The sequence below is a fragment of the Oryctolagus cuniculus genome, chromosome 5, assembly GCF_051225735.1.
Source record: "Oryctolagus cuniculus isolate XC-2025 breed Fujian yellow rabbit chromosome 5, ASM5122573v1, whole genome shotgun sequence".
In the NCBI taxonomy this organism is placed as follows: domain Eukaryota; kingdom Metazoa; phylum Chordata; class Mammalia; order Lagomorpha; family Leporidae; genus Oryctolagus; species Oryctolagus cuniculus.
This window is the reverse complement of record NC_142871.1, coordinates 54203977-54264924: the sequence shown is the minus strand read 5'-3', so window position 1 is coordinate 54264924 and position 60948 is coordinate 54203977. Positions and strand designations below refer to the sequence as shown.

The window sequence follows — 60948 nt, the reverse complement described above, 5'->3', positions numbered from 1 at the left end:
AGGTCTCCCATGTGAGTGCAGAGGCCCAAGTTTTTGGGCAAATTCCATTGCTTTGCAGGCCATAAGCACAGAGATGGATGGGAAAAATAGCAACTGGGATGTGAACCAGGGCCCATATCAGATGCTGATGCCATAGGCAGAGGCTCAGCCTACTACACCACAGCACCAGCCCCAGAATTAATATTTTTTAAAGCACATGTACACTACTTCCCATCAGCAAGACCTGTGAGGAGATGGAGCAACCCAGCCCTCCTTGAGCCCCCAGAGACTATGAGCCGTGGACCTGGCTTGGAGGACAGTGCCCACAGTTGGGGCAGGGAGCTGGCCCACAGTGCAGAACAGATCACTGAAATACAACAGAAGGATGTACTGGGCTAAAACTTTGACATTAGATAAAAGAGGCAAAGAGGCTGGACACACGCAGCCCTGCCAGTCAGGTTGGGGCAGAGTGGAGGCATATACGACCTTGAAAACTTTGTCCAAGAGGAGTGGGAACCAGGTATCAATGATCAAAGTTTGCATTTCTCTTTGTAGTCTGTGTCCTCTGTTGACACCAGCAGGTTGAGGACAGACAGAAGCATATGTGGAATCCTCATCCCCTGCATAGCATTGCCCAAGCCCCAGCTCCAAACACCACAGCAGCTCTTCAACACTGGCAAGGCATCTGAGAAAACCCACAGTGTGGCACAGGGAGGCCACAATGCACATTTCCACAGGGCAGAGAGGCATGGAGTGATGTCCCTATGGGAGCTTTGCTGTTCTCAGGTGGGCACCAAGCCTGGGGGCAGAGGCAGGCATATAGAGTCATGAGAACTGTGGTGGTTCTTTACGACTTCAAAGATGGTACATCAAAGACCAAAGTAGAATGTGGAGCCAAATGTGTTGGTGTATAGAGAGGGGGATCTGTTCACGACAACAGGCTTTTCCACCATATGATCCAGGAGCTCCTGGAGATTGTTCTACTTGCTGTAGGCTGTACATATTTCTGTCTGATTATCTGCATTTTCTTTCTTTATGGCTGGTGGGATCTTGAACTTACAGCAGTGACAGATGTTAAAATTATAAATTCCAGGGTAATTGCTGCGTAGGACAAACTTCTTCATTTTATGTGTATTTGCATCAAACCAGATGTGTACTCCAAGAGTGAAATAATTAAAAATGAAATAATTAAAAAAAGTGGTCATGGCCCTTAGGTGGAACTTGCTTATAAGAGCAAGCATAACAAATTTTCATCTTGTCTTCACATTTATAGAAAACCTTGTGTGGAGAGCCAGGCATGCTAAAAACATCTTGGCAGGCATCACCAAAATATACTGAAATTTCAAATGCCCACTTCTTGGCATCTGCCAACAGGCTGGTTCCAACACCTGCAGCAAGTAGATAAAGTTGTAAGTCTGAGGGTCCAGTTCCAGCTCGAAGAACATGTACACTTTCACTATAAACATTGTCCAGGACACAGCTCAGGGCCATCGCAGGAGCCTTGTGTCCTGTAGGCTGTTTCCATAGTAGATATACATTTGTTTTACAGTTGCTCTGTGTTGTATTTGGACAGAAAATAGTCCATGGGCAAAACTGGGCTCATACTTGGGAGCCTGAGTCTAGGAGTCTGAAAAGAATAAGGCAGTACTCTGAAGTTGTGGTGGAAGTGTTGCTCAGCAGAGTTGTACGCTCTAGGATGGATCACACCCAAAGACTGGTAGGAGCTATGGCCTTAGAACCAAAATGCACTCCACAATATTTTAATTTTACTTTAGTGTAGTCATATACTTCACACACCTTAAGTCTCTGATTGAGAACATCAATCAAAAGTTTGATCCTGTCCAGAGTCAGGTTAAGAATGAGATCATACAATTTGGGACATGCTCAATTGGACTTGCCCCAAATGGTAGAGTTAGAAACGTGCCAGGGGATTCCATTTCAATCCCATTAGGTGGCATGTACCAATGCCATCTCACTAGTCCAAGTGATCAATTTCTGTTCACAATTGATCATAATGATAGGTCTAAGAGGCAAAGGGATCACATAAACAAGACAAGTGTCTGCAAATACTAACTGACAGAATTAAAAAGGAGAGAACGATCCAACATGGTAAGCGGCATACACAGCAGACTCATAGAATGGCAGATGTCCTAAACAGAACTCTGGCCTCAGAATCAGCCCTTAAGACATTCAGATCCGGCTGAAAAGCCCATGAGAGTATTTCAGGCATGGAAAGCCAACATGCTCTGGCAAAAAAATATGAAATGACCTAAATGAAAGATCTCTGTGAGTGAGATCCCAGTAGAAAGAACAGGTCATCAAAGAAGGAGGTACCTTTCTCTGAATGGAGGAGTAAACTTCCACTCTGACTATGACCTTGTCTAAATAAGATCAGAGTTTGCAAACTCAAGAGGCTTCCATAGCCTTGGAAACTCATGACAAGAGCCTAGGGTGATTACTGACACCATAAACAAGAGTGTCAGTTTGTTAAGTCAACAACATGAGTCACTGTGCACTTACTCCCCATGTAGGATCTCTGTCCTTAATATGCTGTACATTGAGATTTAATGGTATAACTAGTACTCAAACAATATTTTTCACTTTGTGTTTCTATGTGGGTGCAAACTGTTGAAAACTTTACTTAATATATGCTAAATTGATCTTCTGTATATAAAGATAATTGAAAATGAATTTTGATGTGAATGGAATGGGAGAGGGATCGGGAGAGGGGAGGGTTGTGGATGCGAGGGAAGTTATGGGGGGGAAAGCCATTGTACTCCATAAGCTGCAGTTTGGAAATTTATATTCATTAAATAAAAGTTAAAAAATGAATGAGATCATAACTTAAAGGCGACAATTGTGGGCAGTCCCTTGCTTCCCCTACTAATAAAGTTTGGAAACCAGAAAAACAAAACCTGCTACAATGTGTCTTCTACTTCCAGCCTGCGGCTTCTGCTTCATGACTTTGGTTGAAAAGAAACTCTTTCCAGGCTTCAGTAGAAATACCTGTTGGTTGCAGAGAACCTGGACATTTTTCTTCCTATTTAATTCCTCCAAAATTCAAAAACTACTTGTGAGTGCTTTTTGTTTTTCATGACAATGTGATTGTTCATGCAACTTCCATAGGAATCTGTTTTCTTCATAATAGGATACAACTGGAATCACACATATAAAACCGTACTCAGAATACATGATTTTAAAGTTTCACAGCCATATAATAAATAAATAAGACTATCACTTTTTTTTTGACAGGCAGAGTGGACAGTGAGAGAGAGAGAGACAGAGAGAAAGGTCTTCCTTTGCCGTTGGTTCACCCTCCAATGGCCGCCGCGGCCGGTGCACCGCACTGATCCGATGGCAGGAGCCAGGTACTTATCCTGGTCTCCCATGGGGTGCAGGGCCCAAGCACGTGGGCCATCCTCCACTGCACTCCCGGGCCACAGCAGAGAGCTGGCCTGGAAGAGGGGCAACTGGGACAGAATCCGGTGCCCCGACCGGGACTAGAACCTGGTGTGCTGGCACTGCAAGGCGGAGGATTAGCCTATTGAGCCGCGGCACTGGCCAAGACTATCACTTTTGAATAGGCCCTATTAGCTGAGAAGATTAGATGTTGCAGTAAAAAAAATGGAAACTGCCTTGATTAGGCCTCCTAACTTTGAGAGTTTTCTAAATCTGAGATTATATGGTAAACAACTTCTCCTACTGCACTTGTACAGATAGTCAACCCTCAAACTATAATGCAGTTCACATTACATTAAACTCTATTTATTGTTTTTAAGATGAAATTCAATTTATTATGTTCTTTTTGATGTTTGTTTTGTATTATGCTTTTTGAGATATATGCCTGTGCCCTGTCAGCATTCTTTAGAAGTACAGGTCCCACCAAAATAATGCTGGTGCATCACTTTTTTAAAATAACGTTTATTTATTCAAAAGACAAAGGGGGAGAAGGAAAGAGAGAGAGAGAGAAAGAGAGAGAGAGAGAGAGAGAGAGAGATCTCTTCCACCTACTGGTTCACCCCCAAATGGTTACAACAGTTGGGGCTGGGCCAGGTTGAAGCAAGGAGCCAGAAACTTCTAGGTATCCCACATAGGGTGCAGGAATTCATGTATGTGAGCCATCATCTGCTGTCTATGAGGCACATTAGTAAGGAGCTGGTTCAGAAGCAGAGTAGCCAAGACTTGAACCAGCACTCCAAAGTGGGATGCAGTTATCCTAAGGGGAGGCTTGAGCTGCTGTGGCACCCTTGCCCCTGGTACAGCCCTTTGAAATGATGACTGTCAGCTACAGAACAGATAAAGTTAAATTTGACAATGGGCTGTAGGTACAGTTAGCCTAAGAACAACTCCTTCTATAACCTATTTGTTGCTTGAACATGGCTAAAAGAATTTCTGACACTAACTCCTGGTGATTAATAACTTTCTCTCTGGTGTGAGGCCAATGGCCAGCACAGGTCCATTCTGGCAACAAAGGTCAAATACAATATAGCTACAGAATGATGATTGACCACAATGTTGTCAAAGAAAGATCTCTTTCAAAAGGGGATATATAAAAGTTCCTTACTGAAGTGCTAAAAAATGACTTTTGCATTTTTTTTTTTTTTGTAAATGAGAAGTAAAAGAATCAGGCTGAGCCTTATTTTGGGTTTATATACAATTTTTCCCCTCTAAAATTTGCCGATGTTTAGCTCAATACTTCCTGGAATGTATCCCTCTAAAAATTTAATTTCTAAACTCATTTGATACTTCAAAAGGAAGAACAATTAAGTATATGAAAAAAGGTGAGACATGATTTTGGTAAGTGAAATAGTGGGATATGTGAAATACGTTTTGTTCAAGGGAAAAAAGAGTAATAATTTTCCTAAAGTAAGATGTGTGATATTCATTGAGAAAGAGGAAAAGTACAGAACAATCAGGTAAAAATGTTATAAATCGTTTATAACATATAAATCTTATGTGAAATCAACTGGAAAAAGTTCAAAGGGAATTATTGATATGAATTTCTGAAAGTTGAGCTTTAATATCAAAGGTACCCTGACACAATACTAGAATTTGATTCTCTGTGTCAAAACAACAAGTTTTCTTAAAATATTGATGTTTTAGTAAATATTTGCAAGAAACTTTGATCTTTAATTTTGAAATCTGTTTACTTTTACTATTGCAAAACTGCAATGGTGAGGGTTTGACATAAATTGGCAATCCCTTCAGACTCCCCATTGGATTCTGTTTTGGCCAACCAAAAAAATGTTGATAAATAAAAGGATCTTAGAATTAATAATTGTTCATGTAGGAGTTTATGTATGCAAGAAAACAACCACATGAATTAAAAAAGCAAAAAACAAAACAAAACAAAACAAAAAACCAAAAAGCCCAACCCTCCTCACCTAAATCTGTTGCACTGTTTTTCCAGTGTCCCTGATAAAAGGGAGGGAACTGGTTGTAGTCAACCATGTAATATGAGCCTTCACAGATCAACTCAGACCTACTGTACAGTTAACTATAGTTCATTATAATGTTAAATGACACACCTCCAATGAGGTTTTGGTAGCCATCTTGGAACATTTGATGTATGTAAAGATATGATTTGTCGAGGCATATACTCAAAGGACTTTCTTTTTTTTAAATTCTTTTTTAAACTTTTATTTAATGAATATAAATTTCCAAAGTACAACTTTTGGATTATAGCGGCTTTTTCCTCCTATAACCTCTCTTCCACCTGCAACCATCCCATCTCCCACTCCCTCTCCCATCCCATTCTTCATCATGATTAATTTTCAATTATCTTTATATACAGAAGATCAACTTAGTATGTACTAAGTAAAGATTTCAACAGTTTGCACCTGCCCAGAAACACAAAGTATAAAGTACTGTTTGAGTACTAGTTATACCATTAATTCACATAGTACAACACTTTAAGGACAGAGATCCTATGTGGGGAGCAGGTGCACAGTGACTCCTGTTGTTGATTTAACAATTGACACTCTTATTTATGACGTCAGTAATCACCCAAGGCTCTTGTCATGAGCTGCCAAGGCTATGGAAGCCTCTTGAGTTCACAAACTCTGATCTTAGACAAGGCCATAGTCAAAGTGGAAGTTCTCTCCTCCCTTCAGAGAAAGGTACCTCCTTCTTTGATGGCCTGTTCTCAAAGGACTTTCTTCACAACCATCTTCTAAACCTATTATGTTCTGTTGCTTTGTCTCACTGAGTTCTACCACAATTACCTCAACTGCAGACATTCCCACAAACTCTGTATGGGGAGATTGATTTGGGCCTCAATGTTACTTTCCCCTTTTTTTACTATGGGTCTGTAATTGATAGTAAATGTTCTTTCTTAGAAGATAAACCTAATATTTTTATTATAGCAATAGTAACTATGCACAAGCAGGGAAACTTGCCTGATACATCAGCAGCCTGAGATGAAAAATGAGAGGAATTTGAAGAAAAATATAAAAAAATTACTTAATAAGAATAAACATGATAGGTTTTCAAGATGACCAAAAAGAGAAGCCCAGTATTAGCCTTGTTCTCCACCGAGAGGACCCAAGACAACAACATCTTGTGGTGAGTACCTGAGGAAGACAGTAAAGGACAGTAAAGGAACAGTGAGATCATTGTAGAACAGCAAGACAGAAAAGCATAGATAGATGAACAAAACCAAATAACAACTGAATCACACTATGGCCAGGGTGATTCCCTGTTGCAGGAGAAAAGGTGAGCAGCCAAGTATTTCCAGAGCCCATGTGCAAAAATACCTTATGTGGGCATCCTTGCTAGATAGAAATTCAGTCACCATAGTCCAGAAGCTCAGTAGGGACTCATGTTGTTCTCTCCCCATAATCCTCAGAGGACAGACTGAGGCAGTGTGGCAACAGCTTAAGAAAGGAGTCACTGGGAGATTCCATACTGCACTAGGAGACAGAAGCTCCTACATATCATGATGTAGCTCATGAATCTTGGGATTCATGAAAATGAATGAAGCTTCACAGATACAATTGAGCCCAACATCAAGGATGACCACAGCACCATAGCCCAGACAACACTCTGCACCTCATGAACAGTGGGAACATGAAAGCTGGGTTATCAAGCCCTTAAGATTCTATAGGGTACCTGATCTTCAGACTTGAGGATCATCCTTTTCCCCCTCGTTCTCTTCCCTCAACTGCTTCTCAAAACTTCCCTCATTGATACTGGAACTTGTGCACACTGACTTGGACAGGGTTCCGATGGCACTGCTCAGTCTGTCCAATATGGTTCAGAGCTGCCTATGCACTAGGGATGGTTCTTGTAGTAACGTCTGATCATGAAATAGAGAATGTGTACATGCTCTGGATAGTGTGCACATTTGGGAGAATGAACATAATTGGGAAAATGTACATGTTTCAGCAGTATAGATGCTCTTTTTTTCAAAGACTTATTTATTTGTTTGAAAGGCAGAGTTACACAGAGGAAAAGGACACACACACACACATACACACCCCGACACAGACACAGACACAGACACAGGCACAGACACAGACACAGACACAGCAGATTGGTCTTCCATCTACCAGTTCATGCCTCAAATGGCCGCAATGGCCAGGGCTGGACAGACTGAAGTCAGGAGCCAGGACCTTCTCTCAGTACTCCTACTTGGGTTTGAAGGCACAAGTTTTGGGCCATATTCTGATGCTTTCCCAGGAGCATTAGTAGGGAGTAGCATCAGAAGTGGAGTAGCTTGGACTTGGACTTGCACCTATATTGGATGCCAATGTTGCTGGCAAAAGTTTAACCCACTATGCCACAATGTCAGTCTTGTGAAGGTGTTCTTCACACTGAAATCACTCTGGACAATTTGTCAAGCATTCTCCCAACACCAACCTAGTGAAGGTTCTGCAGCCTGAGCTCCACACTCCTCAGATCCAGCACCTCCTACTACTAATAGTAGCCTTGGTTTCTGTGCTGTACCCATCACATTGGGCTTTTGACCTTCCCACAAACAGCTGAGCTCTATTAGCCTGCTGCCCAGTGGTCTGGCTCAGGATTCTCACATACTATCTAGATCATTAGTTGGGGGTTTTGATCCAGGGTTTCTGTGCCTACCCTGGTCCAGGTAGGGGTTCAGTGCTCTGGGTCTTCCCATGGAACTATCAGATTTATGTACCTCTCCAAGGCTTCAGCTGGGGTTTCTAATACCCACCCTGTTCAATATGTGCCCATGCAGAATGACCTGAGATTACTTGGTCTGATGTTGCAAATCCAAAATCACACTCAATATCAACCACTTTCAGATAGCATCTGCTGGACTCTCCGCTCCTACCCATGATTTGCGCTACTCTTGGGCATCTTGGAGCTAGGTTCTGGCTGGGAGGCCAATGAATTCAGCCTACTCCCAGTGTCACCATGGATCTTGCAACTCCAGCTCTTGACTTGAATAGTGCCTTGGGTCTGTGTAGCAGGCCCACATATATCACCAGAAGGGCCTGCTGTTAAGAAATTCCTGATTCTAGTTTTTCCACTGGGAGAGATGGCTAAGGACCAGCCTGACAGGGACCACAGCAGTTATACTTGGCCACATGAGTATTCTAGATTCTCACTACTGCTATCATCAACTGTATTTCCAAAAGGTATGGGAGACTGCACTATGTGGGCCAATTAATATAAAGACAGAATAGTCAATCAAACTGATACTAAAGGTATATCTAAAAGAAAAACTCTTGGCCGGCGCCGCGGCTCACTAGGCTAATCCTCCGCCTAGCGGCGCCGGCACACCGGGTTCTAGTCCCGGTTGGGGCGCCGGATTCTGTCCCAGTTGCCCCTCTTCCAGGCCAGCCCTCTGCTGTGGCCAGGGAGTGCAGTGGAGGATGGCCCAGGTGCTTGGGCCCTGCACCCCATGGGAGACCAGGAAAAGCACCTGGCTCCTGGCTCCTGCCATCGGATCAGCGCGGTGCGCCGGCCGCAGCGCGCCGGCCGCGGCGGCCATTGGAGGGTGAACCAACGGCAAAGGAAGACCTTTCTCTCTGTTTCTCTCTCTCACTGTCCACTCTGCCTGTCAAAAAAAAAAAAAAAAAAAATTAAAAAAAAAAAATCTTAAAAAAAAAAAAAAAAAAAAGAAAAACTCTTCAAACCATAGAAACCACTCTCTAAAGTGACAGAAACAGCTAATCCCTGGATGTACAAAATCAATGCAAGAACACAATAAATAAGAAAATACATGTCAATATGGGCCCCCAAGGGAATAAAATGATTGTTTAGTAGCAGGTCATGAAGAAAAGGAGATTGATGAAATGTCTGATGAAAAGTTGTAAAGAAAAATAAAAAAAAATTTAAATAGATACAAGAGAATATAGGTAAAGAATTAAATAAAAAATCAAATGTGTGGTATGAATGAGAAATTCAGTGAAGAGATATAGATATTAAAAATAACAAAATAGAAACATTAGAAAGGGAGAAATAAATAAATCAAATAGAAATATAGTTGAGAGACTAAAAAATAAATTAGATCAAGCAGAACAATGAATACATTTTACTTATTTATTTGGCAAAGGGATATAAGGAGAGAAAGATAGATAGATAGATAGGTAGATAGATAGATAGAATGATCTTCCAATCACTCACCATATGGCAACAATGGCTGGAACTGGGCGAAATCAAAGCTAGAAGCCCAGAACTCCATCCAGGTCTCCAGATGGGTGTCAGGGGTGCAAATACTTAGAGCATATTACACTGGTTTCTCAGGTACATTAGCAGTAAGCTGGATCAGGAGTGTACAGCCAGAACATGAACTGACACTCTGATATGGGATGCCAGTGTTGCAAATTTCAGCATAATCTACTATGCCACAATACTCGTCCTGAATTTCCAGTATTGAACAGGTCTTCTGGAGTATCTCAACTAGACCAGACAGGAAGGAATAGGAATTAAAAATTAAAAGAGTGTTCGGGATCTCTGGGATACCATCAAGTGAACCAATATTAGAATTTTGGGAGTTCCCAACAAAACAGAGAAAAGGAGTGGCTTTGCAAACCTATTTCATGAAAAAATTGCTGAAAACCTCCCCAATTTCAAGAAAGATGTGGGTGTCCATGTAGGATGCTCTGAGAACCCCAAATTGATGTTATCAGAAAAGAACACCATGATCCATTAAAGTGAAACCTTCGAAGTACTATACAAAGGGTAATTCTAAAATTTATAAGAAAAAATATCAGGTCAATTATGAAAAAAAGATTATTGTTTATTTTAAATGGAAGGGGGGGAGAGAGGGAGAGGGAGTGGTAGAGGGAGAGAGGGAGAGAAAGAAATCTCGATCGATCATCCATCTTCTGGCTCACAACCCAAATGCCTGCAATTGCTGGAGTTGGTCCAGGCCAAAGTTAGGAATGAAGGACACCAACTGGTTCCCTTGCTGACAGGGTGACAGGGGCCCAAGAACTTGGATCATCTTCTTTTGTCTTCCTGGGGCATTATCAGGTAGCTGGGTCAGAAGTGCAGCAGTCAGGATCCAAATTGGCACTCCAATGTGGGATGCTGGCATTTTAAGTGGAGGCTTAAACTTTGCTCTGCTACAACTCCATCCCCCAGCAAGCTTTTGAAAAAAAAATTTATTTAAATTTTTAATTCATTTTTAAAAGATTTAACATACAGTTCTAAGAACATAATGGCAATTTTTAAAAGAATTCCCATTATATTAACAGCAGATTTTTCAACAGAAACTTTACAGAATTGGAGGGAGTGAGGAGTCTAAACTCTGAAATGAAAAAAAATAAATGAAAGCAAAAAGTCCCCACCTAAGCAGAATACTTTACACAGAAAGACTATGATTCACAAATGATGAAAACATAAAGGAAAGCAAAATATGAATAATCCATCATCACCTGACCAGCTTTTCAAATAATACTTAATGGATCCCAGTGTACAGAAACTAGAAAAGGCAACCTTCATCATGAAAGTGATGAAATTACGAAACTTACTAGAAAAAGAACAATTATACTCAAAACAAAGAAAAGCAACTTTAAAAAAATGGCTGGACAATGTCATTATTTATCAATAATAAACTTGAACATAAGTGAAATAAATTCCTCAACTAAAATATGCAGACTAGTTTAATAGATAGAATAAAAACAAGACTCAAATGTGCTGCTTACCAGAATTGCACTTCACTAGTAAAGACACATAGACTAAAAGTGAAAGAAAGAAAAAAGATATTTCATGCAAAGGAAGTAGAAAAACAGTAGGAGTAGTTATACTTATATCAACCAAATTAGAATTTAAGGTAAAAACTGTTAGTTGACACAAAGAAGATCACTATATAATAATCAAGTGCCTAATTAAACAAGAAGATATGACAACTATAAGTGCATATTCACCTATTGTCAGATCACCCAGTTTTATAAAAAAAGGTTAGTAAATCTAAGGGGAGAAATAAGCTCCAATACAATAGTCTTAGAAGACTTCAGCACCACATTTTCAATAAAGGACAGATTGACCAGACCAAAAAATGACAAATAATAGAAGAGATCTATACTATAGACTGAATGGACCTAATACACATTTACAGATCATTCTATCCCATAATTGAGAGATGAGAATACAGCTCTACTCATTAGCATGCATTGCATTCTGTAGGATAGATCATGTACTAAGCCACAAAATAAATCCCAGCAAGTTAAAAAAATTGAAATCATATCATACATCTTTTTGATCACAATAGAATAAAGCTTAAAATTCACAACAAAAGAATCTCTTGAAATTATAAAATACGTGGAGAATGAACAATATGTTACTGAATAAACAACGAGTCATTAAAAAAATTTAAAGGGAAATTTTAATAATTACTTGAAACTGATGAAAAGGAACACACAATGTATCAAAGCTTACAAGATACAGCATTAGCAGTGTGTAAGAAGAAAGTTTATAGCAATAAGACTCCACATCAAATGAATGTAAAGATATATAAAATATAAGTGAGCATCTCAAGAATTCAGAAAAATAAGCTAAACTGCAAATTAATAGTAGGAGTTATATAATAAAAATTAGAGAAGAAATAAACAAAACAGATATTAAAATGATGCAAATGATTAATGAGATGAAGACTTGGTTCTTTGAAAAGATAAAATTGGTAACCGTTAGCCAGCCTAATGAAGAAATGCAAAGACTGAGTCAATAAAATAAAAAATTAAAAAAGGAGATATTACATCTGAAGCCAAAAAATACAAAGAATCATTAGAAACCTTTCTGAACAAATCTATACTGACAAATTGGAAAACCTAGAATAAATGAACAAAAGTCTGGAAGTGTATACTTACCCAAATTGAATTATGAAGACACACAAAACTTGAACAGACCGATAACCAGTGATGGCATTTGTATCAGTTATAGAGTCTACCAACAAAGAAAAGCTAAGGATCAGATGTTTTCATGCTGAATTCTACCAAACTCATAAGGTCGAACTAACACCAGTTCCCCCTAAACTACCAACAAATTGAAAGGGAGGGATCCCATCTAAACTCACACTAAGATGCCAGTATTCCATTAATTCTCAAATTAAAGGAGGATAACACAAGCAAAAGAAAACTATAGAAAATATTCCTGATAAACACAGTTGCAAAATTTTCAACAAATTACTAGAAAATAAAATCCAGTGACACATCAAAAGGATAATTCAACCTGACCAAGTAGAATTTATCTCAGGGTTTCATGCATGGTTTAACATACACAAATCAATAAATGTGAGATTTTTCACGATTATATTGAAGCATACACAAAACAATAAATGTAATACATCACAGCAACTGAATGAAGGATAAAAATCATATGATCTCCACAGATGCAGGAAAAACATTTGATTAAATATAACATCCATTCATGATAATAAAAAAGCCACTCATGAACAAGTTAGTCATAGAAGGACACACCTTATCACAAAAATAGACTGTATATGACAAGCCCACAGTCAACAACATATTGAATGTACAAACGCTGAAAGCAGTTCCACTAAAATCCTGAACCACACATGATGTCCACTCTCACAATTCTTATTCAGTATAGTTTTGGACATTTTAGCTAGAGCTTTTAGGTAAAAATAGAAATGAAAGACATATGAATAGGAAAGAAGAAAGTTAGATGACATGACCCTATATATAGAGGAACCAAAAGATATGCAAAGGGATGGATAAGTGATCTAATAAGTGAATGCAGCAAAGTTTCAGGAAATAAAATCAACACACAGTGTCAGCACTATTTTTATGCACCAACACTAATCTTGCTGACAAAGAGCACATTCACAACAGTTAACAAAAATCATATACTTGGAATAAATTTTATTTTGTGAATGACTTCTACAATGAAAATTATAAAACACCAATGAAATACATTAAAGAAGACTCAAAATTGGGAAGACCTGCCATGTACATAGATCACAAAAATTAATATTTTCAGAATGCCCAAAATGTCCAAAGCACTCTACAGATTCAATGTAGTATCCATCAAAATACCAATGAATTCTTCATAGAACTAAAAAAAAAAATCCTAAAAGTCAAATGGAAACACAAAAGGCAAATAGCCAAAGCAGTCATTTTTTCCTAAAGGTTCATTCATTTATTTGAAAGACAAGAGAAAGAGAACTATATATATATATATATATATATATATATATATATATATATATAGAGAGAGAGAGAGAGAGAGAGAGAGAGATTTCATTTGCTGGTTCCCCAAATGACCATAACATCCAGGACTGGACCAGGACTAAGTCAGGAGTCAGGAACTCCATCTGGGTATCCCACATGGGTGGCAGGGATGCAGGTGCTTGGATATTTGTATACTGACTTCCCATGTGCATTAATAGGAAGCTGGATGGGAAGCAGGTCAGTTACCAGTTTGGCAATCTGGTATGAGATGCTGACATCACAAGTGGCGATTTCACTCATTGTACCACAATGCTGGCCTCTGAGAAACCAATCGCGAACAATAATAGCAAAGATGGAGGTATCACAATACCAAATTTCAAGGCATACTATGGGGCTATTGTAACTCAAATTGTATGGCACTGTCATAAAAGTAGACACATACATCAATAGAACAGAAAAGAGATCTCAGAAATAAATCCAAGCATTTACAACCAATTTGTCTTTGACAATGATGATAAAAGCACTCTCTGGCCAAAAGACAGTCTCTCCTACCAGTGGTGTCAGGAAAACATCAATGGACAGATCGTCTTTATAGAAAATCCACAAGTCTGAAATGAGACCTCTCTCTTATACCCTTTACAAAAATAAAGTCAAAGTGGATCAAAATCTAAATATGAGTCTGGAAACCATGCAACTACTGGGGGACAATACAATGGAAACACTCCATTTTACTGGCGTGTGAAACAGTTTTTTGGATGAGACTCCAGAAGCATAGGTAGTAAAATAAAACTAGACAAGCAGAATTATATCAAACTAGGAAGCTTCTGCACAACAAAGGAAACAATCAATAGAGTGAAGAGTGGACCAATAGAAGGAGAGAATATATTTTCTTTTTTTTAAAATTTATTTTATTTATTTGAAAGGCAGGGTTACAGAGAGAGGTGGAGACACGGGGAGAGAGGTCATCCATTGGCTGGTTCACTACCCAAATAGCTGCAATGACTGGGGCTGGGCCAGGCTGAAGCCAGGAGCCAAGGGTGTCTTCTGGGTCTCACACATGGGTGCATGGGCTCAAGTATTTGGGCCATTCTCCATTGCTTTCCCAGGCAAAGTTAGCAGGAAGCTGGACTGGAAGTGGAGCAGCTGGGACTTGAACCAACTCCCATTTGGAATGCCAGCATTGCAGGCTGGGGCTTTAACCTGCTGGTGCCCTGTAATTAGGTGTATATACATTGATAATCGTCATATCTTCCTGTTGAACTGAGCACTTAATCATTATATAGTGCCCTCTTTGTCTCTCTTAACAGTTTTTGTGTTAAAGTTTATTTTGTCTGATATTAAGATGGCTATGCCCACTCTTTTTTCATTTCCAGCCTTTCACTTTCAGCCTGTATGCATCTTTGTTGGAAAGATGTATTTATTGTAAGCAGCAAATAGTTGGGTTTTGTTCCTCAACCCAATCAGCCAATCTGTGTCTTTTAACTGGAGAGTTGAGGACATTAACGTTCAATGTGACTATTGATTAGTAGTAACTTTGCCCTGCCTTTTCCCAAAGATATTTTCTAATATATGCTTTGAAATTCCTGTGATCTTTTTACTGTGAGGTTTCCTTCCTTTACCTTCTTTCATATTGATGACTGTGTTTCTGTGTTATTGTGAATAGTCCTGCAAAACTTATAAGTTGCAGGTAGCTCTTTCATGGGTTAACTTCTTTTTCTTTGGATGTATTTCTAGTCATATGGTTGATCTATTCACAAATAAGGCAGATATAATCAGTAACCAATCAGCAAAATGACAGATGTTAGTTTTCAATCTATCAATACTAGCATTGTATATAAAAGATTAAGTTCCCCAGTCAAAAGATAGAAGTTCACTGAATGGATACAAAACCAAGACCCCACTTCATGCTGCCTATGAGAAACACACTTCACAAATAAAAACACATATAGACTGAAAGTGAGGGGCTAGATCAGCTATGCCAGGCAAATGGTAACCAAAACGCAGAAGCAGTAGCTATCCTCAGATCAAATAAAGTAGACTTTAAACAAACTGTAAAATAAGACAAAAAAGGACATTTTATTTGGATAAAAGGATTGATTCAGCAAGAAGATATAGCAATAATAAATGTATTCACACCCAATACAAGAATACATAGCTATATACTGAAAATATTGCTAGACCTAAAGGCCTAGATAGACTCCAGTACAATAATAGGTGATTACTTCAACACCCCACTTTCATCAATGGATAGATCATCTTGATAAAAATCAAAAAAGATGAATCAGAGTTGAATCATACTTTTGAATCAATGGACCTAACAGACATTTACAGGACATTTCAGTCAAAAGCTACAGAATACACATTCTTTTCAACACATGGAACATTATCTAGGATAGACACAAATCAAGTCTCAGTAAAATGTTAAAGAGAAAGTGAAATCATATAATGTATTTTCTAAGATTGTAAAGGACTAAAACCAAAAATCAACAAAAGAAACAATAGAATATTCACAAATATTTGAGAATTAAGCAACGTGCTACTACATGACCAATCAGTCATTTTAGAAACCAAAAAGGAAATCAGCAATTTTCCTAAAATAAATAAAAATGAAAGCACAAAGTATCAAAACCTAGGGGACACAACAAAGCAGTATTAACAGGGAAGGATATACCATTAAGTGCTTATATTAAAGAAGAGAAACATCTCAAATAGATTATCTAATGATGTATATTTTTAGGAATCTCCACATTATTTTTAAATTTGCATTACAAACAATAATGTATTCTGGTTCCCTTTTCACCACAATTAAATAACATTTGTTATTTTTGATTTCTGGATAATAGTCATTCTAACTAAAGTGAAATGATACCTTAATGTGATTTTTGCTTGCACTTCCCTAGTGGCTAGTGAGACCAAGTATCATCATTTATACTGCTTTTAAAAAATGTTCATTCAGGCTAGCCCCACGGATCACTAGGCTAATCCTCCACCTGCTGCACTGGCACCCCGGGTTCTAGTCCTGGTCGGGGTGCTGGATTCTGTCCTGGTTGCTCCTCTTCCAGTCCAGCTCTCTGCTGCGGACTGGGAAGGTAGTGGAAGATGGCCCAAGTCCTTGGGCCCTGCACCCGCATGGGAGACCAGGAGGAAGCACCTGGCTCCTGGCTTCGGATTGGCGCAGCGCCGGCCATAGCGGCCATTTGGGGGGTGAACCAACGGAAAAGGAAGACCTTTCTTTCTCTCTCTCTCTCTCTCTCTCTCTCTCTATCTAATTCTGCTTGACAGAAAAAAAAGAAAGCAGAAATGCTTATAAAAATGTTCATTCAAATCATTTTCCCATTTCTTAACTGCATTGTTTTGTTGTTGATGAACTTCATATGCTCCTTACATATTTTGGATGTTAATATCATATCAGAAGCATGGACATAATTTCAAAATATATTCTCCTGTTGTTAAGGGGCTTAAAGGGAGACTTAGACTCCAATACAATTAGTACTGAGGGACTTCAATACTCCACTCTCAGAAATAGACAGATCAACCGGACAGAAGATCAACAAGGAAACAGAAGATTTAACTGATACTATTGCCCAAATGGATCTAACAGCTATCTACAGAACTTTTCATCCTACACTTAAAGAATTTACATTCTTCACAGCAGTACATGGAACCCACTCCGAGATTGACCACATGCTAGCCCATAAGGCAAGTCTCAGCAAATTCAAAAGAATTAGAATCATACAGTGCAGCTTCTCAGACCACAGAGGAATGAAGTTGGAAATTAGCAACTCAGGAAACCCTAGAGCATACGCAAACACATGGAGATTGAACAACATGCTCCTGAATGAACAATGGGTCATAGAAGAAATCAAAAGAGAAATCAAAAACTTCCTGGAAGTAAATGAGGATAACAGCACAACATATCAAAACTTATGGGATACAGCAAAAGCAATGTTAATAGGAAAGTTTATATCAATAGGTGCCTACATCAAGAAACTGGAAAGTCCTCAAATAAATGAGCTTTAAATGCATCTCAAGGATCTAGAAAATCTGCAGCAAATCAGACCCAAATCTAGTGGGAGAAGAGAAAGAAAGAGAAGAAATCAATAGGATTGAATCCAAAAAAAATTATAAAAAGTCAGCCAAACGAGGAGCTGGTTTTTTGAAAAAATAAACAAAATTGACACCCATTGGCCCAACTAAAAAAAAAAAGGAAAGACCCAAATCAATAAAATCAGAGATGAAAAAGGAAATGTAACACCAGGCACCACAGAAATAAAAAAGAATCATCAGAAATTACTACAAGGACTTGTGTGCCAGCAAACAGGAAAATCTATCAGAAATGGATAGATTCCTGGACACATGCAACCTACCTAAATTGAACCAGGAAGACATAGAAAACCTAAACAGACCCATAACTGAGACAGAAATTGAAACAGTAATAAAGGCCCTCTGACAAGGAAAAGCCCAGGACCAGATGGAGTCACTGCTGAATTCTATCAGACATTTAAAGAAGAACTACCTCCAATTCTTCTCAAACTATTCAGAACAATTGAAAAAGAAGGAATCCTCCCAAATTCTTTCTATGAAGCCAGCATGACCTTAATCCCTAAGCCAGAAAATGATGCAGCATCCAACGAAAATTACAGACCAATATCCCTGATGAACATAGACGCAAAAATCCTCAATAAAATTCTGGCCAATAGAATACAACAACACATCAGAAAGATCAGCCACCCAGACCAAGTGGGATTTATCCCTGGTATGCAGGGATGGTTCAATGTGCGCAAAACAATTTATGTGACACACCACACTAACAGACTGCAGAAGAAAAACCATGTGATTATCTCAATAGACACAGAGAAAGCATTTGATAAAATACAACACCCTTTCATGATGAAAACTCTAAGCAAACTGCATATATAAGGAACATTCTTCAATACAATCAAAGCAATTTATGAAAAACCCATGGCCAACATCCTATTGAATGGGGAAAAGTTGGAAGCATTTCCACTGAGATGTGGTACCAGACAGGGATGCCCACTCTCACCACTGCTATTCAATATAGTTCTGGGTGTTTTAGCCAGACCTATTAGGCAAGAAAAAGAAATTAAAGGGTACAAATTGGGAAGGTAGAAGTCAAACTATCCTTCTTTGCAGATAATATGATTCTTTATTTAGGGGACCCAAAGAACTCTACTAAGAGACTATTGGAACTCATAGAAGAGTTTGGCAAAGTAGCAGGATATAAAATCAATGCACAAAAATCAACGGCCTTGGTATACACAGGCAATGCCACGGCAGAGAAAGAACTGCTAAGATCAATCCATTCACAATAGCTACAAAAACAATCAAATACCTTGGAATAAACTTAATCAAGGATGTTAAAGATCTCTATGATGAGAATTACAAAACCTTAAAGAAAGAAATAGAAGAGGATACCAAAAAAATGAAAAATCTTCCATGCTCATGGATTGGAAGAATCAATATCATCAAAATGTCCATTCTCCCAAAAGCAATTTATAGACTCAATCTGATACCAATCAAAATACCAAGACATTCTTCACAGACCTGAAAAAATGATGCTGAAATTCATGTAGAGACGCAGGAGACCTCGAATAGCTAAATAATCTTTTTTTATTTTTATTTATCTTTTTTTATTTTTAAAAATTTTTTTTAACTTTTGTTTAATGAATATAAATTTCCAAAGTATGGCTTATGGATTACAATGGCTTCCCCCCCATAACGTCCCTCCCACCTGCAACCCTCCCCTTTCCCACTGCCTCTCCCCTTCCATTCAGATGAGGATTCATTTTCGATTCTCTTTATATACAGAAGATCAGTTTAGCATACATTAAGTAAAGATTTCAACAGTTTGCTCCCACACAGAAACATAAAGTGCAAAATAATAGATGATTTTTTAAATGGTGATGAAATCAGATCAGACCTATTTTCATGTTTAATCCCAGTGAGAGTCAAGTTGGGAATTGATAATTTCTTCTTCTTTTTCTTTTTTAACAGAAGATCAGTTTAGTATACATTAAGTAAAGATTTCAACAGTTTGCACCCCCATAGAAACACAAAGTGAAATATACTGTTTGAGTACTCGTTATAGCATTAAGTCTCAATGTACAGCACATTAAGGACAGAGATCCTACATGAGGAGTAAGTGCACAGTGACTCCTGTTGTTGACTTTACAAACTGACACTCCTGTTTATGGCATCAGTAATCTCCCTATGCACCATCATGAGTTTCCAAGGCTATGGAAGCCCCTTGAGTTCTCCGACACTTATCTTGTTCAGACAAGGTCATAGTGAAAGTGGAGGTTCTCCTCCCTTCAGAGAAAGGTACCTCCTTCTTTGAAGACCTGTTCTTTCCACTGGGATCTCACTCACAGAGATCTTTCATTTAGGTGTGTTGTTGTTGTTGTTGCTTTTTTTTTTTTTTTTTTTTTTGCCAGAGTGTCTTGGCTTTCCATGCCTGAAATACTCTCATGTGCTTTTCAGCCAGATCGGAATGGCTTTAGGGCTGATTCTGAGGCCAGAGTGCTGTTTAGGACATCCGCCATTCTATGAGTCTGCTGAGTATCTCGCTTCCCATGTTGGATCACTCTCCCCTTTATTTATTCTATCGGTTAGTATTAGCAGGTACTAGACTTGTTTATGTGCCCCCTTTGACTCTTAGTCCTTTTATTATGATCAATTGTGAACTGAAATTGATCACTTGGACTAGTGAGATGGCATTGGTACATGCCACCTTGATAGTATTAAATTGGAGTCCCCTGGTATGTTTCTAACTCTACCATTTGGGGCAAGTCAGCTTGAGCATGTCCCAAATTGTACGTCTCTTCCCTCTCTTATTCCCACTCTTATGTTTAACAGGGATCACATTTCAGTTAAATTTCAACACTTAAGAATAACTGTGTATTAATTACAGAATTAAACCAGTCATATTAAGTAGAACATACAAAAAAAAAACTACTAAGAGGGATAATGTATTAAGTTGTTCATTAACAGTCAGGGCTATGCTGATCAAGTCACCATTTCTCATAGTGTCCATTTCACTTCAACAGGTTTCCTTTTTTGTGTTCAGTCAGTTGTCACCGATCAGGGAGAACATCTGGTATTTGTCCCTTTGGGACTGGCTTATTTCACTCAGCATGATGTGTTCCAGATTCCTCCATTTTGTTGCAAATGACTGGATTTCGTTGTTTCTTACTGTGGTATAGTATTCTAAAGAGTACATATCCCATAATTTCTTTATCCAGTCTACTGTTGATGGGCATTTAGGTTGGTTCCAGATCTTAGCTATTGTGAATTGTGCTGCAATAAACATTAGGGTGCAGACCGCTTTTTTGTTTGCCAATTTAAATTCCTTTGGATAAATTCCAAGGAGTGGGATGGCTGGGTCAAATGGTAGGGTTATCTTCAGGTTTCTGAGGAATCTCCAGACTGACTTCCACAGTGGCTTGCCCAGTTTGCATTCCCACCAACAGTGGGTTAGTGTCCCTTTTTCCCCACATCCTCTCCAGCATCTATTGCTGGTAGATTTCTGAATGTGAGCCATTCTAACCGGGGTGAGGTGAAACCTCATTGTGGGTTTGATTTGCATTTCCCTGATTGCTAGTGACCTTGAACATTTTTTCATGTGCCTGTTGGCCATTTGGATTTCCTCTTTTGAAAAATGTCTATTGACATATCTAAAGACATGTGTCTTTTAACTGAAGAGCTGAGGTCATTAACATTCCAACACCCCTACCTTACACCTTACACAAAAATCCACTCAACATGGATTAAAGACCTAAATCTACGACCTGACACCATCAAGTTATTAGAGAACATTGGAGAAACCCTTCAAGATATTGGCACAGGCAAAGAATTTCTGGAAAAGACCCGGGAGGCACAGGCAGTCAAAGCCAAAATCAACTATTGGGATTGCATCAAATTGAGAAGTTGAGAGTGAAGAGACAACCGACAGAATGGGAAAAAATATTTGCAAACTATGCAACAGATAAAGGGTTAATAACCAGAAATAGAAACTCCACAAAAACAAAACCAAAAACCCACTTAAGAGATGGGCCAAGGACCTCAATAGACATTTTTCAAAAGAGGATTCCAGATAGCCAACAGGCACATGAAAAAAATGTTCAAGGTCGCTAAATAATCTTGTGCAGCAAAAACGAAGCTGGAGACATCACAATACCAGATTTCAGGACATACTACAGGGCAGTTGTAATCAAAACAGCATGGTACTGGTACAGAAACAGATGGATAGACCAATGGAGTAGAACAAAAACTGCAGAAATCAATTCAAACATCTACAGCCAGCTTATATTTGATCAAGGATCCAAAACCAATCCCTGGAGTAAGGACAGTATATTCAATAAATAGTGCTGGGGAAATTGGATTTCCATGTGCATCTTCATGAAGCAAGACCCCTACCTTTCACTTTACACAAAAGTAACTCAATGTGGATTAAAGACCTAAATATATGACCCAACACCATCAAATTATTAGAGAACATTGGAGAAAACCTGCAAGATACAGGTACTGGCAAAGACTTCTTGGGAAACACCCCAGAAGCACAGGCAGTCAAAGCCAAAATTAACATTTGGGATTGCATCAAATTAAGAAGTATCTGTACTGCAAAAGAAACAGTCAAGAAAGTGAAGAGGCAACCGACAGAATGGGAAAAAACATTTGCAAACTATGCAACAGATAAAGGGTTAATAAACAGAATCTACAAAGAGATCAAGAAACTCCACAACATCAAAATAAACAGCCCACTGAAGAAATGGGCCAAGGACCTCAACAGACATTTTTCAAAAGAAAATAAAATGAAATGGCCAACAGGCACATGAAAAAATGTTCAAGATCACTAGCAATCAGGGAAATGCAAATCAAACCCACAATGAGGTTTCACCTCACCCCGGTTAGAATGGCTCACATTCAGAAATCTACCAACAATAGATGCTGGCGAGGATGTGGGGAAAAAGGGACACTAACCCACTGTTGGTGGGAATGCAAACTGGTCAAACCACTATGGAAGTCAGTCTGGAGATTCCTCAGAAACCTGAATATAACCCTACCATTCAACCCAGCCATCCCACTCCTTGGAATTTACCCAAAGGAAATTAAATTGGCAAAGAAAAAAGGTGTCTGCACCTTAATGTTTATGGCAGCTCAGTTCACAATAGCTAAGACCTGGAATCAACCCAAATGCCCATCAACAGTAGACTGGATAAAGAAATTATGGGACATGTACTCTATCGAATACTATACAGCAGTAAAAAACAATGAAATCTGGTCATCTGCAACAAAATGGAGGAATCTGGAAAACGTCATTCTCAGTGAAATAATCCAGTCCCAAAGGGACAAATATGTTATCCCTGATTGGTGACAACTTACCAAGCACCAAAAAGGAAACCTGTTGAAGTGAAAGGGACACTATGAGAAACAGTGACTTGATCGGCCCTTGTCCTGATTGTTGATGAACAACTTAACACTTTATCCCTTTTAGTATTTTTTTGTTCTACTTAATACTATTGGTTGAACTCTGTAATTAACACACAATTATTCTTAGGTGTTCAAATTTAACTGAAAAGTGATCCCTATTAAATATAAGAGTGGGAATAAGAGAGGGAGGAGATGTACGATTTGGGACATGCTCAATCGGACTTGCCCCAAAAGGTGGTGTTTGAAACATACAAGGGGATTCCAATACAATCCCATCAAGCTTGCATGTGCCAATGCCATCTCACTAGTCCCAGTGATCAATTTCTGTTCACAATGACCATAATGATAGGATTAAGAACCAAAGGGATCACATAAACAAGAATAGTGTCTGCAAATACTAGCTGATAGAATAAAAAAGGGAGAGAATGATCCAACATGGGAAGTGGGATACACAGCAGGCATTCAGATCTGGCTGAAGAGCCCATGAGAGTATTTAAGGCATGGAAAAACAAGACACTCTGGAAAAAAAAAAAACCTAAATGAAAGATCTCTGTGAGTGTGATATCAGTAGAAAGAATGGGCCATCAACGAAGGAAGTACCTTTCTCTTAAGGGAGGAGAGAACTTCCACTTTGACTACTACCTTGTCTAAATAAGATCGAAGTCAGCGAACTCAAAAGGCTCCCATAGCCTTTGCAACTCATGACTAGAGCCTACGGAGATTAGAGATTACTGATGCCATAAACAAGAGTGTCAAATTGTTAAGTCAACAACAGGAGTCACTGTGCACTTACTCCTCATGTAGGATCTCTGCCCTTAATGTGTTGTTCAATGTGAATTAATGCTGTAACTAGTACTGAAACAGTATTTTATACTTTATGTTCTGTGTGGGTGCAAAGTTTGAAATATTTACTTAATATATACTAAATTGATCTTCTGTATATAAAGAGAATCTAAAATAAATCTTGATGTGAATGGAATGGGAGATGGAGCAGGAGATTGGAGGTGTGTGGGTTGGAGGGAAGTTATGAGGGGGGGAAGCCATTGTAATCCATAAGCTGTACTTTGGAAATTTATATTTACTAGAAATGTTTAAAAAAAGATAACAAAATGAAAGTTCCCAAATAAGTGATCTAATGATGCATCTCAAAGACAAGTAAAACAAGAATGAACCAGACCCCAAATCAGCAGGAGGCAAGAAATGATTAAAACAGAATTAAATGAAACTGAAACTAAAATATTTACCAAAGATCAATGAATCATGAAGTTGAATTTTTTGATAAGATAAACAGAATAGATGATACTTTAGCAAGACTTATAAAGACTAAAAAGATAAAATAATTTATATGAATAAAATTAGAGATGGAAAAAGAAAACTTTACAACCAACAGCACTGAAATAAAAAGGCTCATAAGAAACTACTGTAAAAACTATGTGCTAACAAACTTCAGGAGCCTCAAAGGGATGGATAAATTCCTGGGTATATATAATCTATGAAGATTTAATCAAGAAGATTTAGAAAATCTAAACATACCTGAAACATGCAGTGAGACTGAAGCAGTAATTAGAGGTCTTCAATCAAGGAAAAGTACAGGACCTAATGGCTTTACACTGAATTCTACAATACATTTAAAGAGGAGCTAACTCCAATACTTTTCAAACTATACTAAAATATTGAACAGGATGGAAAACTGCCAAAGTTTTTACAAGACCAGAATAATTCCAAACCAATACAAAAATATGACACATAAAGAACTTACAGACCCATATATTTGATAAACATAGATGCAAACATTTTTAGTTTTTAACAGATTCAGTGTGCTCTGTAAATACAGTTCTAAGAACATAACAATATTCCTTTCTCTCTCTCTCTTTCCCTCACATTTTCCATCCTATCCCTTTCTTTCTGTCTTTCTTTTAGTTTCCAATAAAACACATTTTAAATTTACATTACAGTAAAAAGGTTTAATACTTCATGGAATAAGAAGTTTATTTTTTAAATTTTATTTTAAGTTTTTTTTAAATGAATACAAATTTCATATGTACAGCTTTTAGGGATATAGTGTTTCTTCTGCCCATTCCTGCCCTCCCATTCCCACTCCCATCCCACCTCCCACTCCTGCTGCCATTCTTTTCCATTAAGATTCGTTTTTAATTGACTTTATATACAGAAGACCAACTCTATACTAAGTAGAGATTCCAACTATTTGCACCGCCACAGACACATGAAGTATAAAGTACAGTTTGAAGAAAAGCTTTATTGTTAATTCTCATAGTACACTTGATTAAGGACAGAGGTCCAACTTGGGGTGCAAGTGCACAGTGACTCCTGTTGTTGATTTAACAACTGAAACTCTTATTTATGATGTCAGTGATCATCTGAGGCTCTTGTCATGAGCTGCCAAGGCTATGGAAACATTTTGAGTTCACAAACTCATCGACTTTTAAACAGGACCATATGCAAAGTGGAAATTCTCTCCTCTCTTCAGAGAAAAGTACCTCCTTCTTTGATGGCCCCTTCTTTCCACTGGGGTCTCACTCACAAGATCTTTCATGCAGAACCGTTTTTGCCACAGTATCTTGGCTTTCCATGCCTGAAATGCTCTCATTTTGTTTTCAGTCAGATCTGAACACTTTAGGAGCTGATTTCGAGGTGTGAGTGCTGTTTAGAGTGTTTGTAATTCTGAGTCTGCTGTGTGGACTGCTTCCCGTGTTGGAACTTTCTCTCCTTTGTAATTCTATCTATTGTTACTACCAGGTGCTTGGTCTTCTTTATGTGATCCCTTTGACTTATGGTCCTATCTATATGATGAACTCCATACTTAATGTGGTCACTGTATCACATAAGATGGGATTAGTGCCACCCAGTTAAATGGGATTTGGAGTCCCATGGCAAGTTTTTAGCTTCACCCTTAGGGATAAGTCTGTGGGAATGTGTGCTGATCTGTACAGCTCCTCCCTCTCTCTTTCCCACTCTTACTTTTTAACTGGAATCTATTTTCAATTGACTTAGTACATCTATGCTTAATTCTATGTTAAGTAAGGAGTTCAATCAGTGGTATTAGGTAGAGAAAAAAATAATAATAAATAAATAAAATGAAATAATAAACTGTTCGTCGACAGTCAAGACCAGGGCTGTTCATGTAATTGCTTCTTCATAGTGTCAGTTTCACTTCTACAGGTTTCCTTTTAGATGATCTGTTAGTTCTCACAGATCAGGGAGAACACATGGTATTGGTCCCTTTGGTTCTGGCTTGTTTCACTAAGTGTGATATTTTCCAGATTCATTCATTTGGCTGTAAATGACCAGATTTCATGTTTTTAAACTGCTGTGTAGTATTCCATTGAGTACATATCCCATAGTTTCTTAATCCAGTCTTACGTTGATGGGTATTTAGGTTGATTCCATATCTTGGCTACTATGAATTGAGCTGCAATAAACATGGAGGTGCAGATGACCCTTTTATTTGTTGTTTTCATTTCCTTTGGGTAAATTCTGAGGAGGGGGGTGGCTGGGTCATATGGTAGGAGTAGATTCAGATTTCTGAGTTATCTTCAAACTGTCTTCCACCGTGACTTTATCAGTTTGTATTCCCGTCAACAGTGGATTAAGCTACCTTTTCCCCACATCCTTGCCAGTGGGAATAAGAAGTTTAACGGCCGGTGCCACAGCTTAATAGGCTAATCCTCTGCCCTGCGCGCTGGAACACCCGGTTCTAGTCCCGGTCGGGGCGCCGGATTCTGTCCCGGTTGCCCCTCCTGTCCAGCTCTCTGCTGTGGCCCGGGAGTGCAGTGGAGGATGGCCCAAGTCCTTGGGCCCTAGTCCTTGGGCCCTGCACCTGAATGGGAGACCAGGAGAAGCACCTGGTTCCTGGCTTTGAATTAGTGTAGTGTGCCAGCCACAGCGCGCTGGCCGTAGCGGCCATTGGAGGGTGAACCAACGGAAAAGGAAGACCTTTCTCTCTATATCTCTCTCTCACTGTCCACTCTGCCTGTCAAAAAAATAAATAAAAAAAAAGAAGTTTAACAAGTAGAAAACAAAAAGACCCTAGTTTATCAGGTTCAAGAAGATATTCCAGTCTGCTCCCTCTCTCTTTTTTTCTTTGGGGACACTCAACTTTTTATTTTAGGAGAAAATAGAAAGGATACAAATGACCAGCCAGGGCTGCACACGGCAAAGTCTGGAAGGGTCCTGAGTGCAGGAGCTTCTGTCTCCATAGAGTGGGAATGCCCCACACCCAGCATGTGGGTGTGCTCACCAGCCTATAATAGCTCCAGGTTGTGCTGTCCAGGGTCTTGTTGAATGTCGACATAGGCATGATCGATTGAATCACTGACAGTTAACTCAGTCTCCACATCCTGTCAGGTGGGACTGAAAGTTCTATCCTCTAATCATGTCTTGGTCTTTCTGGTAACCAGTCCCCATTCTGAAAGTCCTCAACCACCAGTCACCTCATTAGCATAAAAAAGACACTCCACACAGAATACACAGGATTCCTAGAAGCTCTTGTGTTAGGAAAGTGGGTATTAAGATGAAATACACCTAAAAGTGTTCCTCTCACTCGTGTCACCCAGAGAATCACAAAGGTCTCAGGAGCTCTGTGCAAGGAACTGGGCAGGAAAACCACGTATGTATTTTTTCTTCCACCCCAGTGACTCAGAGCAGTGTGGACAGGAGGATGTCATGGTGGAAAAAGCAGACCCAGGTTGGAATCCTGAGTAACACTAGCTGTGTGATCTTGGCTAAGTACATGACCTTCCTGAGCCTCATGCTCCTCACTTGTAAGATGCAAATGATAGCTCCTGCCTTGCAGGGTTACCAGGAAGAACAAGAAACAAGTGTGTGCAGTTTTCTGGCCCATGGGAAGGAAATAAAGGGTAGCTATTATTGTGAGTAAGACCTGGCTATTTTTCATTAAGTTGAATGTTCCTTATGAAAAATGGGGCAGCCGATTCAGTGGAGTACTTTGTGTCTTTATTTCTTTCCTAATCTCTGGGGAGCACACTCTGAGGTCAGCTATGAACTCTCAGCTTAATTCTTTGTTAGCTTCCCACACTCTATCAGACTAGACTTTTGGGCCTGAATATGATTGCATTTACCCAGAGTCCTGAGGACCTGGCTTTACAAATATTGGTGTACATTCACAATAGGTCCCAATGTCAACTCCTTTGGAATGTTGTGAAGCCCCAGCATCCTTCTGGGCTCCCTGCCATTGACATACGGGCGTGATGTGAAGTGTCCCCACAGGACTGGCTGAGGGCCTTGTGCTCCTGCCAGTGTGTCCAGGATGGTGTGCAGCTAGAGAAAGCAGGCACAGCCACTGCTGGGAGACATTTGTGTGGAGATAAGACCCTCTGGGAGCCACGGTCTGTGCCACCCACCTTGGTTGGCCTCCCTGGATCTGTCACCTCCTAATTTTGTGCTAAGGGCCTTTTAGATACTGTTTAATCCCCTACGCAGGAGAGCGGGGATTTTCCAGAATTAGTTTTCCTCTAAAGTTCTGTGACAGCCTTAACGACACATTCCATATTGGAGTGCCTGGTCCCAGCTCCACTCTGCTTCCAGCTTCCTGCTGGTGGTGGCAGGTGACAGCTCAGGGGATGGGTCCCTGTGATCATGTTTGAGGCCCCAATTTAGTTACAGGCTCCTAGCTTTGTTTGGCCCTGCCCCAGCTGTTCAGGCATTTGGGAAGTGAACCAGCAGATGGGACACCTCTTTCAGTCCGTCTCTGTCTCTGCCTTTAAAATAGAAGCAAAGAAATAAATATATAAAGCTTCTTAGGGTTGGTTGTTAAGCTAAGGGACAGTTTCAATAAGGGGAAAATGGGAAGAAAGAGCCTCACCTTGGAGTCCAGATTGCACTCAGAAGGCATCTCTGTCTATCCCAGTCGTGGCCTGACTTACTAACTGGAGGCCAGAGTCTAGTGATTGAGTGAAACCTCTCTGATCCATCTTATTAGATTCAAATTCCAGTTCTGTACCTTGTTAGTTGTATGATCTTAGGCAGTCTCTTTGCCTGTCTAATCTTGTGTTTCATTTTTCTTAAAATGAGCATCATAAGGTTGTCAGGATGATGCAAGAAGCTTTTGCATATGGGAACCAGTGGTGGGACCACGTTGCTTTTAGGAAAAAAGTACACTATCATTAACCAAGTGGGAAGCTAGGGAGATTTACAATGAAATCTTACCCAAAGGGTTTTCACTTGTGCTTACTGCAGGGTGAAAGGGGACGATTTGTGACTCTTCCTTCTGTGTCATTTGCTGGTGTCTCCTGGCCTCATCCCAGGTAGTACTGTGGCCACTTCTTCAAGAAAGAATCCCAGGGTTGGGGGATGCTGTCCATGTGTATGTGCACAGGCCATCTGCAAGGCAAAAACTAGGAGCTGCAGGGGATCTATAACGGGAAATGTATTTTATTGCTTTTAGTAATTGCAAGTTTTTGATCCATTTGAAATATTATAATTAAAGATGAATATAAATAGATTCAGATTAGAATTGGGTCAAACATTTATGAACTAGTATTATTTGCCTAGATGAAAGGAGTAGGATGTCTTTCTGTCTTTCTCTCCCAATGCGAGTATGTTTACATAGAGCAGGGCTTCTCAAAAGGGCCACCACTGGGCATCTGAGGTTGGATAATTCTTTGTGATGGGGCCTGTCCTGTATGTTTCTGTAGCATGCTGAGCAACTTCCCCTATCCCTGCCTACTCCCATTCTTGTACTTTTCTTGACCATGGCTGCAATCAGCCATTTATCCTGATTCCTATCAGCTGTTAAATGCATCTGTCATTGTTTAACATTTAAAGGAGAAATCTACAACAATGGCTTTGGGGTGTTGTCTTAATCACTCACGGGTGGGGAGTGTTATCACTGACTGCTTTAGAAGTCTCATAGTTGATAATGACAACAGAAAGAGAAAGGAGGGCAGTGAAAGCAGAGGGAGGGAGGGAGGAAGGAAGAGAAAGTGAGAGAACAAGAGCGAGAACTAGAGCAAGAGAGAGGGAGAGACAGAGAGAGAGAGAGACGCTGAGACCAAGAGCAAGAAAGCAGGGAAATGATCCCAAGTACCTCAAAAAGTGCTAAACCTTCCAGTTCAATTCACAGATTTCGTACAATTTGTTATAAAATCAGAACTTTGTGCCTGAACTATTTGTGTTAGCAAGTAGTCTTCTCCAATTGGTCTTCACAGTTGTGCCAACCACACAAAGTGGATTGTTTTACTAGTATTGTCTTAATTTACAGGCCTTGTGAGAAATGAGACAGGCTCAATATTTACAAGCATAAATTATCCTTAGATTAAATTCTATTCCCATATCAGTAAATATTCTCACATTGAAAAGATTAAAATCTTCCCTATGATCAAATTCTATATTTAGTGAAAACCTGAGAATTATTATCAAAGATCAGTTTATGTGGAAAACAGCAGACTAACAAATAGGTGAATAACCCGGGAGAGCTATAGGGCAGGCCCGAGGCAAATATTGGTTATTAAAACACAAAATGCAGACAAATCATTTTTAATATTTGTCTTTAAAAAGCTAAGTATACTGAAAGGGCATCACTTAGAAAGGTCAATTCTGGGGGCCAGTGCTATGGTATAATAGGCTAAGCCTCAGTGTGGTGCTGGCATCCCATATGGGTGCTGCTTTGTGTCTTCCAATTCAGCTCTCTGCTAATGGCCTGGGAAATCAGTGGATATTGGCCCAAGTGCTTGGGCTCCTGCACCAATGTGGAAGGCCCTGAGGAAGCTCCTGCCTTCTGGCTTCAGATTGGTCTAACTCTCGCCTTTGCAGCCACCTGGGGAGTGACCAGTGAATGGAAGACCTCTCTCTTTGTGTCTGTAACTCTGACTCTCAAATAAATAAATAAAGCTTTTTAAAAAAGGACAATTCTGGAAAATTAATTTATATACTAACTGGATTGATAAGATCTCTGGAAAGTTCCACAACCATAACCAGCTTTTCAATAGAAAAAACAAACCAGAGGAGAATAAGAGAAAAACAAAAGAGAGGTAGGTGTCAACAAAGATCTGAGAATGGAAATCAGGCTCCTTACATATATCTAAAGGATGCAAGTCCCTGTAACTCAGGCCCACGGATGTCATTACTATAGCTTTCAATACTCCTTGACTGTTTCACAATTATTGAAATTAGTAGGGCAGTCTTCTTTAGTATTTCCAAATGGTTTGACTCCTTTGATGTTTCTAGAATAACCTGATATGCTTTCCCTAATATCAACAAAATCTTACTCAACTAATCCAAGCTGAGCTACCAGTTTGTTTTCTAGAACAGTACTCTTTGGCCAAAACGAACTCTGTAGGGAATATTTATTTCGCAGCAACACCTCAGTTCCTCTCATCCCTGATATTCTATCAGTGGTGATTTTGCTTCCTCGGCTGATCTACAACAGTGAGTAGGAAAAGGAGAGACGGAGGGTCTCTTTAAAATTTCTGCCTTTTTTCTGCATAACAGGTGCATTTACCTTTTTCTCCCTAATTTTTAATTTTTCCTGTTTCCTTTGGGACCTCAATGTAAGAATGAGAGGGAGACACAGATGCTGTTTCTATTTATACAATCAATTTCTTCCATATTTATGACAGCAATGCATGATTCATTCAGAATGATGTGGAGATTCTGACACTTCTTTCTCTTTTGTCAGCATCCAGAGTTTCTAGAATCTGTGCTGGGGTTTTGGAGAGTGCGTGAGTGGCATTGTGGGCTATGAGGAAGATTGTGATAATGAGCCATGCTTCATCTTTGTGTTTTCCTTCAATTAAAATTTCTACTTATGGACTTATCCATTTGTTCATGTTATGCAATGCAAAATATTTATCACCACAATCCAAAAAGCTAAGTTCTAAGTTGTCCTGGGAAATTGTGATGTCGATGTTAAAATCACTCTCAGTCTCATGCAGAGCTAATGGCATTTTTTGACTAGCCAAAAGTTTTAAAATATTTGTTCTTAGACTGTTCATTTTTAATTTTCTTATTTTCATTTGTTGAGATTTCTGATTTCTGCTAGAAATTACAATTACCACACAGCATTCTACAACTATCGAGAATCCATATTTCCCAGGTTTCTACTCGTGCAGAGTATTCTCCATGATTCATTTAAAACACTATATCAGATTCCACAGGCAGAAATTTCTTCCAGGGTAACTGGTTATTTACACTCTAGGGAAAACAAACAAGCAAAACCAAGCCAGAAACAAAATATATTCCTTAAATTAATAAAATGTATTCATCGAAGAATTTCCTATTCTTTTTTTATAAAGATTTATTTATATATGAAAGACAGAGTTACACAGAGAGAAAAGGAGAGGCAGAGAGAGAGAGAAAGAGAGAGAGAGAGAGAGAGATCTTCTATCCGAAGTTTCACTCCTCAATTGGCTGCAATGGCTGGAGCTGCGCTGATCAAAAGCCAGGAGCCAGGAGCTTCTTCTGGGTTCCCACACGGGTACAGGGGCCCAAGGACTTGGGCCATCTTCTATTGCTTTCCCACGCCATAGCAGAGAGCTGGATAGCAAGTAGAGCAGCCAGGTATCGAACCAGCTCCCATATGGATACTGGTGCTTCAGGCCAGGGTGTTAACCCTTCTGCACCATAGCGCCAGCCCCAGAATTTCGTATGCTTTCCAATGAAAATATCAGAAAAAAAGATAAAATAACAAGAAATTGTGTATTAAAAACATGGACCCTTTGGCCAAATTTTCTGTTATCAAATCATTCTCATTCTACTTGTAATAGATGGACAAACTTGAGTAATAGGATTGACTTCACTGTGCTTTACTGCCCTCATCTGTATCTTTGAAATCACAATCATGTTCCCTCATGAAGTTTTAGGAAAAGCAATTTAACCTCTTAGTGTCTTAGTTTCCTCTTCTTTAAAGATAATGATAACAACAGCAATATTGGATTACTGTGGGTTAAATAATGAATATATAACATGCTTGTTGTGTTATGTGAGTTGGTTTATATAAGACATTTAATTGATGCTTGGCACATTGCAGCACTCACTAAGTTTCAGTAATTGAAGAAATTGAAGAGATATTTATCTGTTTTTACTTGTAGGTGAAAAGTTATGGACAACTCACGTAAATATTTATTGAACTTCAAAGGCTGTAATTTTGAACGTACACTTGTTGATATGAAAATACTGGAAAAGTTAGATGACTTTGAAATCAGAGATGACGATGTCTTCGTAATCACATATCCCAAATCTGGTAAGTTTAACAAGCAACCATCTGGGATCAGTTTTCATTTAGGTTTGGTAAAAAATGTGTATCAATAAGCCTTTTTCTGGATATCAACAGTAGCAGAAGCCACTGCAATTTAGTCAGAAAAGAACTTAAATAAGCTCAAATCTCTATGGTATAAGGACATTTTCAATGTAAACATTGTAATGTCTGATAGTAAATATGAAGAACTCAAATACTGAGGCAAGAACAGGTACTTGGTAAATGCTGACTTGTTTGATCAGGAAGAAAATGAGGGAAATATAAATTAAAAAACCCAGATGGATTTTGTTCCTATGATGATTTTCAGTACTCTAATTACTTTGTATTTCTTTACAAAATCATTTTCAGCTAAAATAAGTGCATGTGAATTTATGTTTTGCAAAAGATTATTTTTAAATTGTCCTTTTTAGAATATGGTATTATTTTTGCCATTGAAACAATGATGTAAAGAGTGGTTTAAGCTTCTTAGACTTTCTGGAGTCTAAGTCAATGCAATAATAATAACAAAAATACCTCTTCCTAATTTTTACAAAAATGCTCTAGCCCTTCCTTTTCACACTCTGCTTTGAGTTTCTTGACCTTTATATCTTTTTGCAAATTAGTAACTATTTGTCTTGCCTCTGTATTCCTCCATCCTGTGAAAATTGTCTGTTGGATGGTTCAGTAACAATGAAATGGTTTCTTCCTTTTCTTCCATAGATATTGCTGGCATTTCAGTTTTCTTGGTTCAAGGTCAAGCATCTCAGTAACAAAAAATGTCCTTCCCATTCTCTTTATCCTGCCCAAGATTTTGGAAAACCATACATCAGTGCCTATCCCATCCTAAGGTGGCCTTGCTGTCTCTGGGATTATTATATTAAATCTATCTTGTAGATAAATCACTTAGGCAGTAGCATTTACAAGATTTTTGGTATATCACATTCTTTTAGAACATTCACAATCACAGATGCAAAAATCCTTAACCAAAAATAAAAATTTCAAATCCAGCAAGGTAAGAAAATACATACCACGATTAACAGGGATTTTTTGCAGAAATCAATATATATTAAGAACTTTAAAGGATAATTATATTTATGTATTAGGGAGAGGGAGAGAGAGAGGGAGGCAGAGAGTGATTGGTATTTCATCCTTTTTCTACCTCCTCAAATATCTTGAATGAGGAATCAAACTTCATAGATATAAATGTCAGCCAAGTCTCACATTCGAGTGGCAGAATGCCAATTACTTGGGTCATATCACTGCCTACCAGGGTCTACATTAGATCTAACTCAAGGAATCTGAGGTGGGACAAGGATGTATTACTGCTAGGCTAAATGCTTTCTACCTAAAACATTATTTACATATACCAAGAGAAAAGGAGAAAGTGCATCTTATCATGTCAATAAATGCAGAAACTATAATGAAATAGGGAGAAAATGGAACATGCTTCACCTGGCTAATAGAACTTACCACAAACCCCAAGAAATACCATTCAGTTATGAAACATTTAAAATAATGCATTTAAAATCAGAATCTAGGATGAGCAATTAGCAATTTCCATGTTAGTGCATATGGGTTGATTCCTGGCTCTGCCTTTTGGCCCCACTGCCCTGCTAATGAAGACCCCAGGAGGAAGGAGTGATGGCTCAAATAATTGGGTTCTTCTCACCCATGTGGGAGATCTATTTTTTTAAACTTATATTTAGTACATACAAATTTCCAAGGTACAGCTTATGGATTACAATAGCTTTTTCCCTCCATAACTTCCCTCCCACCTGCACACCTCCCATCTCCTGCTCTCTCTCCATTTCATTCACATCAAGATTTATTTTCAATTCTCTTTATATACAGAAGATCAATTTAGATAATTTTGTAAATTAAGTAAAGATTTCATCAGTTTGCACCCACACAGAAACACAAAGTGTAAAATACTGTTTCAGTACTTGTTATAGCATTACTTCACATTGGACAACACATTAAGGACAGAGATCCTACATGAGGAGTAAGTGCACAGTGACTCATGTTGTTGACTTAGCAAATTGACACTCTTCTTAATGGCGTCAGTAATCTTCCTAGGCTCTAGTCATGAGTTGCCAAGGCTATGGAGGCCTTTTGAGTTCGCTGACTTCGATCTTATTTAGACAAGGTAATAGTCAAAGTGGAGGTTCACTCCTCCCTTCAGAGAAAGGTACCACTCCTTCTTTGATGGCCCGTGTATTCTACTGGGATCTCACTCCCAGAAATCTTTCATTTAGGTCTTTTTTTTTTCCAGAGTGTCTTATCTTTCCATGCTAAAATACTCTCATGGGCTCTTCAGCCAGATCTGAATGCCTTAAGAGCTGATTCTGAGGTCAGAGTGCTGTTTAGGGCAATTGCCATTCTATGAGTCTGCTGTGTATCCCGCTTCCCATGTTGGATCGTTCTCTCCCTTTTTTATTCTATCAGTTAGTATTAGCAGACACTAGTCTTGTTTATGTGATCCCTCTGACTCTTAGACCTGTCAGTATGATCAATGTGAACAGAAATTGATCACTTGGACTAGTGAGATGGCATTGGCACATGCAAGCTTGATGGGATTGTATTGGAATCCCCTTGCACATTTCTAACACCACCATTTGGGGCAAGTCATATTGAGAATGTCCCAAATCGTACATCTCCTCCCTCTCTTATTCCCACTCTTATATTTAATAGGGATCACTTTTCAGTTAAATTTGAACACCTAAGAATAATTGTGTGTTAATTACAGAGTTCAACCAATAGTATTAAGTAGAACAAAAAAATACTAAAAGGGATAAAGTGTTAAGTTGTTCATCAACAATCAGGACAAGGGCCGATCAAGTCACTGTTTCTCATAGTGTCCCTTTCACTTCAACAGGTTTCCTTTTTGGTGCTTGGTAAGTTGTCACCAATCAGGGATAACATATTTGTCCCTTTGGGACTGGATTATTTCACTGAGAATGACGTTTTCCAGATTCCTCCATTTTGTTGCAGATGACCAGATTTCATTGTTTTTTACTGCTGTATAGTATTCGATAGAGTACATGTCCCATAATTTCTTTATCCAGTCTACTGTTGATGGGCATTTGGGTTGATTCCAGGTCTTAGCTATTGTGAACTGAGCTGCCATAAACATTAAGGTGCAGACACCTTTTTTCTTTGCCAATTTCATTTCCTTTGGATAAATTCCAACGAGTGGGATGGCTGGGTTGAATGGTAGGGTTATATTCAGGTTTCTGAGGAATCTCCAGACTGACTTCCATAGTGGTTTGACCAGTTTGCATTCCCACCAACAGTGGGTTAGTGTCCCTTTTTCCCCACATCCTCGCCAGCATCTATTGCTGGTAGATTTCTGAATGTGAGCCATTCTAACCGGGGTGAGGTGAAACCTCATTGTGGGTTTGATTTGCATTTCCCTGATTGCTAGTGATCTTGAACATTTTTTCATGTGCCTGTTGGCATTTGGATTTCCTCTTTTGAAAAATGTCTATTGACATATCTAAAGACATGTGTCTTTTAACTGGAGAGCTGAGGCTATTAACATTCCATGTGACTATTGATAAGTAGTAATTTTGCCCTGCCCTTTTCCCCAATATATTTTCTAATATATGTTTGAACTTCCTGTGATCTTTTGTTCTGAGTTTTCCTTCCTTTACCTTCTTTCATATTGATGACTGTGTTCTGTGTTTCTGTGTGTGACACATCTTTAAGCATCTTCTGCAGGGCTGGATGAGTGGCGACAAATTCTTTCAATTTCTGTTTGCTGTGAAAGGTCTTTATTTCACCTTCATTCACAAATGAGAGCTTTGCAGGATATAATATTCTGGGCTGGCAGTTTTTATCTCTTAGTACCTGGGCTATGTCTCGCCATTCCCTCCTAGCCTTTAGGGTTTCTGATGAGAAGTCTGCTGTGAGTCTGATTGGAGATCCTCTGAGAGTAATCTGACATTTCTCTCTTGCACATTTTAGAATCTTTTCTTTATGTTTCACTGTGTTGAGTTTGATTACAACGTGTCGTGGTGAGGATCTCTTTTGGTCATGTTTCTTAGGGGTTCTATGAGCTTCCTGTACTAGGATGTCTCTGTCCTTTTCCAAACCCGGGATGTTCTCTGCTGGTATCTCACTAAAAAGTTTTTCTAATCCTTTCTCTCTCTCTATGCCTTCAGGAACTCCTAGAACCCGAATGTTTGTTTTTTTAATAGTATCCTGTAGATTCCCGACAATATTTTTAGATTTCTAATTTCCTCTTCTTTTCTTTGATTTGACTGTATACTTTCCTGTGCTCTATCTTCTTTTATTTATTTATTTATTTATTTATTTATTTTTTCACTTTGACAAGTTTTATTACATGCAGTATTATATTTGAAACAACTTTGTGATTAATACCAAATTATTTTGACAAGTCTTATTAGACATACTTATTCAACATAGATCTTTCTGTATCAATTAATTGCTGCAAACAGAATTTTTAATTCCAAGGCAATCCCACACTGAGAAGCCAACAATATTTTGTTTCAGATGCATATAATTTTCCACTTTGGACAACAATTCATGTGGTCAAATTTACAACTGTACAACTCAGGGGCAAGTTTTCACCTGAGATCTTAGCTCAGTGGATTCGCCACACCTACAGGCAGAGTGGACCTGCCCATGAAGACACCATTTCTCTACCTCTTTCCCTGAATAACATACTCAACACATGACAATAGGAAAACAAACGACACTGCCTTAGTCCAGTCTCTGCTTTCCAAGGAAGTAATTGCAGACCTCACCTCTTCAGCCACAGTCACCGCTGTCTAGCCTGTTGGCTTCTCCTCTTCTAAGTTAAAACGTTCATTGAAACCAGATCTTTTCATGGGCCACATTTCTTTCTCAGAGAAAGAAAATATTCACTCTAAGTACCAGACTCTTACATAACTTTAAAAGAAGTTCTAGGATTTTAAACTCTGTTTAAAATTAAAATTAATATATCTTCAAAATAAGAAATTGAACTTTTTCACCTAGTAATAATGGAATTGTTAATATATGCCAGGCATTTGTTAGGCATTGAGGGTCCAGAGGAGAATGAGCATGGATCTGTGATTTAAAAGATCTTGTAGTCCGACGGGGGAGGAAGGGACAAGGAGATGTGATTCTCTGTCTGCATCATAATAAAAGTGTGTGCAATGTATCAGAAAGCACAGAAGGTGGAGAGACTGTCAGCTAACAAAAATTTTCTAAAACTTTTATAGCTGATCTCTCTTGCTTCTGACTCTGCTTGTCTTTCAAGTAAATACTATTTAAGTCTTGGGATTTTAAAATTGATATTTTCTATACCATGCTTTATAGCATTTTATGCAACAACTTACTGAATTCATAATATTTAAGACACTTATCCTACTATTCTCTTAACACATCTATTGTGACATTAAAGAGAAAGATGAGCTGTTTCTTTTTTTGATTTATTTATTTATTTATTTATTTTTTGACAGGCAGAGTGGACAGTGAGAGAGAGAGAGAGAGAGAGAGAGAGAAAGGTCTTCCTTTGCCGTTGCTTCACCTTCCAGTGGCCACCACGGCCAGTGCGCTGCGGCCGGTGCACCACGCTGATCCGATGGCAGGAGCCAGGTGCTTCTCCTGGTCTCCCATGAGGTGCAGGGCCCAAGCACTTGGGCCATCTTCCACTGCACTCCCGGGCCACAGCAGAGAGCTGGCCTGGAAGAGGGGCAACCGGGACAGAATCCAGCACCCCGACCGGGACTAGAACCCGGTGTGCTGGCACCGCAAGGCAGAGGATTAGCCTAGTGAGCCGCGGCACTGGCCTATTTTATTTTATTTTATTTTATTTTTATTTTTATTTTTTTTAAACTTTTATTTAATGAATATAAATTTCCAAAGTACAGCTTATGGATTACAATGGCTTCCCCCCCATAAGGTCCCTCCCATCCACAACCCTCCCCTTTCCCACTCCCTCTCCCCTTCCATTCACATCAAGATTCATTTTCGTTTCTCTTTATATACAGAAGATCAGTTTAGCATACATTAAGTAAAGAAACACAGAAACATAAAGTGAAAAATACTGTTTGACTACTAGTTATAGTATTAAATCTCAATGTACAGCACACTAAGGACAAAGATCCCACATGAGGAGTAAGTGCACAGTGATTCCTGTTGTTGACTTAACAAATTGACACTCTTGTTTATGGCATCAGTAATCACCCTAGGCTCTTGTCATGAGCTGCCAAGGCTATGGAAGCCCCCTGAGTTCACTGATTCTGATAATTTTTAGACAAGGCCATGGTCAAAGTGGAAGTTCTCTCCTCCCTTCAGAGAAAGGTACCTCCTTCTTTGATGACCCGTTCTTTCCACTGGGATCTCACTCGCGGAGATCTTTCATTTAGAGTTTTTTTTTTTCCCCAGAGTGTCTTGGCTTTCCATGCCTGAAATACTCTCATGGGCTTTTCAGCTGGATCCGCATGCCTTAAGGGCTGATTCTGAGGCCAGAGTGCTGTTTAAGACATCTGCCATTCTATGGGTCTGCTGTGTATCTCACTTCCCATGTTGGATCATTCTCTCCCTTTTTTATTCTATCAGCTAGTATTTGCAGACACTATTCTTGTTTATGCGATCCCTTTGACTCTTAGACCTATCATTATGATCAATTGTGAACAGAAATTGATCACTGGGACTAGTGAGATGGCATTGGTACATGCCACCTTGATGGGATTGAATTGGAATCCCCTGGTATGTTTCTAACTCTACCGTTTGAGGTAAGTCAGCTTGAGCATGTCCCGAATTGCACATCTCTTCCCTCTCTTATTCCCACTCTTACATTTAACAGCGATCACTTTTCAGTTAAGTTTCAGCACTTTGGTTTGACTGTATACTTTCCTGTGCTCTGTCTTCTTTTATTTATTTATTAAAAATTTTTTTTTTGACACGCAGAGTGGACAGTGAGTGAGAGAGAGACAGAGAGAAAGGTCTTCCTTTTCCATTGGTTTACCTCCCAATGGCCGCTGTGGCTGGTGTTCTGTGGCCGGCGCATCGCACTGATCTGAAGCAAGGAGGCAGATGCTTCTCCTGGTCTCCTATGCAGGTGCAGGGCCCAAGCACTTGGTCTATCCTCCATTGCACTCCCTGGCCACAGCAGAGAGCTGGACTGGAAGAGCAGCAACAGGGACAGAATCTGGTGTCCTTAACGGGACTAGAACCCAGGGTGCTGGAGCCGCAGGTGGAGGATTGGCCTAGTGAGCTGCGGCCCAGCTATCTTGTGCTCTGTCTTCTAAGTCCGATATTCTCTCTTCTGCTTCAGTGACTCTGTTTTTAAGGCTCTCTAATGTGTTTGTCATTTTATCTATTGAGTTCTTCATTTCATTCTGATTTCTTTTCACTATCACACTTTCCTGTTCTACAAATTTCTGCGTTTTATTTTGATTCCTCCTTAAGATTTCATTTTCATGAGAGAGATTTTCTGTCTTGTCCAGTAAGGATTTCTGTAATTCAAGTATTTGTTTTTGAAAACTTCTAAATGTTCTTATCATAAATTTTTGAAGTCCATATCTTGCATTTCTTCTATCTCATCATCTTCATAATCTTGGCTTGGGGTGTCTTGTTCATTTGGGGGCATAATACTATCTTCTTTGTTCTTGCTTCCTCAGTTTCAGTGTTTGTTGCTTGGCATTGTGGAGATATTCGTTGGATTCTTCTTCCCTCGCTGTGGTGTTTTTTTTCTTGTTATACTATGACTGTATTAAGTGGACTGTCTGCTTTTGATGTAGCCTTAGAGGCTTGAGATGGGTGTGGCCAGAGAGCTCTGGTTCTTCAGGGTTAAGGGTGTGTCAAAGGTGACACACCCATGTTAGACATGGTAAATTTCTCTCTGTCTCTCTGTCTCTCTCTCTTTTTATTCAGAAAGGAAGTAATTCCACACAGCTGAGAATAACTGAAGGTAGTCAGCTTCTAATCTCTGGCTCCTGTTGGTATAACGTTTGCCTGCTCTTTCCCAAGGACCACACAAGGAATCTGTTCTGCCCTCAGTGTGGGCTCAAATTCTCCTACAGTCTCCTACGTGGTTGCCAAGGTTACCGAATTGTAGCATCTCTAGAGAGTACTCAAATGAATTCTGTAAGTTCACTCACCCACCATCTCTTTTTTCACAGTCTCAGTTCATTAGCTCCACACATTCACTAGGTCCTCACCTTCTGTTGTTTCACCAGTTAGTTTAGGCCAGTTATTTCATGGTTACTATTGATATGGAATGATTTGACTCTGCAATTTTTCTGTAAATATTCTTATTGTTTACTTTGGATTTCTTTTGTACTTTTACTTGAGTTTTTCTGCCTCCACATTCTTTCATAATGATGAATATCTTTATGTACTTCTGTGTGTAGCATATCCTTAAGCATCATTTGTAAGGCTTGACAAGTGGTGACAAATCCTTTCCATTTCTGTTTGTTATGGAAGGTTTTCATTTCACCTTCACTCATAAATGAAAGCTTTGCAGGATACAATATTCCAAGTTGGCAGTTTTTTTCTTTAAAGATGTGGACTATGTGTTTCCATTCTCCCTCATGCAATGTTATTGGCATGGGCTGCTTCAGTCTGTCCTCACCTTGCTCTCAGAACCTGGCATCTTCTGTAGCCCTCTGCTATGGTGCTAGGTGGTGTGTCTGTTCACTGCTGAGTGTTTGAACTTTCCACACTGCTCCATTGCATTACTCTTCTTCCTGTGGAATTTTAATTGGAGAACTTAGGCCAGTTATTTCATGGTTGCTATTGATATGGAATCATTTGGCTCTGTGATTTTTCTGTAAATATTCTTATTGCTTGCAAAATTCTCTACAACTCTCCCATGGGAATATACTTTCTCCACTTTTATTCTTCTGTCTTCCCTTGGCAAGAATCAGCATGTCTTTTTTTTTAATTTAGCCATCTTGGAATTCCTCTAAAATTTTGATTAACGTAATATTTGTACATTTTCATGGAATCCAGTGCCACCCTATAAGAGACATTATAAACCAAGAAGCCAGGCAAATAGCCCTTCATTCTGCTATCTTCTTCTGCATGTTTGAAACATACTTCAGTTTCATAAAGTTTCTTTATCAAGAAAACATATTGTTTGTAATTTAAAAGAAAATTAAAGACATTTTTAAGTAGGTGGTGGAAAAGGCCAGGAGAAGAATCTATGTTTGCTAAACCGTAAGTAGTGTCATTGTAGTGCATGTACATTTTAGGGTATGTAGTAGAGAACGGCAGTGATCAGTAGTGTGCAGCAGGTGGCAGTTGTTACTTCTGCAGTCTTTTTGCTGTGTCAGAGTTGGTGATTAATTTGGAGACACTTGTGCTTGGGACAGGCAGAACCTGGAGGACAGCCCTTAAGAAACAAGTGCTAACTCATACTCTGGTCACTGACCTGGAAAGATTAGGCACCAGAGGTATTTTGCAGAAAGTGTTTAAGTACTAAAGGAGTTTAAATGGAGAGGGGCTTTCGTATGGATGGTATCAGTTTTGGAATGTGACAGACACATAATAAATTCTGTGAACAGAATACACTAAAATCATTCATTCGACATGGGAAAAACCATTTTGAGTCTGACAGGTCTGTCTTTTGTTCTTGCTCCAAAAAGATTTTGTTTTCCTCATGACAGATCTGAGACAACACAAAATCTTCCTTTCCCCAAATTGTAAATGCCTCGTTAGAGACTATACTTTCCATAAAGGTTAATTTTCCAACACGTTTCCTTTTCTTGGGAAGTATTCTATGACAGCTATATTCCAGTCAGCAAAAGTCCTTGGTCAATGGTATCTAATAGTGTAATCTCTCTCTTTCTAAAGACCATCACTACAAAGATGTGGTAAAATACAATCTTAATGGGCAATAGGAGACCATGCAGAAACATTTTAAAAAACCTCACATTTTTACTTATTTTAGAAGGACAGGGAGAGGCAGAGAATGAGAGTTCCCATCCACTGATTCACTCTCCAAATAACCTTAGCAGCCAGGACTGTGTCAGAACCAGAGCCACATACTAAAGACCCAATCCAGGTCTTCCATATGGGTGGTAGGAGTCCGATTAGTTGAGCCACTGCTTCTTCTCAGTGCATACACTAGCAGGAAGCTAAAGTCAGGAACCAGAGCTTGGGATCAAACCTATAAACCCCAATGTGTGATGAACCTAAACCACTAGTCTACATGCCCGTTCTTGAAAGGGTGCTTTTTTTTTTCTTTGTCAACATGATCCCTACTTTAGCAGTGAATGGAGAGTGGAACCTGGAGAAACTGCTTTGAATTTATTTGTGGTTGATACAGACTAAAAAGTAAAGTTGGAGTTAAGATTTTCTATAGTATTTGTTTTCATATTTATGGTGTAACAATGTCAGAACACCTCAAACAAGTTTGTTATACGTGGTTTGACCATTACTATTCACAGTTATTATTCAAAGCTATTTTAGGTATGAAAACAGATTATCTGTGTTTACAGGTACTGTCTGGACTCAGCAGATACTAAGTTTGATTTATTTTGAGGGCCACCGAAACAGAACTGAAAAGTGGGACACGCTTGATAGAGTGCCCTTCTTGGAATACAACATTCGCAACGTGGACATTGAGAACAGACCATCCCCTCGCCTCTTTGCTTCCCACCTTCCATATTATTTAGCACCCAAAAGTCTCAAGAACAACAAAGCTAAAGTAAGTCACAGAAATATCTTATGCACTTTTTGCACTGGCAGCACACCTTCCCCAAGAATTGTTCTCCAGCCCCACTCACCCATATACTTTCAAATGTTGTGATTATTAAATAATTATGACAATATTTTGCAAATTTAACATATGTGTGATATATAAAACATGTACATTTTCTGAGCCACAACACACTTTGTGATGTTACCGTGTAGCATATGGCAGAAGTTCTTGTGCATCAGCACACAAAATTCCTGGGTTTGCATCCCAACTGCACTTTTGGTTCAGCTTCCTGTTCATGCTCATGCTGGGAAGAAGAAGTTGATGGCTCAAGTACTTGGGTCCCTGCCACCACTACTTCTTTTTTTTTTTTTTTTTTTTTTTGACAGGCAGAGTGGACAGTGAGAGAGAGAGACAGAGAGAAAGGTCTTCCTTTTGCCGTTGGTTGGTTCACCGTCGAATGGCTGCCGCGGCCAGCGCGCTGCAGCCAGTGCACCGTGCTGATCCGATGGCAGGAGCCAGGTGCTTCTCCTGGTCTCCCATGGGGTGCAGGGCCCAAGCACTTGGGCCATCCTCCACTGCACTCCCTGGCGACAGCAGAGAGCTGGCCTGGAAGAGGGGCAACCGGGACAGAATCTGGCGCCCCGACCAGGACTAGAACCTGGTGTGCCGGCGCCGCTAGGTGGAGGATTAGCCTAGTGAGCCACGGCACTGGCCCCCTGCCACTTCTGTAAGAAGCACAGGCAGAGTTTCAGTTTCCTGGCTTTTGCCTAACCCACTCTTGGCTATTTTGGGAATTTGGTGAGTGAACTGACAGTTGGAAGTTCTTTCTGTGTTTCTATCTCTGTTTCCCTTTCAAATGTAAAGAAATAAAAATGAACTTCAGGTTGAATTGCCCAAATATTTTAAGTGTTGGCCGATATTACCTTTTTGCTTTCTATAATATATTGACTTATTTTTCATCAAATAGTGTGTAAGAATGCCTCTTTCCTCACGTGCTCACCAATGAAGAGAATCATTAATTTTTGCTGATGTCTAGGTAGCAAAATAATAATTTGGAGATAATTCGGGGAAGAAAGGCTACATTGTCATTTACATGGTAGGTCAGTGAAGCAATGTTTACAGCTAAATACCAAATGATATGACACCACACAATAATTATACTCTCACTATATGTTGACTTTCATAGTATATTTTCAATTTGCATTATTGTCAAAGACTTAATGCTTCATTGCCAAAGAATAGCTAAACTAGCTGCAATATTCCAATGCTCCTCCCATATCCTACTTTGGCTCTTTGTGTATTTTACATTGTTTCTAGCATATTTCTTACCTATTTTATTTTGGTCTCAAAACACTGAAGAAATCTTTTTTTCAGGATCTTATTTATTCTAAATATGTGGTTATATTTTTCATTCATTTGTAATTTAATTCTTTTTAAATGTTTTAGAATATGAGGAATTTTGTATAGGGGTTGTTATGTCATATTACTATATCCAGTGGTTTCCTTTTCTGTGTTTCATTTTGAACTATTTCAAATAACACAAAAAAGTATAAACTAGAGTTCAATCAATACACATAGATTTAATAACTTTTACCATTTTGCCATGTTCACTTCATGTATAGACATAAAGTTTATATGTATGCACACACACAATGCTGTTTTTTGAAAGTGGGGTGGATTTTTAAAAATCACATAACTATGGGGCCGGCGTGTGGTGCAGCAGGTTGAAGCCCTTTCTGTGGTGCTGGCTTCCCGTATGGGTGCTGGTTCAAGTCCCGGCTGCTCTACTTCTGATCCAGCTCTCTGCCATGTGGCCTGTGACAGCAATACAAGATGGCCCAAGCCTGCATCTACAAGGGAGATTCAGAAGAAGCTCTTGGCTCCTGGCTTCGGATTGGTGCAGCTGCAGCACTTGCAGCCACTGGGGAGAAATTAGCAGATGGAAGACCTCTCTTTCTCTCTCTCTCTTTTTCTCTCTCTCTGCTTCTGCCTCTCTGTAACTCTGCCTTTCAAATAAATAAATAAATAAGAAAATCACATAACAATCCAGTTTTCTTTCACCAAGGAAATAGATTTGTTTTAGGAAACATCACTTAATATTTTCTACTTTAAAAATTTTTATTAATTATTTTCTATTTTGTTTACACATATGTTTCTATCTTCTTTCAATAGTCTATTTTTTTATTTTAAATTTTTTTGACAGATAGTGTTAGACAGTGAGAGAGAAAGAGAGACACAGAGCAAGGTCTTCCTTCCGTTGCTTCATCCCCAAATGCCCCTATGGCTGGAGCTACGCCGATCCAAAGCCAGGAGCCAGGAGCTTCCTCCTGGTCTCCTATGCAGGTGCAGGGATCCAAGCACTTGGGCTATCCTCCACTGCCCTCCCGAGCCAGAGCAGAGAGCTGGACTGGAAGAGGAGCAACCAGGACTAGAACCAGCGCCCATATGGGATGCCAGTGCCGCAGGTGGAGGATTATCCAAGTGAGCCATGGCACTGGCCCAAATAGTCTATTTCTAATATTTGTTTCTAAAATGTTAATATTTTCAAATAATGGATGTTATTTTTAATATAGATATGGAAAAGAATTTTGAGTAGCTGAGTAATTTATTTCAGTTTTACTCTCTTAATAGGTGTCAGTTATTTTTAGAATTTTTTACTTCTGAGTATCTATATAATGTTCAAAGATATTTTAAAGTTATGGTTATTAGTCTTACTGAGCTATCATTGGGTAATGGTGGTATTGGGTAAAGATTGAATTTTTGGAATTTTTTAGGGAGTTTTACCAAGAATTGCATGATTATTGTTTCAGTATGTCCCACAACAACATAAGAAAATAATGTACTTTTTTCTGTTTGAGGCATTAATACATACATACATCAAGCAAAGTTTTAAAATTAAATTCATTTTGTGCTTTTTTATATTTATCTCAAAAAGTAAATATATATAAGTCTGCCACCATGATTGTTGCTAATTCAAAATGTTTTGCACTTGATAGAATTTTTGCTGTTTAACTTTTTCAATATTTGGAGATTACTTTTTTGTTGAGCAAATTATATGTTGTTTTCTTAAATCCCTTGGCTTTAAATTTTACTTATATACTTTATATTTATATTTATATTTATATTGTCACATGATTCTTCATGATGGCATTTTGCCATTTGCTTTTGTTTTTTTTTTTTCAGTGCTATTTTCACTGCCATTTAACTTCACAAACTTTGTTAAGTAATTATTTCAGGGCTTTATATTTCCTTTGTTGAATAACTGGAGTAGTCCAGTGTTTTGGTGTTATAATAAGTGCTTCGATGAACAATCTTCATTAGGTACTCTCACACACCTGTACCAATTTCCAAGTGGTCTATTTCCAGGATTAGAAGTACAAAGCCACAAATACAATAACAATAAACTTGATAAGATAGTGTTATATTTTCCTAAGCAAGCAGGAGTAATCTGTTAATGGATGAGTTCTTATTTTTCTCCTAATAATTTTTCTCCAGTAACTTTTCACACCAGATTTTAATTTTTAATTCTAGTACTTATAAAAATGTCCCTAAGCTGATATTAATTTGCATTTTAATAATCAGTAATGATATGAACTACTTCTTGATATGTTTATGGCCATACCTAGTTTTTATTCTGTGAAGTGAATATATCTTTTGCCCATGTTGTATTAACCATGATTTTTTTCTTATTCCTTTGCTTTATACATACCCTGGATATTAAGCAGCAATTTGCAAGTGTTGCTTCTCTCATATTTTGTGATTTTTCATCACTTTATATTGTATTGTAATTACTAACACTCTTAACTTTAATGGAGCAAAACTGATCAGTTTTTTAAAGATTTTTTTTAAATAAATCCTTCCTTATTCCAAACACAGAAACCCGTTCTTGACTTAGATGTCAAAATTTTATTCCATATTTAAATAGGTCCAATTTGAAATATTTTGTATATGATGTGAGATAAAAAATTCATTGTTGTTCTTTGTAAATAGCTATTTGCTCCAACCTCATAAGTAGTTCTTTTTCTTTCTTATCTCCAGTGCTAGCTTGGCTGTACGGTAAATATAATGCTTATAGAAGTTAATTAATACAGATTCTATATTTATAAACTCTACCAATCATCAGTATCACTTTTAGAAATGTATCCTATATGTTTGCACACATGAATAAAAATTTTTTGTAATACTCTTTATTATAACAAAAAATTGAACACAACCTAAAGTTCTATGATGGAAAGAAAGAATGAGAAGAATTAAAGAATTCATGTAATGAATGATTGCACAGCTGTTATAAACTCTGTAAAGAGATGCAAAAACTGTTAAAATTATTTCATAATTTTCTCTGCAGATTATTTATGTCTACAGAAATCCTAAGGATGTTTTAATTTCATTTTTCCATTTTTCAAATATGGTGGTTAAATTAGAAGCTTCAAATACCTTAGAAAATTTCATGGAAAAATTTCTAGATGGAAAAGGTAACTATGAATTTATTTATTAAGCCATATACTGATGAGAAAATGCTGCCATTTAGCCAAGTTCTTGGCCTTAGGGAACATACTACAGAGAAAAGGGGAAGGGCAATGATAGACAATGGAGTTCAGGGAAGTGGTTACAATTGTACAGCAATTTAGTCTGCCACTTTGTTGTTCTTTGTACTGGCCAGGACCCTGTGGGGATTGTCAAGGTTGCAAAGGCATATTTTTAGGAGGTATTTTGACCATATATGAGAGATTCCCAAATGTTCTAACAAAGCAAACTCGCTAAATCCATACCTAGAGTTATATATTCCAGACTAGCTGATGAGAGACTTTATGAGCTATTGTGAACCTGTGGTAGGTCTTACATGACCACTGTGGGCTTCTTCATTTCACTACTTAGGAGGATTGATGCAAAAGTTTTGTGAATTGTGGGATATGGCTGTCAGTCATTTAGTTGATTAAATTTAGGTTCTGGACCATGAGAGGGAGTGAATGTTGTCATGCAAGATCTTAGAGAATAAAAGAATAGAGATCTTAGATATCTCTTTGCAAGATGTTAAGTAATACAGAAATAGAATTTTCAGGTGGTGTAGGTAGGAAAATGAAGTGACTTACCATAAAGAAACCTTCAGACTCAGATGACGACGTATTTTTGCAGTGACACTTTCTACACACAGAGTAGTTTTTCTGAGACAGGTTTCTATGAAAATAATTTAATGTTCCTCAGAGTAGTAAGTATTTAAAAACTGCGATCTAGATGTTCAGTGATGGGAGATTTACATGTGTTTCTGAACATTCCAAAACAGAAGCAAAAGAATAGTTTCCTGAAAATGAAGACAACAATGTGACTTTATTTAATTTTCCTCACAGTGGTGGGAAGCCTATGGTTTGATCACATCAGAGGCTGGTATGAACACAAAAATGACTTCAATATTCTGTTCATGATGTATGAAGATATGAAGAAGGTAAGATGACAGAGCGAAGAAAAATATTTACCAAAGCACTTTCCTCTGTTGGTTTCAGCAAATCACATTCTCCCACATCTCTTGATATCTAACCACACTTTCTCAGGCTTCATTTTATGTTTCTAATTCCATCTGTGCTTGTGTTACCAGTCTTCTCAAGGTCACTTTTGTCACTACACAGTCATCTTTTGTGGTTCCTTCTCATGTAGTTGCCTTTAGCAATAAATGCTAAATTTAGGACAACTATTCTTAAAAAAGGGGCAACATGGAACATGGAAACAAGAAGTTACTAGTTTTTTTTTTTTTTTTTTTTTTTTGACAGGCAGATTGGACAGTGAGAGAAAGACAGAGAGAAAGGTCTTCCCTTGCCGTTGGTTCACCCTCCAATGGCTGCTGGGGCCGGCACACCGAGCTGATCCGAAGGCAGGAGACAAGTGCTTTTCCTGGTCTCCCATGGGGTGCAGGGCCCAAGCACTTGGGCCATTCTCCACCGCACTCCCGGGCCACAGCAGAGAGCTGGCCTGAAAGAGGGGCAACCGGGATAGAATCCGGCGCCCCGACCAGGAGTAGAACCCGGTGTGCCGGCGCCGCTAGGTGGAGGATTAGCCTAGTGAGCCGTGGCGCTGGCAGAAGTACTATTATCATATGATTTATATTTCCAAATATGAGTCTGTGCCCTGTGATGCAAGTTCTTTGTATCTTTAAAGATAATTTTTTAAAAGATTTATTTTATTTATTTGAAAGTGTTACAGAGAGAGGTAGAGACACAGAGAGAGGTCTTCCATCTGCTGGTTCACTCCCCAGATGACTCCAATGGCCGGAACTGTGCCAATCTGAAGCCAGGAGCCAGGAATTTCCTCTGGGTCCCCCACCTGGGAGCAGGGGCTCAAGGACTCAGGCCATCCTCCACTGCTTTCTCGGGCATAGCAGAGAGCTGGATTGGAAGAGAAGCAGCTGGGACTAGAACAAGCGACCATATGGGATGCTGGCACTTCAGGCCAGGGCTTTAACCTGCTGCGCCACAGTGCCGGGCCCCAAAGATAATTTTGAAATGCAGTTTTCATGTGAAATCACAGAATGGTTACATGGTGGCAACCAACAATACTATCTGAAGAAGATGTGCAAATGAACAGAACACAGTTTGGGATCTTATGGATCTCTAATTGGTATGATGATTCAGAAATTCACAATCTATTTATTAATTAATTCAGAAACTAATGAGTGATAACTGTGTAATATGCAGTATTATGATGAAAAGAGGCCATAATCCAATAAGGAGGAACCCAGATACTCAGTGAGCCATTACATATAATTGAAAATGTGATAAGTGTGGCTATTAAGGAAAAGTCCAGACAGTCTCAACATGTGTATTTACTAAAGATATCTATATAGTCAAAGGTGATAGTTATCATTTTCTGGTTAAGTAACAGGGGAGCAGACAGATAATGAATAAAACTAATAAAAAACAGGTGAAAAAGAGCTATAAATTAATGAAGAAGAAAGTGCCAATTCCTTAGTGGTGAAGTATACAGCACCTTTAATAATTGAAGGAAGGACTTAAAGAAGGAAGGACTTAAAAGATTAAGGAGCAAGAGATGAAAGACTCAGGTAGATGAGTTTTTTTTTTTAATTTTTATTTATTTATTTATTTATTTATTTATTTATTTATTTTTCTTCTTCTTTTTTTTTTTGACAGGGGGAGTGGACAGTGAGAGAGAGAGACAGAGAGAAAGGTCTTCCTTTTGCCGTTGGTTGGTTCACCGTCCAATGGCCGCCGCGGCCAGTGCGCTGCGGCCGGTGCACCGTGCTGATCCGATGGCAGGAGCCAGGTGCTTCTCCTGGTCTCCCATGGGGTGCAGGGCCCAAGCACTTGGGCCATCCTCCACTGCACTCCCTGGCTACAGCAGAGAGCTGGCCTGGAAGAGGGGCAACTGGGACAGAATCCAGCGCCCCGACCAGACTAAAACCCAGTGTGCTGGCACCGCAAGGCAGAGGATTAGCCTATTGAGCCGCGGCGTCGGCCCTCATTATTATCTTCTTACAACTCATAAAGTCTCATTGCTACTTTTAAGATTAAAGAAATCACCATGTTAGCATAGTCTATAGACCTTGCCTAGTCTAGATGTTACAACTCATCTATCTGTGCCAGCGCCAGGGCTCAATAGGCTAATCCTCCACCTGCGGCGCTGGCACACCGGGTTCTTCCAGTCCAGCTCTCTGCTGTGGCCCGGGAGTGCGGTGGAGGATGGCCCAAGTGTTTGGGCCCTGCACCCACATGGGAGACCAGCAGAAGCACCTGGCATCTGCTCGGATCAGCGCTTAGCGCCAGCCGTGGCGGCCATTGGAGGGTGAACCAATGGTAAAGGAAGACATTTCTCTCTGTCTCTATCTCTCACTGTCCATTCTGCCTGTCAAAAAAAAAATAAAATAAAATAAAAAAAAATAAAAAAGAAGCCAGGAGCCAGGAGCTTTCTCTGGGTCTCCCATTGGAATCCAGGGGCCTCAGGACTTGGGCCATTTTCAACTGCTTTCCTAGGCCTCAGCAGAGAGCTGCATTGGAAAAGGAGCAGCTAGGTCTCGAACTGGTGCCCACATGGGATGCCGCCGCTTCAGGATAGGGTGTTAACCTGCTGCGCCAAGTGCTGGTACCCATAAGAATTTTTTTAAAAGATTTTATTTATGTATTTATTTGAGAGGTAGAGTTATGGATAGAGAGAAGGACAGAGAGAAAGGTCTTCTATATGTTGGTTAATTCCATGGTTGCAATGGCCAGATCTGAGTCCATTTGAAATGAGGAGTTAGGGGCCTCTTTGGGTTTCCCATGTGGATGCAGGGGTCCAAGCACTTGGGCCATCTTCTACTGCTTTCCTAGGCTATAGAGAGCTGGATCAGAGGAGGAGCAGCTGGGACTAGAACCGGTGCTCAAATGGGATGCTGGCTCTGCAGGCAGAGGTTTGGCTCACTATACCACATAGTGCCTGACCCATATGAATTTCTTTAAAGATTTATTTATTTATATTTGGAAGGCAGAGGTACAGAGTGAGTTAGAAGGAAAGAGAGATAGAGAGAGAGAGAGAGAAAGAGGGAAAGAGAGAGAGAAAGAGAGAGCATGCCTCCATCCACTGATTCACTCCCCAATGCTCAGACTGCGCCAAGCCGAAGCCAGGAGCCAGGAGCCAGGAACCTCCTCTGGGTCTCCCATGTGGGTGGAGGAGCCTAAGGGCCTGGGCCATTTCTGCTGCTTTTCCAGGTGCATCATCAGGGAGCTGGAACATAGTGGGGCATCTAGAACTCTAACTGACACCCATATGGGACACTGGCAATGCAGGTGGAGGCTTAGCCTTCTATGCCACTGTGCCAGCACCTCGATACGAATAGTAAGATGAGTTTTTCTGTTTCTACAAAAATGGTCATTGGTATTTTGATGGAGATTGCATTGATTCTATGGATAACTTTAGCTAGTATTAGAATTATTATCTTCTGATTCAGGAATGTGGAATATTGTCCACTTATATGTGTAGACTTTCCTTTCTTTCAGCTTTTTGGGTTGTTTTTTTTTCATTTTTTTGTTTTGAATATACAAGTCTTTCAACTGCCTGCTGAAGTTTATTCTAATTTTAAACTTTTGGGTGTTATTTTCAATATAATTGTTTTCTGAATTGTTTCTTAGGCTTGATCACTGATGGTTGATAGCAATTCATCCAGTTTTTGAGCTGATTTTGTATCCAGAAACTTTGATAAATTTATTTTTTAATTCTAGCACGTGTTTTGTTGTGTGTATGCATGTGTGTTTGTGATATGATATCATTCGGATTTTCTACATATAAGATCATGTCATCTATAGCAGAGATATTTTTGACTTTTCTTTTCCATTTGGATGCCTTTGTTTCTTTTTGCTGCCTAATTGCTTTGGCTAGTATTACGAATTTTATGATAAATGGAAGTGAAGAAATTGGACTTTTTCCACATCTTAGGTGAAAATCTTCCAGTCTGTCTCCATTGGATATGATGTAAGATATAGGCATTTTGTACATTAGTTTTATTGATGTTGAAGTAGTTTCCTTCTATTTCTCGCTTAATTTATTTATCATTTACTTGACCATCCTGCATATTGGGCTGTATCTCTTTCATTGTTCATAAACTTAGTAACTTCTCACATTTATGACTCTTTCAGGATCTCAGAAGTTCAATACTGAAAATCAGCAGTTTTCTTGAGAAGGACCTGAGTGAAGAGGAGGTGGATGCCATTGTGAGGCAGGCTACATTTGAAAACATGAAGTTTATTCCACAAGCAAATTATAATAATATTCTAAGCAATGAAATTGGCAGACGACATAATGAGGGAACTTTCTTGCGCAAAGGTGACATTAAGTGATTTATACTACCAAAATTATCTAGTTCTCATGAGTCCTTGGCACCTAAGAAAGAATCATCAGTGCTTCTAGCGTATGTTTTCATATTGTACTGTGGTTAGGGACCTACTACTTATCAAATATTACAGCTGAAAATTGCTGGGAAGAGTTTCTAGGGACTCTAACAATGTTTTTGTACCTAATAACATCACTGAACTTTCTTAATAAACACTACATTCTGGAGCAAGTGCTTGGCACAGAGGTTTTGATGCTGCATGGGATTCCTGCATCTGATACTGCATGGGATACCTGTATCTAATACTGCAGTGCCTGGCTTTGAGTCCTGGCTGTGCTTCCAGTTCCAGCTCCCTGTTAATACACACTCTGGGAGGTAGCAAGTGATGGCTCCAGAACTTGTGTCCCTACCACCCACACAGGAGACCAGATAGAATTCCAGTCTCCTGACTTAATCCTGGCCCAGCCAGTGTTGCAGGAATTTGAGAAATGAATCAGCATATAGAAGACCTCTTTATATCTGTGTCTCTCTCTACATATATATTTCTACGTACTTCCAAAAAAAACAAAAGCAATAAAATAAATATAAGAAGCAAGTGCCATATTCCTTCTTTCTGGAAAGCATTTTTTTTTTCTTTTTAAAATTTGTTAACAAGTCCTGTCTGAAAGTTGTGGATATTTTTGCACAACAATGTCTTTAATTCTTTTTTCCTAGGAAATCTACTTAGTATATATTTTTTATTGTTATTATGGGGGAGATAATTTGTGTTATTATTTCTTCTTGTATGAGATTTCTTCTTCACAGAAAGCACAGTGATATCTTATTAGCCCCTTCTACTATAAATTAAGGTATTCAAAAATGCAGTAAAAATTTATTGTATTCTGATTATGTGCCAAATATTTTAAAAATGCATATATTTTTCTACTCAATTATATCTTGGAAGTTCACATTTTAAAATTCAGTTGTTTTAATGTATATCCTCCTAAATATTTATTTGGACCATTATGGTAATGGATATTGATTTATAAATATTTATGTAAATATCTTACTGAAATTCACCTAGTGTTGCTTTAAAATTATTATTTTTTGTGCCATTTATTATCTCTTCTCCTTATACTTCAATTAAATTACATAGAATACAATTCCATATACATAATAGTGTACTATCTGATCCTAATTCCAGTAATGTTCTACAGAAAATTTGACTCCTGAAGGTGCTGAACAATTAGTATTTTTATGATTTATTTTATTTATTTGAAAGACAGAGTTACAGAGAGAGGTAGAGACACACAGAGAGAGGTCTCCCATCCACTGTTTCACTCCCCAAATGGCTGTAATTATTGGAGCTGAGCTGATCCAAAGCCAGGAGCCAGGAGCTTCTTCTGGGTCTCCCATGTGGGTGCAAGGGCCCAAGCACTTGGACCATCCTCCATTGCTTTCCCAGGTGCATTAGCAAGGAGTTGGGTAAGAGTGGAGCCTCATTCAGATGTGGCTGAAAAGCCTATGGGAGCAATGCAGGCATGGAAAGCCAAGACAGTATGGCAAAAAATATTCTACATGAAGGATCTCTGTGAGTGAGACCCCAGTGGAAAGAAGGGGCCATCAAAGAAGGATGTACTTTTCTCTGAAGGGAGGAGAGAACTTCCACTTTGCTTACGGTCTTGTCTAAATACTGACAGAGTTTGTGGTCACAAAAGACTTCCATAGCCTTGGAAGCTCCTGGCAAGAGCCTCATGTGATCACTGACATCATAAATAAGAGTGTTAATTGTTAAATTAACAACAGGAGTCACTGTGTACTTACTACTCAAATAGAACCTCTGTCCTTAATGAGTTGTACTATGAGAATTCACTGCAAAATTTGTTCTCAAGCAGTTGGTCTTCTGTATATAAAGTTAATTAAAAATGAATCTTAATGAAGAATGGGATAAGAACAGGAGTAGGAGGTGGGATAGGAGTGGGGGTGGGAGGTGGGTATAGGGGAAGAGCCACTATATTTCTACAGTTGTATTATGAAATTTACATTCATTAAATAAAAGCTTTAAAAAAGAAAGAAGTGGAGCATCTGGGACTCAAACTAGTGCCTCTATGGGTTGCCAATGCTGCGTCATGGCTTTACTCTGCTGTGCTATGCACTGGCCCCAACAATTAGTTATAATTTTAAAATAGCATAAGGATAATTTCAAACTTCTGTCCAATAAAACTTAGCAATAGCAGCTCTGGCACCCAATGTGACCTTAACATCACTAGCTGAAAACCTTTGCAGCTCATTTTGTAATTAACAAGTGAAGAAATACTTACCTTGTAGGGCTGTTAAGAATTATACGATGTCATAAAAACGATATGTGTAGTACGATGCCTACCATATGGTAAAATATATTATTCTTTTACTTTAGGAGAAGGTTTTGTCCTAGTGGTTAGGACCCCCATGTCCCAAATCAGAGACCTTAGGGTAAATTCATGGTTCAGGCCCTCAATCCCAGCTTCCTGTTAATGGATGGGCTGGGAGGCCCTGGTGATGGCTGAAGTAATTTCAGCTTTTGCTGCACATGTGGGTGACTTGTTTGAATTCTCAGTTCCAGCCATTGTGAGCATTGGAGGAATTTACCAGTGAGAAGGAGCTATCTCTTTATCTGTCTTGTCATCTCTGTTATTGTGTTTGGGCTTCTAAAATAAATTAATAAAATTTTAATTAAAAATCCCAAATATTCACAATTTTCCAGGTTTTTTTTCCTAACAAATGGTTATGATTCAATGACAGACGTTAGTAAAAATCTAACTGATAGGGTAATGAACTATGAAGAAACTTCAAAAATGAGAACCAGAATTGCAAAATAAGTTCATTTTGTGAAAAAAATTTTAGTTCCATGTACAGTTTTTTAAAATTTTATTTAATGAATATAAATTTCCAAAGTACAGCTTATGGGTTACAATGGCTTCCCCCCAATAACGTCCTTCCCACCCGCAACCTTCCCCTTTCCCACTCCCTCTCCCCTTCCATTCATATCAAGATTCATTTCGATTCTCTTTATATGCAGAAAATCAGTTTAGCATACATTAAGTAAAGATTTCAATAGTTTGCTCCCACACAGAAACATAAAGTAAAAAATATTGTTTGAGTACTAGTTATAGCATTAAATCTCAATGTACAGCACACTAAGGACAAAGATCCTACATTAGGAGTAAGTGCACAGTGACTCCTGTTGTTGACTTAACAAATTGACACTCTTGTTTATGGCCTCAGTAATCACCCTAGGCTCTTGTCACAAGCTGCCAAGGCTATGGAAGCCCCCTGAGTTCACTGACTCTGATCATATTTAGACAAGGCCATGGTCAAAGTGGAAGTTCTCTCCTCCCTTCAGAGAAAGGTACCTCCTTCTTTGATGACCCGTTCTTTCCACTGGGATCTCACTCGCGGAGATTTTTCATTTAGGGTTTTTTTTTTCCCCAGAGTGTCTTGGCTTTCCATGCCTGAAATACTCTTATGGGCTTTTCAGCTGGATCCGCATGCCTTAAGGGCTGATTCTGAGGCCAGAGTGCTGTTTAAGACATCTGCCATTCTATGGGTCTGCTGTGTATCTCACTTCCCATGTTGGATCATTCTCTCCCTTTTTGATTCTATCAGCTAGTATTTGCAGACACTATTCTTGTTTATGCGATCCCTTTGACTCTTAGACCTATCATTATGATCAATTGTGAACAGAAATTGATCACTGGGACTAGTGAGATGGCATTGGTACGTGCCACCTTGATGGGATTGAATTGGAATCCCCTGGTATGTTTCTAACTCTACCGTTTGAGGTAAGTCAGCTTGAGCATGTCCCAAATTGCACATCTCTTCCCTCTCTTATTCCCACTCTTACATTTAACAGCGACCACTTTTCAGTTAAGTTTCAGCACTTAAGAAGAATTGTGTATTGATTACAGTATTCAACCAAAAGTATTAAGTAGAACAAACAAAAAATTACTAAGAGGGATAACATATTAAGTTGCTCATCAACAGTCAGGGTGAGGGCTGATCAAGTCACCGTTTCTCATAGTGTTCATTTCACTTTTTTTTTTTTTTAACTTTTATTTAATGAATATAAATTTCCAAAGTACGACTTATGGATTACAATGGCTTCCCCCCCATAACGTATAGTGTTCATTTCACTTTAACAGGTTTCCTTTTTGGTGCTCAGTTAGTTGTCACCTATCAGGGAGAACAAGTGGTATTTGTCCCTTTGGGATTGGCTTATTTCACTCAGCATAATGTTTTCCCAATTCCTAACAGGGATCACTTTTCAGTTAAAATTTAAACACCTAAGAACAATTGTGTGTTAATTACAGAGTTTAACCAATGGTACTAGAACAAAAAATAAATACTAAAATGGATAAATTATTACATTGTACATCAACCGTCAGGACAAGAGCTGATCAAGTCACTGTTTCTCATAGTGTCCATTTCACTTCAACAAGTTTCCCCTTTGGTGCTCATTTATTTGTCGCCGATCAGGGAGAACATATGATATTTGTCTTTTAATATGTATTTTCCACAAACATTTTGAAGAGCTCTCATATTTACAGTTATTGTATTGCTAGGCTCCTTTTGTAACTCATATTTGTCTAAGGGGAGGTGATATGTCATACCACTAGAGAGTATTTAGTGTGGCTCAGAGAAATGATTATAATGGGATTGGGTATCTTTTGCCCTCTCAATACTGCCTCCTCACTTGTGTGTTATTCATGTGTTGCTCATACTAGGTGCTGTTGGAGACTGGAAACACCACATGACTGTGGAGCAGAGTGAAAGATTTGACAGGATATTCCAGGAGGAGATGAAAGATTTTCCCTTGAAGTTCATCTGGGATCTAAATGATGAGGCGAATTCTAATCACAGTGCAAAATAGTCACATAAAATCTTATCCAAAGGTCATATTTTAATATAAGATATTAACTTGTGACTATAATTCAATTGTTAATTATACAACATTATTAATAAACAAAATAATTAACTGCTTAGTTGTCATGTCTGATGAATACTTTCAAATTTCAAAAATTAAATTAAATAGTATTACCACTCTGCATGATATTGGGAAGGAGAGAAAGCATAAAATCTGAATTCCAAAAATCTGCACACAGCATTGTTTTTGTATTTTTTCTTTTTCTACATTTAAATTTAGGATCAATACAACATTAGAATTCCTTTTAGTCTTATAATTAAATTTTCATTCTCTGATTTCAAAATAAATGTAGATGTAGAAAAGTATAGTAAGTGGAATAGAGATATAATATGTAAATATATACCTCTTTAATAATAGCACATGTACATATACATGTTTAATATTTTATATTTTATTATTTGAATAATTATTAATTAAATAACTTAAAAATAATTTAATAATTTAAGCAAAGTTTGCACCAAAAATCAAAGAACCGAAAAAGGGCTTAATTATCTACTGGTTTAGTCATTTAGCCATCTAAAAAGTTCTATCGATAATGTCACTCATTAAACTAATTTCATCTTAATTTAATAGCTAAATAAAATAGCATCATTTTAAATAGCTAGAAAAATATAGGTGAATTTGTTATTGCGACATGCGCAAACACTTTTGAAGCATAATAGCAGTGGAAGAAAATTAAAGGAAAAATTTACTAAACTTAACATCATAAACATTGAATGATAGCACCATTTCCATCAATGGGAAAAACATGTGATTTCCATATATATTAATGTAAATAAGTAAATTGTGAGATTTTATATGACGAAGTGCTTAGTAGCAGTAAGGATGCATTAATTACAACTGCATGGAAAACATGTATAAATCTCAGAAACATAACATCTGGTGAAAGGAAGCCTGACACTTATTGCATGGTTTGTTACACAGATTGACAAACAGGGGAGACTAATGTATGAGTTGAGAAATTAGAAGAGTGGTTACCTAGAGGGAATGATGTAGTAATTGGACTGCTAAGTGAGAGTTCTTGGGGTGTTAGTAATGTTCTGTTCTTTCTCTCTCTGTGTGTGTGTGCGTGTGCTTAATAATCGCAGTGATCACTGGGATAGTCATTTTTGGGAGTAGTCATCTGACTGCATACATATGATTTTGGCATTTCTCTGTGCTTTTATAGTACTTCTTTACAATTCATAAACATGAAACAATTCCTAAACATGAAGACAATTTGTAAGCCCAGAAACAAAAACTTTTGGACTTACTGAATGGGCAAAACATGAATTCCCACTTTTGACTGAGGAATGTCCAATGTTAAAGAGAGTAGAGTGAAATAAATATTGTCTTGCATCTTCTTGGAAATAGAAATCATTTTAAATTTTCTATCCAGCAATTTTGGAACAGAATCAATAATCTTAAATGTCAGCTTGTCCTGTGATTTGTAATTTATTTCTAGGAAACTTCAGGATGCCTATTTACTTAACTCAAATTTTGGTGCTAATCTTAACTTTCATTTCATTTCTTGTTTCACCTTTATCATATTTTTCCATGTCCGGGACTAGAACCCAGTGTGCTGGCACCGCCGGTGGAGGATTAGCCTATTGAGCTGCAGCACCAGCCAAGGTGTTGTTGTTGTTGTTTTTTAAATAGGTGCTGCTGTAGTGAGTTAAGACTGTTAGAGATGCTTCAATGAACTGAATATTTTTTGTACTGGAAAAATATGCATTTTGTGAATGAGAAAGTAGGCTTTTAATGTTTGAATTTTGTCCCTCAGAAGCACATATTGAAGTCCTAACTCCTGTATCTCACCTTGTGGCATTACTTGAAAATAGTATCATTGAAGATGTAATTAGTTAAGATATAATCCTACTGAAGTTGGGTTGATCCTTGTCACTATGATACTGATGTGCTAATAAATGAAGGAAAGAGACAAAGGAAGAAGTTGGCCTTGTGGTGATAGGGGCTGAGTCTCGAGTGATGCCGAGAAACCAGAGAATACTGAATTTTGCCAACAAACATAAGAACCTGCAAGAGGCAGTTTCTCTCCTACAGATTTCAGAGGCATGGATCCTGATGTGTCTATTTTTGAATTCCAGCCTTCGGAACTGTGATACAATAAATTTTTGTTATTTTAAAACACCAGGTTAAAAAGTAATAGTTTTATTGCAGCCTATGATAAAATCACAATGCTTTCCAACTCGATTAAATAATTTGCTAGTCTAATCCATTGCTTTTAAAAAAGGTTCTGAAAGAAAACCAAGAGAGTCAATGTAGTGTTGACCACCACTGGTGCAGGAAATA

The 60948-nt window shown here is 38.6% G+C and overlaps 1 protein-coding gene and 1 pseudogene across 4 annotated transcripts; one reads left to right on the top strand and one right to left on the bottom strand.

The window, feature by feature from the left end:
- Window positions 1–741: 741 nt before the first annotated feature.
- On the bottom strand, window positions 742–27354 carry LOC100358954 (phagosome assembly factor 1-like; annotated as a pseudogene).
- Window positions 27355–31390: 4036 nt separating this feature from the next.
- SULT3A1 (ST3A1) lies at window positions 31391–58717 on the top strand. 4 transcript variants are annotated; one of them, XM_089332327.1, is made up of 8 exons: window positions 31391–31442; window positions 31693–31731; window positions 33104–33255; window positions 43707–43915; window positions 48255–48381; window positions 49255–49349; window positions 53524–53710; window positions 58460–58717. In XM_089332327.1, exons 3-8 carry the CDS (start codon window positions 33114–33116, stop codon window positions 58603–58605), a joined length of 906 nt encoding a protein of 301 aa, XP_089188453.1. In that variant the 5' UTR covers window positions 31391–31442; window positions 31693–31731; window positions 33104–33113; the 3' UTR covers window positions 58606–58717.
- The last annotated feature ends 2231 nt before the right edge of the window (window positions 58718–60948 follow it).

Bases quoted from the DNA above. Each gene is read 5' to 3' on its own strand.
- SULT3A1 (XM_008263298.5), top strand. From the start codon at position 33,114: ATGGACAACTCACGTAAATATTTATTGAACTTCAAAGGCTGTAATTTT. The intron at 33,256-43,706 runs GTAAGTTTAACA...CTGTGTTTACAG, and splicing joins AATCACATATCCCAAATCTG to GTACTGTCTGGACTCAGCAG. The intron at 48,382-49,254 runs GTAACTATGAAT...TTTTCCTCACAG, and splicing joins AAAATTTCTAGATGGAAAAG to TGGTGGGAAGCCTATGGTTT.